The 62,286-nt window shown below is 49.0% G+C and overlaps 13 non-coding genes across 13 annotated transcripts; all 13 read left to right on the forward strand.

Annotated features, from left to right (window-relative positions):
- The first annotated feature begins 8,089 nt into the window (after positions 1 to 8,089).
- On the forward strand, positions 8,090 to 8,164 carry Trnas-cga (transfer RNA serine (anticodon CGA)). Its single transcript has one exon. It is a non-coding gene; the product is annotated as a tRNA-Ser (tRNA).
- A 3,793-nt stretch (positions 8,165 to 11,957) lies between these two features.
- Trnas-cga (transfer RNA serine (anticodon CGA)) lies at positions 11,958 to 12,032 on the forward strand. Its single transcript has one exon. It is a non-coding gene; the product is annotated as a tRNA-Ser (tRNA).
- Positions 12,033 to 14,333: 2,301 nt separating this feature from the next.
- On the forward strand, positions 14,334 to 14,408 carry Trnas-cga (transfer RNA serine (anticodon CGA)). The gene has a single exon. It is a non-coding gene; the product is annotated as a tRNA-Ser (tRNA).
- A 2,900-nt stretch (positions 14,409 to 17,308) lies between these two features.
- Trnas-cga (transfer RNA serine (anticodon CGA)) lies at positions 17,309 to 17,383 on the forward strand. Its single transcript has one exon. It is a non-coding gene; the product is annotated as a tRNA-Ser (tRNA).
- Positions 17,384 to 20,283: 2,900 nt separating this feature from the next.
- Trnas-cga (transfer RNA serine (anticodon CGA)) lies at positions 20,284 to 20,358 on the forward strand. Its single transcript has one exon. It is a non-coding gene; the product is annotated as a tRNA-Ser (tRNA).
- A 2,900-nt stretch (positions 20,359 to 23,258) lies between these two features.
- Positions 23,259 to 23,333, forward strand: Trnas-cga (transfer RNA serine (anticodon CGA)). Its single transcript has one exon. It is a non-coding gene; the product is annotated as a tRNA-Ser (tRNA).
- A 2,012-nt stretch (positions 23,334 to 25,345) lies between these two features.
- On the forward strand, positions 25,346 to 25,420 carry Trnas-cga (transfer RNA serine (anticodon CGA)). Its single transcript has one exon. It is a non-coding gene; the product is annotated as a tRNA-Ser (tRNA).
- A 1,412-nt stretch (positions 25,421 to 26,832) lies between these two features.
- Trnas-cga (transfer RNA serine (anticodon CGA)) lies at positions 26,833 to 26,907 on the forward strand. The gene has a single exon. It is a non-coding gene; the product is annotated as a tRNA-Ser (tRNA).
- Positions 26,908 to 29,807: 2,900 nt separating this feature from the next.
- Trnas-cga (transfer RNA serine (anticodon CGA)) lies at positions 29,808 to 29,882 on the forward strand. The gene has a single exon. It is a non-coding gene; the product is annotated as a tRNA-Ser (tRNA).
- Positions 29,883 to 32,782: 2,900 nt separating this feature from the next.
- Positions 32,783 to 32,857, forward strand: Trnas-cga (transfer RNA serine (anticodon CGA)). The gene has a single exon. It is a non-coding gene; the product is annotated as a tRNA-Ser (tRNA).
- A 2,012-nt stretch (positions 32,858 to 34,869) lies between these two features.
- Trnas-cga (transfer RNA serine (anticodon CGA)) lies at positions 34,870 to 34,944 on the forward strand. The gene has a single exon. It is a non-coding gene; the product is annotated as a tRNA-Ser (tRNA).
- Positions 34,945 to 37,844: 2,900 nt separating this feature from the next.
- Positions 37,845 to 37,919, forward strand: Trnas-cga (transfer RNA serine (anticodon CGA)). Its single transcript has one exon. It is a non-coding gene; the product is annotated as a tRNA-Ser (tRNA).
- Positions 37,920 to 40,819: 2,900 nt separating this feature from the next.
- On the forward strand, positions 40,820 to 40,894 carry Trnas-cga (transfer RNA serine (anticodon CGA)). The gene has a single exon. It is a non-coding gene; the product is annotated as a tRNA-Ser (tRNA).
- Positions 40,895 to 62,286: the final 21,392 nt, after the last annotated feature.

Genomic DNA, 62,286 nt, shown 5'->3' on the forward strand with positions numbered 1-62,286 from the left:
GTAAAGCTGTGAGTACCGGTCGTGAGTCGTGCTTCGGTAGCTCAGTTTGTAGAGCACTTGCCCGCAAAAGGCAAAGGTCCCGAGTTCGAGTCCTGGTTGGGCACACAGTTTTAATCTGTCATGAAGTTTCATATCAGCACACTCTCCGCTGCAGAGTGAAAATCTCACTCTGGAAACATTCCCCAGGCTGTGGCTAAGCCATGTCTCCACAGTATCCTTTCTTTCAGGAGTGCTAGTTCTGCATGTTTCGCAGAAGAGCTTCTGTAAAGTTTGGAAGGTAGAGGACAGATACTGGCAGAAGTAAAGCTGTGAGTACCGGTCGTGAGTCGAGCTTCGGTAGCTCAGATGGTAGAGCACTTGCCCGCGAAAGGCAAAGGTCCCGAGTTCGAGTCTTGGTCGGGCACACAGTTTTAATCTGCCATGAAGTTTGATATCAGCGTACACTCCGCTGCAGAGTGATAATGTCATTCTGGAAACATCCCCCAGGATGTGGCTAAGCCATGTCTCCACAGTATCCTTTCTTTCAGGAGTGCTAGTTCTGCATGTTTCGCAGAAGAGCTTCTGTAAAGTTTGGAAGGTAGGAGACGGATACTGGCAGAAGTAAAGCTGTGAGTACCGGTCGTGAGTCGTGCTTCGGTAGCTCAGTTGGTAGAGCAATTGCCCGCGAAAGGCAAAGGTCCCGAGTTCGAGTCTTGGTCGGGCACAAAGTTTTAATCTGCCATCAAGTTTCATATCAGCGCACTCTCCGCTGCAGAGTGAAAACCTCTTTCTGGAAACATCCCCTAGGCTGTGGCTAAGCCATGTCTCCACAGTATCCTTTCTTTCAGGAGTGCTAGTTCTGCATGTTTTGCAGAAGAGCTTCTGTAAAGTTTGGAAGGTAGGAGACGGATACTGGCAGAAGTAAAGCTGTGAGTACCGGTCGTGAGTCGTGCTTCGGTAGCTCAGTTTGTAGAACACTTGCCCGCAAAAGGCAAAGGTCCCGAGTTCGAGTCTTGGTCGGGCACACAGTTTTAATCTGCCATGAAGTTTGGTAGCAGCGCACACTCCGCTGCAGAGTGAAAATCTCATTCTGGAAACATCCTTAGGCTGTGGCTAAGCCATGTCTCCACAGTATCCTTTCTTTCAGGAGTGCTAGTTCTGCATGTTTCGCAGAAGAGCTTCTGAAAAGTTTGGAAGGCATAAGACGGATACTATCAGAAGTAATGCTGTGAGTACCGGTCGTGAGTCGTGCTTCGGTAGCTCAGTTGGTAGAGCACTTGCCAGCGAAAGGGAAAGGTCACGAGTTCGAGTCGCGGTCGGGCATACAGTTTTAGTCTGCCAGGAAGTTTCATATCAGCGCACTCTCCGCTGCAGAGTGAAAATCTCACACCGGAAACATCCCCCAGGCTGTGGCTAAGCCATGTCTCCACAGTACCCTTTCTTTCAGGAGTGCTAGTTCTGCATGTTTCGCAGAAGAGCTTCTGTAAAGTTTGGAAGGTAGGAGACGGATACTGGAAGAAGTAAACGTTTGAGTACCGATCGTGAGGCGTGCTTCGGTAGCTCAGTTGGTAGAGCACTTGCCCGCAAAAGGCAAAGGTACGGGGTTCGAGTCTTTGTCGGGCACAAAGTTTTAATCTGCCATGAAGTTTCATATCAGCGCAGAGTGAAAATCTCATTCTGGAAACATCCCCCAGGCTGTGGCTAAGCCATGTCTCCACAGTATCCTTTCTTTCAGGAGTGCTAGGTCTGCATGTTTCACAGGAGAGCTTCTGTAAAGTTTGGAAGGTAGGAGACGGATACTGGCAGAAGTAAAGCTGTGAGTACCGGTCGTGAGTCGTGCTTCGGTAGCTCAGTTTGTAGAGCACTTGCCCGCAAAAGGCAAAGGTCCCGAGTTCGAGTCTTGGTCGGGCACACAGTTTTAATCTGCCATGAAGTTTGATAGCAGCGCACACTCCACTGCAGAGTGAAAATCTCATTCTGGAAACATCCCCCATGCTGTGGCTAAGCAATGTCTCCACAGTATCCTTTCTTTCAGGAGTGCTAGTTCTGCATGTTTCGCAGAAGAGCTTCTGTAAAGTTTGGAAGGTAGAAGTCGGATACTGGCAGAAGTAAAGCTGTGAGTACCGGCCGTGAGTCGTGCTTCGGTAGCTCAGTTGGTAGAGCACTTGCCCGCGAAAGGTAAAGGTCCCGATTTCGAGTCTTGGTCGGGCACACAGTTTTAATCTGCCATGAAGTTTGATAGCAGCGCACACTCCGCTGCAGAGTGAAAATCTCATTCTGGAAACATCCCCCAGGCTGTGGCTAAGCCATGTCTCCACAGTATCCTTTCTTTCAGGAGTGCTAGTTCTGCATGTTTCGCAGAAGAGCTTCTATAAAGTTTGGAAGGTAGGAGACGGATACTATCAGAAGTAATGCTGTGAGTACCGGTCGTGAGTCGTTCTTCGGTAGCTCAGTTTGTAGAGCACTTGCCCGCGAAAGGCAAAGGTCCCGAGTTCGAGTCTTGGTCGGGCACATAGTTTTAATCTGCCATGATGTTTCATATCAGCGCACTCTCCGCTGCAGAGTGAAAATCTCATTCAGGAAACATCCCCCAGGCTGTGGCTAAGCCATGTCTCCACAGTATCCTTTCTTTCAGGAGTGCTAGTTCTGCATGTTTCGCAGAAGAGCTTCTGTAAAGTTTGGAAGGTAGGCGACGGATACTGGCGGAAGTAAAGCTGTGAGTACCGGTCGTGAATCGTGCTTCGGTAGCTCTGTTGGTAGAGCACTTGCCCGCGAAAGGCAAAGGTCGCGAGTTCGAGTCTTGGTCGGGCACACAGTTTTAATCTGCCATGAATTTTGATATCAGCGCACACTCCGCTGCAGAGTGAAGATCTCATTCTGGAAACATCCCCCAGGCTGTGGCTAAGCCATGTCTCCACAGTATCCTTTCTTTCAGGAGTGCTAGTTCTGCATGTTTTGCAGAAGAGCTTCTGTAAAGTTTGGAAGGTAGGAGACGGATACTGGCAGAAGTAAAGCTGTGATTACCGGTCGTGAGTCGTGTTTCGGTAGCTCAGTTTGTAGAGCACTTGCCCGCGAAAGGCAAAGGTCCCGAGTTCGAGACTTGGTCGGGCACACAGTTTTAATCTGCCATGAAGTTTCATATCAGCGCACACTCCGCTGCAGAGTGAAAATCTCATTCTGGAAACATCCCCCAGGCTGTGGCTAAGCCATGTCTCCACAGTATCCTTTCTTTCAGGAGTGCTAGTTCTGCATGTTTCGCAGAAGAGCTTCAGTAAAGTTTGGAAGGTATTAGACGGATACTGGCAGAAGTAAAGCTGTGAGTACCGGTCGTGAGTCGTGCTTCGGTAGCTCAGTTGGTAGAGCACTTGCCCGCGAAAGGCAAAGGTCCCGAGTTCGAGTCTTGGTCGGGCACACAGTTTTAATCTGCCATGAAGTATCATATCAGCGCACACTGCGCTGCAGAGTGAAAATCTCATTCTGGAAACATCCCCCAGGCTGTGGCTAAGCCATGTCTCCACAGTATCCTTTCTTTCAGGAGTGCTAGGTCTGCATGTTTCACAGAAGAGCTTCTGTAAAGTTTGGAAGGTAGGAGACGGATACTGGCAGAAGTAAAGCTGTGAGTACCGGTCGTGAGTCGTGCTTCGGTAGCTCAGTTGGTAGAGCACTTGCCCGTGAAAGGCAAAGGTCCCGAGTTCGAGTCTTGGTCGGGTACACAGATTTAATCTGCCATGAAGTTTCATATCAGCGCACTCTCCACTGCAGAGTGAAAATCTCATTCTGGAAACATCCTCAGGCTGTGGCTAAGCCATGTCTCCACAGTATCCTTTCTTTCAGGAGTGCTAGTTCAGCATGTTTTGCAGAAGAGCTTCTGTAAAGTTTGGAAGGTAGGAGACGGATACTGGCAGAAGTAAAGCTGTGAGTACCGGTCGTGAGTCGTGCTTCGGTAGCTCAGTTGGTAGAGCACTTGACCTCGAAAGGCAAAGGTCCCGAGTTCGAGTCTTGGTCGGGCACACAGTTTTAATCTGCCATGAAATTTGATATCAGCGCACACTCCGCTGCAGAGTGAAAATCTCATTCTGGAAACATCCCCCAGGCTGTGGCTAAGCCATGTCTCCACAGTATCCTTTCTTTCAGGAGTGCTAGTTCTGCATGTTTCGCAGAAGAGCTACTGTAAAGTTTGGAAGGTAGGAGACGGATACTGGCAGAAGTAATGCTGTGAGTACCGGTCGTTAGTCGTGCTTCGGTAGCTCTGTTGGTAGAGCACTTGCCCGCGAAAGGCAAAGGTCGCAAGTTCGAGTATTGGTCGGTCACACAGTTTTAATCTGCCATGAAGTTTCATATATGCGCACACTCCGCTGCAGAGTGAAAATCTCATTCTGGAAACATCCTCAGGCTGTGGCTAAGCCATGTCTTCACAGTATCCTTTCTTTCAGGAGTGCTAGTTCTGCATGTTTCGCAGAAGAGCTTCTGTAAAATTTGGAACTTAGTAGACGGATGCTGGCAGAAGTAAACCTGTGAGTACCGGTCGTGAGTCGTGCTTCAGTATCTCAGTTGGTAGAGCACTTGCCCTCGAAAGGCAAAGGTCCTGAGTTCGAGTCTCGTTCGCGTACACAGTTTTAATCTGCCAGGAAGTTTCATATCTGCGCACACTCCGCTGCAGAGTGAAAATCTCATTCTGGAAACATCCCCCAGGCTGTGGCTAAGCCATGTCTCCACATTATCCTTTCTTTCAGGAGTTCTAGTTCTGCATGTTTCGCAGAAGAGCTTCTGTAAAGCTTGGAAGGTAGGAGACGGATACTGGTAGAAGTAAAGCTGTGAGTACCGGTCGTGAGTCGTGCTTCGGTAGCTCATTTGGTAGAGGACTTGCCCGCGAAAGGCAAAGGTCCGGAATTCGAGTCTTGGTTGGGCACACAGTTTTAATCTGCCATGAAGTTTCATATATGCGCACACTCTGCTGCAGAGTGAAAATGTCATTCTGCAAACATCCCCCAGGCTGTGGCTAAGGCATGTCTCCACAGTACCCTTTCTTTCAGGAGTGCTATTTCTGCATGTTTCGCAGAAGAGCTTCTGTAAAGTTTGGAAGGTAGGAGACGGATACTGGCAGAAGTAAACCTGTGAGTACCGATCGTGAGTCGTGCTTCGGTAGCTCAGTTGGTAGAGCACTTGCCCGCGAATGGCAAAGGTCCTGAGTTCGAGTCTTGGTCAGGCACAAAGTTTTAATCTGCCATGAAGTTTCATATCAGCGCAGAGTGAAAATCTTATTCTGGAAACATCACCCCGGCTGTGGCTAAGCCATTTTTTCACAGTATCTTTTCTTTCAGGAGTGCTAGTTCTGCATCTTTCGCAGAAGAACTTCTGTAAAGTTTGGAAGGTAGGAGACGGATACTGGCAGAAGTAAAGCTGTGAGTAGCTTTCGTGAGTCGTGTTTCGGTAGCTCAGTTGGTAGAGCACTTGCCCGCGATTGGCAAAGGTACGGGGTTCGAGTCTTGGTCGGGCACAAAGTTTTAATCTGCCATGAAGTTTCATATCAGCGCAGAGTGAAAATCTTATTCTGGAAACATCCCCCCGGCTGTGGCTAAGCCATGTCTCCACAGTATCCTTTCTTTCAGGAGTGCTAGTTCTGCATGTTTCGCAGAAGAGCTTCTGTAAAGCATAGAAGGTAGAAGACGGATACTGGCAGAAGTAAAGCTGTGAGTACCGGTCGTGAGTCGTGCTTCGGTAGCACAGTTGGTAGAGCACTTGCCCGCAAAAGGCAAAGGTCCTGAGTTTGAGTCTTGGTCGGGCACACAGTTTTAATCTGCCATGAAGTTTCATATCAGCGCACACTCCGCTGGAGAGTGAAAATCTCATTCTGGAAACATCCCCCTGGCTGTGGCTAAGCCATGGCTCCACAGTATCCTTTCTTTCAGGAGTGCTAGTTCTGCATGTTTCGCAGAAGAGCTTCTGTAAAGTTTGGAAGGTAGGAGATGGATACTGGCAGAAGTAAAGCTGTGAGTACCGGTCGTGAGTCATGCTTCGGTAGCTCAGTTGGTAGAGCACTTGCCCGCGAAAGGCAAAGGTCACGAGTTCGAGTCTTGGTCGGGCAAACAACTTTAATCTGCCATGAAGTTTCATATATGCGCACACTCCGATGCAGAGTGAAAATCTCATTCTGCAATCATCCCCCAGGCTGTGGCTAAGCCATGTCTCCACCGTACCCTTTCTTTCAGGAGTGCTAGTTCTGCATGTTTCGCAGAAGAGCTTCTGTAAAGTTTGGAAGGTAGGAGACGGATACTGGCAGAAGTAAAGCTGTGAGTACCGGTCGTGATTCGTGCTTCGGTAGCTCAGTTGGTGGAGCACTATTCCGAGAAAGGCTAAGGTCCCGAAATCGAGTCTTGGTCTTGCAGACAGTTTTAATCTGCCATGAAGTTTGATATCAGAGCACACTCCGCTGCAGAGTGAAAATCTCATTCTGGAAACATCCTCCATGCTGTGGCTACGCCATGTCTCCACAGTATCCTTTCTTTCAGGAGTGCTAGTTCTGCATGTTTCGCAGATGAGCTTCTGTAAAGTTTGGAAGGTAGGAGATGGATACTGGCAGAAGTAAAGCTGTGAGTACCGGTCGTGAGTCGTGCTTCGGTAGCTCAGTTTGTAGAGCACTTGCCCTCGAAAGGCAAAGGTCCAGAGTTCGAGTCTCGTTCGGGCACACAGTATTAATCTGCCAGGAAGTTTCATATCAGCGCATACTCCGCTGCAGAGTGAAAATCTCATTCTGGAAACATCCCCCAGGCTGTGGCTACGCCATGTCTCCACAGTATCCTTTCTTTCAGGAGTGCTAGTTCTGCATGTTTCGCAGAAGAGCTTCTGTAAAGCATAGAAGGTAGGAGACGGATACTGGCAGAAGTAAAGCTGTGAGTACCGGTTGTGAGTCGTGCTTCGGTAGCTCAGTTGGTAGAGCACTTGCCCGCAAAAGGCAAAGGTCCCGAGTTCGAGTCTTGGTCGGGCACACAGTTTTAATCTGCCATGAAGTTTCATATCAGCGCACACTCCGCTGGAGAGTGAAAATCTCATTCTGGAAACATCCCCCAGGCTGTGGCTAAGCCATGTCTCCACAGTATCCTTTCTTTCAGGAGTGCTAGTTCTGCATGTTTCGCAGAAGAGCTTCTGTAAAGTTTGGAAGGTAGGAGATGGATACTGGCAGAAGTAAACCTGTGAGTACCGGTCGTGAGTCGTGCTTCGGTAGCTCAGTTTGTAGAGCACTTGCCCACGAAAGGCAAAGGTCCCGAGTTCGAGTCTTGGTCGGGCACACAGCTTTAATCTGCCATGAAGTTTCATATCAGCGCACACTCCGCTGCAGAGTGAATATCTCATTCTGCAAGCATCCACCAGGCTGTGGCTAAGCCATGTCTCCACAGTAACCTTTCTTTCAGGAGTGCTAGTTCTGCATGTTTCTCAGAAGAGCTTCTCTAAAGCTTGGAAGGTAGGAGACGGATACTGGTAGAAGTAAAGCTGTGACTACCGGTCGTGAGTCGTGCTTCGGTAGCTCAGTTGGTAGAGCACTTGCCCGTGAAAGGCAAAGGTCCTGAGTTCGAGTCTTGGTCGGGCACACAGTTTTAATCTGCCATGAAGTTTCATATCAGCGCACACTCCGCTGCAGAGTGAAAATCTCATTCTGGAAATATCCCCCAGGCTGTGGCTAAGCCATGTCTTCACAGTATCTTTTCTTTCAGGATTGCTAGTTCTGCATCTTTCGCAGAAGAACTTCTGTAGAGTTTGGAAGGTAGGAGACGCATACTGGCAGAAGTAAAGCTTGTGTACCGGTCGTGAGTCGTGCTTCGGTAGCTCAGTTGGTAGAGCACTTGCCCGCGAAAGGCAAAGGTCCCGAGTTCGAGTCTTGGTCGGGCACACAGCTTTAATCTGCCATGAAGTTTCATATATGCGCACACTCCGCTGCAGAGTGAATATCTCATTCTGCAAACATCCCCTAAGCTGTGGCTAAGCCATGTCTCCACGGTATCCTTTCTTTCAGGAGTGCTAGTTCTGCATGTTTGGCAGATGTGCTTCTGTAAAGTTTGGAAGGTAGGAGATGGATACTGGCAGAAGTAAAGCTGTGTGTACCGGTCGTGAGTCGTGCTTCGGTAGCTCAGTTGGTAGAGCACTTGCCCTCGAAAGGCAAAGGTCCCGAGTTCGAGTCTCGGTTGGGCACACAGTTTTAATCTGCCATGAAGTTTCATATCAGCGCACTCTCCGCTGCAGAGTGAAAATCTGATTCTGGAAACATCCTCAGGCTGTGGCTAAGCCATGTCTCCACAGTATCCTTTCTTTCAGGAGTGCTAGTTCTGCATGTTTCGCAGAGGAGCTTCTGTTTGGAAGGTAGGAGACGGATACTGGTAGAAGTAAAGCTGTGAGTACCGGTCGTGAGTCGTGCTTCGGTAGCTCAGTTGGTAGAGCACTTGCCCGCGAAATGCAAGGGTCCCGAGTTCGAGTCTTGGTCGGGCACACAGTTTTAATCTGCCATGAAGTTTGATATCAGCGCACACTCCGCTGCAGAGTGAAAATCTCTTTCTGGAAACATCCCCCAGGCTGTGGCTAAGCCATGTCTCCACAGTATCCTTTCTTTCAGGAGTGCTAGTTCTGCATGTTTTGCAGAAGAGCTTCTGTAAAGTTTGGAAGGTAGGAGACGGATACTGGCAGAAGTAAAGCTGTGAGTACCGGTCGTGAGTCGTGTTTCGGTAGCTCAGTTTGTAGAGCACTTGCCCGCAAAAGGCAAAGGTCCCGAGTTCGAGTCTCGGTCGGGCACACAGTTTTAATCTGCCATGAAGTTTCATATCAGCGCACTCTCTGCTGCAGAGTGAAAATCTCATTCTGGAAACATCCTTAGGCTGTGACTAAGCCATGTCTCCACAGTATCCTTTCTTTCAGGAGTGCTAGTTCTGCATGTTTCGCAGAAGAGCTTCTGAAAAGTTTGGAAGGCATAAGACGGATACTATCAGAAGTAATGCTGTGAGTACCGGTCGTGAGTCGTGCTTCGGTAGCTCAGTTTGTAGAGCACTTGCCCGCGAAAGGGAAAGGTCCCGAGTTCGAGTCGCAGTCGGGCACACAGTTTTAGTCTGCCAGGAAGTTTCATATCAGCGCACTCTCCGCTGCAGAGTGAAAATCTCACTCCGGAAACATCCCCCAGGCTGTGGCTAAGCCATATCTCCACAGTACCCTTTCTTTCAGGAGTGCTAGTTCTGCATGTTTCGCAGAAGAGCTTCTGTAAAGTTTGGAAGGTAGGAGACGGATACTGGAAGAAGTAAACCTGTGAGTACTGATCGTTAGTCGTGCTTCGGTAGCTCAGTTGGTAGGGCACTTGCCGGCGAAAGGCAAAGGTACAGGGTTCGAGTCTTTGTCGGGCACAAAGTTTTAATCTGCCATGAAGTTTCATATCAGCGCAGAGTGAAAATCTCATTCTGGAAACATCCCCCCGGCTGTGGCTAAGCCATGTCTTCACAGTATCTTTTCTTTCAGGAGTGCTAGTTCTGCATGTTTCGCAGAAGAGCTTCTGTAAAGTTTGGAAGGTAGGAGACGGATACTGGCAGAAGTAAAGCTGTGAGTACCGGTCGTGAGTCGTGCTTCGGTAGCTTAGTTGGTAGAGCACTATTCCGAGAAAGGCTAAGGACACGAAATCGAGGCTTGGTCGGGCAGACAGTTTTAATCTGCCATGAAGTTTGATATCAGAGCACACTCCGCTGCAGAGTGAAAATCTCATTCTGGAAACATCCTCCATGCTGTGGTTAAGCCATGTCTCCACAGTATCCTTTCTTTCAGGAGTGCTAGTTCTGCATGTTTCGCAGATGAGCTTCTGTAAAGTTTGGACGGTAGGAGATGGATACTGGCAGAAGTAAAGCTGTGAGTACCGGTCGTGAGTCGTGCTTCGGTAGCTCAGTTGGTAGAGCACTTGCCCGCGAAATGCAAAGGTCCCGAGTTCGAGTCTTGGTCGGGCACACAGTTTTAATCTGCCAGGAAGTTTCATATCAGCGCACACTCCGCTGCAGAGTGAAAATGTCATTCAGGAAACATCCCCCAGGCTGTGGCTAAGCCATGTCTTCACAGTATCTTTTCTTTCAGGAGTGCTAGTTCTGCATGTTTCGCAGAAGAGCTTCTGTAAAGTTTGGAAGGTAGGAGACGGATACTGGCAGAAGTAAACCTGTGAGTACCGGTCGTGAGTCGTGCTTCGGTAGCTCAGTTGGTAGAGCACTTGCCCGCGAAAGGCAAAGGTCCCGAGTTTGAGTCTTGGTCGGGCACACAGTTTTAATCTGCCATGAAGTTTGATATCAGCGCACACTCCGCTGCAGAATGAAAATCTCTTTCTGGAAACATCCCCCAGGCTGTGGCTAAGCCATGTCTCCACAGTATCCTTTCTGTCAGGAGTGCTAGATCTGCATGTTTTGCAGAAGAGCTTCTGTAAAGTTTGGAAGGTAGGAGACGGATACTGGCAGAAGTAAAGCTGTGAGTACCGGTCGTGAGTCGTGCTTCGGTAGCTCAGTTTGTAGAGCACTTGCCCGCAAAAGGCAAAGGTCCCGAGTTCGAGTCTTGGTCGGGCACACAGTTTTAATCTGCCATGAAGTTTCATATCAGCGCACACTCCGCTGCAGAGTGAAAATGTCATTCAGGAAACATCCCCCAGGCTGTGGCTAAGCCATGTCTCCACAGTATCCTTTCTTTCAGGAGTGCTAGTTCTGCATGTTTCGCAGAAGAGCTTCTGAAAAGTTTGGAAGGCATAAGACGGATACTATCAGAAGTAATGCTGTGAGTACCGGTCGTGAGTCGTGCTTCGGTAGCTCAGTTTGTAGAGCACTTGCCCGCGAAATGAAAGGTCCCGAGTTCGAGTCACGGTCGGGCACACAGTTTTAGTCTGCCAGGAAGTTTCATATCAGCGCACTCTCCGCTGCAGAGTGAAAATCTTACTCTGGAAACATCCCCCAGGCTGTGCTTAAGCCATGTCTCCACAGTACCCTTTCTTTCAGGAGTGCTAGTTCTGCATGTTTCGCAGAAGAGCTTCTGTAAAGTTTGGAAGGTAGGAGACGGATACTGGAAGAAGTAAACCTGTGAGTACCGATCGTGAGTCGTGCTTCGGTAGCTCAGTTGGTAGGGCACTTGCCCGCGAAAGGCAAAGGTACGGGGTTCGAGTCTTTGTCTTGCACAAAGTTTTAATCTGCCATGAAGTTTCATATCAGCGCAGAGTGAAAATCTCGTTCTGGAAACATCCCCCCGGCTGTGGCTAAGCCATGTCTTCACAGTATCTTTTGTTTCAGGAGTGCTAGTTCTGCATCTTTCGCAGAAGAGCTTCTGTAAAGTTTGGAAGGTAGGACACGGATACTGGCAGAAGTAAAGCTGTGCGTGCCGGTCGTGAGTCGTGCTTCGGTAGCTCAGTTGGTAGAGCACTATTCCGAGAAAGGCTAAGGTCCCGAAATCGAGAATTGGTCGGGCAGACAGTTTTAATCTGCCATGATGTTTGATATCAGAGCACACTCCGCTGCAGAGTGAATATCTCATTCTGGAAACATCCTCCATGCTGTGGCTAAGCCATGTCTCCTCAGTATCCTTTCTTTCAGGAGTGCTAGTTCTACATGTTTCGCAGATGAGCTTCTGTAAAGTTTGGAATTTAGGAGATGGATACTGGCAGAAGTAAAGCTGTGAGTACCGGTCGTGAGTCGTGCTTCAGTATCTCAGTTGGTAGAGCTCTTGCCCTCGAAAGGCAAAGGTCCTGAGGTCGAGTCTCTTTCGGGCACACAGTATTAATCTGCCAGGAAGTTTCATATCAGCGCACACTCCGCTGCAGAGTGAAAATCTCATTCTGGAAACATCCCCCAGGCTGTGGCTAAGCCATGTCTCCACAGTATCCTTTCTTTCAGGAGTGCTAGTTCTGCATGTTTCGCAGAAGAGCTTCTGTAAAGCATGGAAGGTAGGAGACGGATACTGGCAGAAGTAAAGCTGTGAGTACCGGTCGTGAGTCGTGCTTCGGTAGCTCAGTTGGTAGAGCACTTGCCCTCGAAAGGCAAAGGTCCCGAGTTCGAGTCTCGGTCGGGCACACAGTTTTAATCTGCCATGAAGTTTCATATCGGCGCACTCTCCGCTGCAGAGTGAAAATCTCATTCTGGAAACATCCCCCAGGCTGTGGCTAAGCCATGTCTCCACAGTATCCTTTCTTTCAGGAGTGCTAGTTCTGCATGTTTTGCAGAAGAGCTTCTGTAAAGTTTGGAAGGTAGGAGACGGATACTGGCAGAAGTAAAGCTGTGAGTACCGGTCGTGAGTCGTGCTTCGGTAGCTCAGTTTGTAGAGCACTTGCCCACAAAAGGCAAAGGTCCCGAGTTCGAGTCTTGGTCGGGCACACAGTTTTAATCTGCCATGAAGTTTGATAGCAGCGCACACTCCGCTGCAGAGTGAAAATGTCATTCTGGAAACATCACCCAGGCTGTGGCTAAGCCATGTCTCCACAGTATCCTTTCTTTCAGGAGTGCTAGTTCTGCATGTTTCGCAGAAGAGCTTCTGAAAAGTTTGGAAGGCATAAGACGGATACTATCAGAAGTAATGCTGTGAGTACCGGTCGTGAGTCGTGCTTCGGTAGCTCAGTTTGTAGAGCACTTGCCCGCGAAAGGGAAAGGTCCCGAGTTCGAGTCGCGGTCGGGCACACAGTTTTAGTCTGCCAGGAAGTTTCATATCAGCGCACTCTCCGCTGCAGAGTGAAAATCTCACTCCGGAAACATCCCCCAGGCTGTGGCTAAGCCATGTCTCCACAGTACCCTTTCTTTCAGGAGTGCTAGTTCTGCATGTTTCGCAGAAGAGCTTCTGTAAAGTTTGGAAGGTAGGAGACGGTTACTGGAAGAAGTAAACCTGTGAGTACCGATCGTGAGTCGTGCTTCGGTAGCTCAGTTGGTAGAGCACTTGCCCGCGAAAGGCAAAGGTACGGGGTTCGAGTCTTTGTCGGGCACAAAGTTTTAATCTGCCATGAAGTTTCATATCAGCGCAGAGTGAAAATCTCATTCTGGAAACATCCCCCCGGCTGTGGCTAAGCCATGTCTTCAAAGTATCTTTTCTTTCAGGAGTGCTAGTTCTGCATCTTTCGCAGAAGAGCTTCTGTAAAGTTTGGAAGGTAGGAGACGGATACTGGCAGAAGTAAAGCTGTGAGTACCGGTCGTGAGTCGTGCTTCGGTAGCTCAGTTTGTAGAGCACTTGCCCGCAAAAGGCAAAGGTCCCGAGTTCGAGTCTTGGTCGGGCACACAGTTTTAATCTGCAATGAAGTTTCATATCAGCGCACACTCCGCTGCAGAGTGAAAATGTCATTCAGGAAACATCCCCCAGGCTGTGGCTAAGCCATGTCTCCACAGTATCCTTTCTTTCAGGAGTGCTAGTTCTGCATGTTTCGCAGAAGAGCTTCTGAAAAGTTTGGAAGCCATAAGACGGATACTATCAGAAGTAATGCTGTGAGTACCGGTCGTGAGTCGTGCTTCGGTAGCTCAGTTTGTAGAGCACTTGCCCGCGAAATGGAAAGGTCCCGAGTTCGAGTCGCGGTCGGGCACACAGTTTTAGTCTGCCAGGAAGTTTCATATCAGCGCACTCTCCGCTGCAGAGTGAAAATCTCACTCTGGAAACATCCCCCAGGCTGTGCTTAAGCCATGTCTCCACAGTACCCTTTCTTTCAGTAGTGCTAGTTCTGCATGTTTCGCAGAAGAGCTTCTGTAAAGTTTGGAAGGTAGGAGACGGATACTGGAAGAAGTAAACCTGTGAGTACCGATCGTGAGTCGTGCTTCGGTAGCTCAGTTGGTAGGGCACTTGCCCGCGAAAGGCAAAGGTACAGGGTTCGAGTCTTTGTCTTGCACAAAGTTTTAATCTGCCATGAAGTTTCATATCAGCGCAGAGTGAAAATCTCGTTCTGGAAACATCCCCCCGGCTGTGGCTAAGCCATGTCTTCACAGTATCTTTTGTTTCAGGAGTGCTAGTTCTGCATCTTTCGCAGAAGAGCTTCTGTAAAGTTTGGAATTTAGGAGATGGATACTGGCAGAAGTAAAGCTGTGAGTACCGGTCGTGAGTCGTGCTTCAGTATCTCAGTTGGTAGAGCACTTGCCCTCGAAAGGCAAAGGTCCTGAGTTCGAGTCTCTTTCGGGCACACAGTATTAATCTGCCAGGAAGTTTCATATCAGCGCACACTCCGCTGCAGAGTGAAAATCTCATTCTGGAAACATCCCCCAGGCTGTGGCTAAGCCATGTCTCCACAGTATCCTTTCTTTCAGGAGTGCTAGTTCTGCATGTTTCGCAGAAGAGCTTCTGTAAAGCATGGAAGGTAGGAGACGGATACTGGCAGAAGTAAAGCTGTGAGTACCGGTCGTGAGTCGTGCTTCGGTAGCTCAGTTGGTAGAGCACTTGCCCTCGAAAGGCAAAGGTCCCGAGTTCGAGTCTCGGTCGGGCACACAGTTTTAATCTGCCATGAAGTTTCATATCAGCGCACTCTCCGCTGCAGAGTGAAAATCTCATTCTGGAAACATCCTCAGGCTGTGGCTAAGCCATGTCTCCACAGTATCCTTTCTTTCAGGAGTGCTAGTTCTGCATGTTTCGCAGAAGAGCTTCTGTAAAGTTTGGAAGGTAGGAGACGGGTACTGGTAGAAGTAAAGCTGTGAGTACCGGTCGTGAGTCGTGCTTCGGTAGCTCAGTTGGTAGAGCACTTGCCCGCGAAATGCAAAGATCCCGAGTTTGAGTCTTGGTCGGGCACACAGTTTTAATCTGCCATGAAATTTGATATCAGCGCACACTCCGCTGCAGAGTGAAAATCTCTTTCTGGAAACATCCCCCAGGCTGTGGCTAAGCCATGTCTCCACAGTATCCTTTCTTTCAGGAGTGCTAGTTCTGCATGTTTTGCAGAAGAGCTTCTGTAAAGCATAGAAGGTAGGAGACGGATACTGGCAGAAGTAAAGCTGTGAGTACCGGTCGTGAGTCGTGCTTCGGTAGCTCAGTTTGTAGAGCACTTGCCCGCAAAAGGCAAAGGTCCCGAGTTCGAGTCTTGGTCGGGCACACAGTTTTAATCTGCCATGAAGTTTGATAGCAGCGCACACTCCGCTGCAGAGTGAAAATGTCATTCTGGAAACATCCCCCAGGCTGTGGCTAAGCCATGTCTCCACAGTATCCTTTCTTTCAGGAGTGCTAGTTCTGCATGTTTCGCAGAAGAGCTTCTGAAAAGTTTGGAAGGCATAAGACGGATACTATCAGAAGTAATGCTGTGAGTACCGGTCGTGAGTCGTGCTTCGGTAGCTCAGTTTGTAGAGCACTTGCCCGCGAAAGGGAAAGGTCCCGAGTTCGAGTCGCGGTCGGGCACACAGTTTTAGTCTGCCAGGAAGTTTCATATCAGCGCACTCTCCGCTGCAGAGTGAAAATCTCACTCCGGAAACATCCCCCAGGCTGTGGCTAAGCCATGTCTCCACAGTACCCTTTCTTTCAGGAGTGCTAGTTCTGCATGTTTTGCAGAAGAGCTTCTGTAAAGTTTGGAAGGTAGGAGACGGTTACTGGAAGAAGTAAACCTGTGAGTACCGATCGTGAGTCGTGCTTCGGTAGCTCAGTTGGTAGGGCACTTGCCCGCGAAAGGCAAAGGTACGGGGTTCGAGTCTTTGTCGTGCACAAAGTTTTAATCTGCCATGAAGTTTCATATCAGCGCAGAGTGAAAATCTCATTCTGGAAACATCCCCCCGGCTGTGGCTAAGCCATGTCTTCACAGTATCTTTTCTTTCAGGAGTGCTAGTTCTGCATCTTTCGCAGAAGAGCTTCTGTAAAGTTTGGAAGGTAGGAGACGGATACTGGCAGAAGTAAAGCTGTGAGTACCGGTCGTGAGTCGTGCTTCGGTAGCTCAGTTTGTAGAGCACTTGCCCGCAAAAGTCAAAGGTCCCGAGTTCGAGTCTTGGTCGGGCACACAGTTTTAATCTGCCATGAAGTTTCATATCAGCGCACACTCCGCTGCAGAGTGAAAATGTCATTCAGGAAACATCCCCCAGGCTGTGGCTAAGCCATGTCTCCACAGTATCCTTTCTTTCAGGAGTGCTAGTTCTGCATGTTTCGCAGAAGAGCTTCTGAAAAGTTTGGAAGGCATAAGACGGATACTATCAGAAGTAATGCTGTGAGTACCGGTCGTGAGTCGTGCTTCGGTAGCTCAGTTTGTAGAGCACTTGCCCGCGAAATGGAAAGGTCCCGAGTTCGAGTCGCGGTCGGGCACACAGTTTTAGTCTGCCAGGAAGTTTCATATCAGCGCACTCTCCGCTGCAGAGTGAAAATCTCACTCCGGAAACATCCCCCAGGCTGTGCTTAAGCCATGTCTCCACAGTACCCTTTCTTTCAGGAGTGCTAGTTCTGCATGTTTCGCAGAAGAGCTTCTGTAAAGTTTGGAAGGTAGGAGACGGATACTGGAAGAAGTAAACCTGTGAGTACCGATCGTGAGTCGTGCTTCGGTAGCTCAGTTGGTAGGGCACTTGCCCGCGAAAGGCAAAGGTACGGGGTTCGAGTCTTTGTCTTGCACAAAGTTTAAATCTGCCATGAAGTTGCATATCAGCGCAGAGTGAAAATCTCGTTCTGGAAACATCCCCCCGGCTGTGGCTAAGCCATGTCTTCACAGTATCTTTTGTTTCAGGAGTGCTAGTTGTGCATCTTTCGCAGAAGAGCTTCTGTAAAGTTTGGAAGGTAGGAGACGGACACTGGCAGAAGTAAAGCTGTGAGTACCGGTCGTGAGTCGTGCTTCGGTAGCTCAGTTGGTAGAGCACTATTCCGAGAAAGGCTAAGGTCCCGAAATCGAGAATTGGTCGGGCAGACAGTTTTAATCTGCCATGATGTTTGATATCAGAGCACACTCCGCTGCAGAGTGAAAATCTCATTCTGGAAACATCCTCCATGCTGTGGCTAAGCCATGTCTCCTCAGTATCCTTTCTTTCAGGAGTGCTAGTTCTACATGTTTCGCAGATGAGCTTCTGTAAAGTTTGGAATTTAGGAGATGGATACTGGCAGAAGTAAAGCTGTGTGTACCGGTCGTGAGTCGTGCTTCAGTATCTCAGTTGGTAGAGCACTTGCCCTCGAAAGGCAAAGGTCCTGAGTTCGAGTCTCTTTCGGGCACACAGTATTAATCTGCCAGGAAGTTTCATATCAGCGCACACTCCGCTGCAGAGTGAAAATCTCATTCTGGAAACATCCCCCAGGCTGTGGCTAAGCCATGTCTCCACAGTATCCTTTCTTTCAGGAGTGCTAGTTCTGCATGTTTCGCAGAAGAGCTTCTGTAAAGCATGGAAGGTAGGAGACGGATACTGGCAGAAGTAAAGCTGTGAGTACCGGTCGTGAGTCGTGCTTCGGTAGCTCAGTTGGTAGAGCACTTGCCCTCGAAAGGCAAAGGTCCCGAGTTCGAGTCTCGGTCGGGCACACAGTTTTAATCTGCCATGAAGTTTCATATCAGCGCACTCTCCGCTGCAGAGTGAAAATCTCATTCTGGAAACATCCTCAGGCTGTGGCTAAGCCATGTCTCCACAGTATCCTTTCTTTCAGGAGTGCTAGTTCTGCATGTTTCGCAGAAGAGCTTCTGTAAAGTTTGGAAGGTAGGAGACGGGTACTGGTAGAAGTAAAGCTGTGAGTACCGGTCGTGAGTCGTGCTTCGGTAGCTCAGTTGGTAGAGCACTTGCCCGCGAAATGCAAAGATCCCGAGTTCGAGTCTTGGTCGGGCACACAGTTTTAATCTGCCATGAAATTTGATATCAGCGCACACTCCGCTGCAGAGTGAAAATCTCTTTCTGGAAACATCCCCCAGGCTGTGGCTAAGCCATGTCTCCACAGTATCCTTTCTTTCAGGAGTGCTAGTTCTGCATGTTTTGCAGAAGAGCTTCTGTAAAGCATAGAAGGTAGGAGACGGATACTGGCAGAAGTAAAGCTGTGAGTACCGGTCGTGAGTCGTGCTTCGGTAGCTCAGTTTGTAGAGCACTTGCCCGCAAAAGGCAAAGGTCCCGAGTTCGAGTCTTGGTCGGGCACACAGTTTTAATCTGCCATGAAGTTTGATAGCAGCGCACACTCCGCTGCAGAGTGAAAATGTCATTCTGGAAACATCCCCCAGGCTGTGGCTAAGCCATGTCTCCACAGTATCCTTTCTTTCAGGAGTGCTAGTTCTGCATGTTTCGCTGAAGAGCTTCTGAAGAGTTTGGAAGGCATAAGACGGATACTATCAGAAGTAATGCTGTGAGTACCGGTCGTGAGTCGTGCTTCGGTAGCTCAGTTTGTAGAGCACTTGCCCGCGAAAGGGAAAGGTCCCGAGTTCGAGTCGCGGTCGGGCACACAGTTTTAGTCTGCCAGGAAGTTTCATATCAGCGCACTCTCCGCTGCAGAGTGAAAATCTCACTCCGGAAACATCCCCCAGGCTGTGGCTAAGCCATGTCTCCACAGTACCCTTTCTTTCAGGAGTGCTAGTTCTGCATGTTTCGCAGAAGAGCTTCTGTAAAGTTTGGAAGGTAGGAGACGGTTACTGGAAGAAGTAAACCTGTGAGTACCGATCGTGAGTCGTGCTTCGGTAGCTCAGTTGGTAGGGCACTTGCCCGCGAAAGGCAAAGGTACGGGGTTCGAGTCTTTGTCGTGCACAAAGTTTTAATCTGCCATGAAGTTTCATATCAGCGCAGAGTGAAAATCTCATTCTGGAAACATCCCCACGGCTGTGGCTAAGCCATGTCTTCACAGTATCTTTTCTTTCAGGAGTGCTAGTTCTGCATCTTTCGCAGAAGAGCTTCTGTAAAGTTTGGAAGGTAGGAGACGGATACTGGCAGAAGTAAAGCTGTGAGTACCGGTCGTGAGTCGTGCTTCGGTAGCTCAGTTTGTAGAGCACTTGCCCGCAAAAGTCAAAGGTCCCGAGTTCGAGTCTTGGTCGGGCACACAGTTTTAATCTGCCATGAAGTTTCATATCAGCGCACACTCCGCTGCAGAGTGAAAATGTCATTCAGGAAACATCCCCCAGGCTGTGGCTAAGCCATGTCTCCACAGTATCCTTTCTTTCAGGAGTGCTAGTTCTGCATGTTTCGCAGAAGAGCTTCTGAAAAGTTTGGAAGGCATAAGACGGATACTATCAGAAGTAATGCTGTGAGTACCGGTCGTGAGTCGTGCTTCGGTAGCTCAGTTTGTAGAGCACTTGCCCGCGAAATGGAAAGGTCCCGAGTTCGAGTCGCGGTCGGGCACACAGTTTTAGTCTGCCAGGAAGTTTCATATCAGCGCACTCTCCGCTGCAGAGTGAAAATCTCACTCCGGAAACATCCCCCAGGCTGTGCTTAAGCCATGTCTCCACAGTACCCTTTCTTTCAGGAGTGCTAGTTCTGCATGTTTCGCAGAAGAGCTTCTGTAAAGTTTGGAAGGTAGGAGACGGATACTGGAAGAAGTAAACCTGTGAGTACCGATCGTGAGTCGTGCTTCGGTAGCTCAGTTGGTAGGGCACTTGCCCGCGAAAGGCAAAGGTACGGGGTTCGAGTCTTTGTCTTGCACAAAGTTTAAATCTGCCATGAAGTTGCATATCAGCGCAGAGTGAAAATCTCGTTCTGGAAACATCCCCCCGGCTGTGGCTAAGCCATGTCTTCACAGTATCTTTTGTTTCAGGAGTGCTAGTTCTGCATCTTTCGCAGAAGAGCTTCTGTAAAGTTTGGAAGGTAGGAGACGGACACTGGCAGAAGTAAAGCTGTGAGTACCGGTCGTGAGTCGTGCTTCGGTAGCTCAGTTGGTAGAGCACTATTCCGAGAAAGGCTAAGGTCCCGAAATCGAGAATTGGTCGGGCAGACAGTTTTAATCTGCCATGATGTTTGATATCAGAGCACACTCCGCTGCAGAGTGAAAATCTCATTCTGGAAACATCCTCCATGCTGTGGCTAAGCCATGTCTCCTCAGTATCCTTTCTTTCAGGAGTGCTAGTTCTACATGTTTCGCAGATGAGCTTCTGTAAAGTTTGGAATTTAGGAGATGGATACTGGCAGAAGTAAAGCTGTGTGTACCGGTCGTGAGTCGTGCTTCAGTATCTCAGTTGGTAGAGCACTTGCCCTCGAAAGGCAAAGGTCCTGAGTTCGAGTCTCTTTCGGGCACACAGTATTAATCTGCCAGGAAGTTTCATATCAGCGCACACTCCGCTGCAGAGTGAAAATCTCATTCTGGAAACATCCCCCAGGCTGTGGCTAAGCCATGTCTCCACAGTATCCTTTCTTTCAGGAGTGCTAGTTCTGCATGTTTCGCAGAAGAGCTTCTGTAAAGCATGGAAGGTAGGAGACGGATACTGGCAGAAGTAAAGCTGTGAGTACCGGTCGTGAGTCGTGCTTCGGTAGCTCAGTTGGTAGAGCACTTGCCCTCGAAAGGCAAAGGTCCCGAGTTCGAGTCTCGGTCGGGCACACAGTTTTAATCTGCCATGAAGTTTCATATCAGCGCACTCTCCGCTGCAGAGTGAAAATCTCATTCTGGAAACATCCTCAGGCTGTGGCTAAGCCATGTCTCCACAGTATCCTTTCTTTCAGGAGTGCTAGTTCTGCATGTTTCGCAGAAGAGCTTCTGTAAAGTTTGGAAGGTAGGAGACGGGTACTGGTAGAAGTAAAGCTGTGAGTACCGGTCGTGAGTCGTGCTTCGGTAGCTCAGTTGGTAGAGCACTTGCCCGCGAAATGCAAAGATCCCGAGTTCGAGTCTTGGTCGGGCACACAGTTTTAATCTGCCATGAAATTTGATATCAGCGCACACTCCGCTGCAGAGTGAAAATCTCTTTCTGGAAACATCCCCCAGGCTGTGGCTAAGCCATGTCTCCACAGTATCCTTTCTTTCAGGAGTGCTAGTTCTGCATGTTTTGCAGAAGAGCTTCTGTAAAGCATAGAAGGTAGGAGACGGATACTGGCAGAAGTAAAGCTGTGAGTACCGGTCGTGAGTCGTGCTTCGGTAGCTCAGTTTGTAGAGCACTTGCCCGCAAAAGGCAAAGGTCCCGAATTCGAGTCTTGGTCGGGCACACAGTTTTAATCTGCCATGAAGTTTGATAGCAGCGCACACTCCGCTGCAGAGTGAAAATGTCATTCTGGAAACATCCCCCAGGCTGTGGCTAAGCCATGTCTCCACAGTATCCTTTCTTTCAGGAGTGCTAGTTCTGCATGTTTCGCTGAAGAGCTTCTGAAGAGTTTGGAAGGCATAAGACGGATACTATCAGAAGTAATGCTGTGAGTAGCGGTCGTGAGTCGTGCTTCGGTAGCTCAGTTTGTAGAGCACTTGCCCGCGAAAGGGAAAGGTCCCGAGTTCGAGTCGCGGTCGGGCACACAGTTTTAGTCTGCCAGGAAGTTTCATATCAGCGCACTCTCCGCTGCAGAGTGAAAATCTCACTCCGGAAACATCCCCCAGGCCGTGGCTAAGCCATGTCTCCACAGTACCCTTTCTTTCAGGAGTGCTAGTTCTGCATGTTTCGCAGAAGAGCTTCTGTAAAGTTTGGAAGGTAGGAGACGGTTACTGGAAGAAGTAAACCTGTGAGTACCGATCGTGAGTCGTGCTTCGGTAGCTCAGTTGGTAGGGCACTTGCCCGCGAAAGGCAAAGGTACGGGGTTCGAGTCTTTGTCGTGCACAAAGTTTTAATCTGCCATGAAGTTTCATATCAGCGCAGAGTGAAAATCTCATTCTGGAAACATCCCCCCGGCTGTGGCTAAGCCATGTCTTCACAGTATCTTTTCTTTCAGGAGTGCTAGTTCTGCATCTTTCGCAGAAGAGCTTCTGTAAAGTTTGGAAGGTAGGAGACGGATACTGGCAGAAGTAAAGCTGTGAGTACCGGTCGTGAGTCGTGCTTCGGTAGCTCAGTTTGTAGAGCACTTGCCCGCAAAAGTCAAAGGTCCCGAGTTCGAGTCTTGGTCGGGCACACAGTTTTAATCTGCCATGAAGTTTCATATCAGCGCACACTCCGCTGCAGAGTGAAAATGTCATTCAGGAAACATCCCCCAGGCTGTGGCTAAGCCATGTCTCCACAGTATCCTTTCTTTCAGGAGTGCTAGTTCTGCATGTTTCGCAGAAGAGCTTCTGAAAAGTTTGGAAGGCATAAGACGGATACTATCAGAAGTAATGCTGTGAGTACCGGTCGTGAGTCGTGCTTCGGTAGCTCAGTTTGTAGAGCACTTGCCCGCGAAATGGAAAGGTCCCGAGTTCGAGTCGCGGTCGGGCACACAGTTTTAGTCTGCCAGGAAGTTTCATATCAGCGCACTCTCCGCTGCAGAGTGAAAATCTCACTCCGGAAACATCCCCCAGGCTGTGCTTAAGCCATGTCTCCACAGTACCCTTTCTTTCAGGAGTGCTAGTTCTGCATGTTTCGCAGAAGAGCTTCTGTAAAGTTTGGAAGGTAGGAGACGGATACTGGAAGAAGTAAACCTGTGAGTACCGATCGTGAGTCGTGCTTCGGTAGCTCAGTTGGTAGGGCACTTGCCCGCGAAAGGCAAAGGTACGGGGTTCGAGTCTTTGTCTTGCACAAAGTTTAAATCTGCCATGAAGTTGCATATCAGCGCAGAGTGAAAATCTCGTTCTGGAAACATCCCCCCGGCTGTGGCTAAGCCATGTCTTCACAGTACCTTTTGTTTCACGAGTGCTAGTTCTGCATCTTTCGCAGAAAAGCTTCTGTAAAGTTTGGAAGGTAGGAGACGGACACTGGCAGAAGTAAAGCTGTGAGTACCGGTCGTGAGTCGTGCTTCGGTAGCTCAGTTGGTAGAGCACTATTCCGAGAAAGGCTAAGGTCCCGAAATCGAGAATTGGTCGGGCAGACAGTTTTAATCTGCCATGATGTTTGATATCAGAGCACACTCCGCTGCAGAGTGAAAATCTCATTCTGGAAACATCCTCCATGCTGTGGCTAAGCCATGTCTCCTCAGTATCCTTTCTTTCAGGAGTGCTAGTTCTACATGTTTCGCAGATGAGCTTCTGTAAAGTTTGGAATTTAGGAGATGGATACTGGCAGAAGTAAAGCTGTGTGTACCGGTCGTGAGTCGTGCTTCAGTATCTCAGTTGGTAGAGCACTTGCCCTCGAAAGGCAAAGGTCCTGAGTTCGAGTCTCTTTCGGGCACACAGTATTAATCTGCCAGGAAGTTTCATATCAGCGCACACTCCGCTGCAGAGTGAAAATCTCATTCTGGAAACATCCCCCAGGCTGTGGCTAAGCCATGTCTCCACAGTATCCTTTCTTTCAGGAGTGCTAGTTCTGCATGTTTCGCAGAAGAGCTTCTGTAAAGCATGGAAGGTAGGAGACGGATACTGGCAGAAGTAAAGCTGTGAGTACCGGTCGTGAGTCGTGCTTCGGTAGCTCAGTTGGTAGAGCACTTGCCCTCGAAAGGCAAAGGTCCCGAGTTCGAGTCTCGGTCGGGCACACAGTTTTAATCTGCCATGAAGTTTCATATCAGCGCACTCTCCGCTGCAGAGTGAAAATCTCATTCTGGTAACATCCTCAGGCTGTGGCTAAACCATGTCTCCACAGTATCCTTTCTTTCAGGAGTGCTAGTTCTGCATGTTTCGCAGAAGAGCTTCTGTAAAGTTTGGAAGGTAGGAGACGGATACTGGTAGAAGTAATGCTGTGAGTACCGGTCGTGAGACGTGCTTCGGTAGCTCAGTTGGTAGAGCACTTGCCCGCGAAATGCTAAGGTCCCGAGTTTGAGTCTTGGTCGGGCACACAGTTTTAATCTGCCATGAAATTTGATATCAGCGCACACTCCGCTGCAGAGTGAAAATCTCTTTCTGGAAACATCCCCCAGGCTGTGGCTAAGCCATGTCTCCACAGTATCCTTTCTTTCAGGAGTGCTAGTTCTGCATGTTTTGCAGAAGAGCTTCTGTAAAGTTTGGAAGGTAGGAGACGGATACTGGCAGAAGTAAAGCTGTGAGTACCGGTCGTGAGTCGTGCTTCGGTAGCTCAGTTTGTAGAGCAATTGCCCGCAAAAGGCAAAGGTCCCGAGTTCGAGTCTTGGTCGGGCACACAGTTTTAACCTGCCATGAAGTTTGATAGCAGCGCACACTCCGCTGCAGAGTGAAAATGTCATTCTGGAAACATCCCCCAAGCTGTGGCTAAGCCATGTCTCCACAGTATCCTTTCTTTCAGGAGTGCTAGTTCTGCATGTTTCGCAGAAGAGCTTCTGAAAAGTTTGGAAGCCATAAGACGGATACTATCAGAAGTAATGCTGTGAGTACCGGTCGTGAGTCGTGCTTCGGTAGCTCAGTTTGTAGAGCACTTGCCCGCGAAATGGAAAGGTCCCGAGTTCGAGTCGCGGTCGGGCACACAGTTTTAGTCTGCCAGGAAGTTTCATATCAGCGCACTCTCCGCTGCAGAGTGAAAATCTCACTCTGGAAACATCCCCCAGGCTGTGCTTAAGCCATGTCTCCACAGTACCCTTTCTTTCAGTAGTGCTAGTTCTGCATGTTTCGCAGAAGAGCTTCTGTAAAGTTTGGAAGGTAGGAGACGGATACTGGAAGAAGTAAACCTGTGAGTACCGATCGTGAGTCGTGCTTCGGTAGCTCAGTTGGTAGGGCACTTGCCCGCGAAAGGCAAAGGTACAGGGTTCGAGTCTTTGTCTTGCACAAAGTTTTAATCTGCCATGAAGTTTCATATCAGCGCAGAGTGAAAATCTCGTTCTGGAAACATCCCCCCGGCTGTGGCTAAGCCATGTCTTCACAGTATCTTTTGTTTCAGGAGTGCTAGTTCTGCATCTTTCGCAGAAGAGCTTCTGTAAAGTTTGGAAGGTAGGAGACGGATACTGGCAGAAGTAAAGCTGTGAGTACCGGTCGTGAGTCGTGCTTCGGTAGCTCAGTTGGTAGAGCACTATTCCGAGAAAGGCTAAGGTCCCGAAATCGAGAATTGGTCGGGCAGACAGTTTTAATCTGCCATGATGTTTGATATCAGAGCACACTCCGCTGCAGAGTGAAAATCTCATTCTGGAAACATCCTCCATGCTGTGGCTAAGCCATGTCTCCTCAGTATCCTTTCTTTCAGGAGTGCTAGTTCTACATGTTTCGCAGATGAGCTTCTGTAAAGTTTGGAATTTAGGAGATGGATACTGGCAGAAGTAAAGCTGTGTGTACCGGTCGTGAGTCGTGCTTCAGTATCTCAGTTGGTAGAGCACTTGCCCTCGAAAGGCAAAGGTCCTGAGTTCGAGTCTCTTTTGGGCACACAGTATTAATCTGCCAGGAAGTTTCATATCAGCGCACACTCCGCTGCAGAGTGAAAATCTCATTCTGGAAACATCCCCCAGGCTGTGGCTAAGCCATGTCTCCACAGTATCCTTTCTTTCAGGAGTGCTAGTTCTGCATGTTTCGCAGAAGAGCTTCTGTAAAGCATGGAAGGTAGGAGACGGATACTGGCAGAAGTAAAGCTGTGAGTACCGGTCGTGAGTCGTGCTTCGGTAGCTCAGTTGGTAGAGCACTTGCCCTCGAAAGGCAAAGGTCCCGAGTTCGAGTCTCGGTCGGGCACACAGTTTTAATCAGCCATGAAGTTTCATATCAGCGCACTCTCCGCTGCAGAGTGAAAATCTCATTCTGGTAACATCCTCAGGCTGTGGCTAAGCCATGTCTCCACAGTATCCTTTCTTTCAGGAGTGCTAGTTCTGCATGTTTCGCAGAAGAGCTTCTGTAAAGTTTGGAAGGTAGGAGACGGATACTGGTAGAAGTAATGCTGTGAGTACCGGTCGTGAGTCGTGCTTCGGTAGCTCAGTTTGTAGAGCACTTGCCCGCGAAATGCAAAGGTCCCGAGTTTGAGTCTTGGTCGGGCACACAGTTTTAATCTGCCATGAAATTTGATATCAGCGCACACTCCGCTGCAGAGTGAAAATCTCTTTCTGGAAACATCCCCCAGGCTGTGGCTAAGCCATGTCTCCACAGTATCCTTTCTTTCAGGAGTGCTAGTTCTGCATGTTTCGCAGAAGAGCTTCTGAAAAGTTTGGAAGCCATAAGACGGATACTATCAGAAGTAATGCTGTGAGTACCGGTCGTGAGTCGTGCTTCGGTAGCTCAGTTTGTAGAGCACTTGCCCGCGAAATGGAAAGGTCCCGAGTTCGAGTCGCGGTCGGGCACACAGTTTTAGTCTGCCAGGAAGTTTCATATCAGCGCACTCTCCGCTGCAGAGTGAAAATCTCACTCTGGAAACATCCCCCAGGCTGTGCTTAAGCCATGTCTCCACAGTACCCTTTCTTTCAGTAGTGCTAGTTCTGCATGTTTCGCAGAAGAGCTTCTGTAAAGTTTGGAAGGTAGGAGACGGATACTGGAAGAAGTAAACCTGTGAGTACCGATCGTGAGTCGTGCTTCGGTAGCTCAGTTGGTAGGGCACTTGCCCGCGAAAGGCAAAGGTACAGGGTTCGAGTCTTTGTCTTGCACAAAGTTTTAATCTGCCATGAAGTTTCATATCAGCGCAGAGTGAAAATCTCGTTCTGGAAACATCCCCCCGGCTGTGGCTAAGCCATGTCTTCACAGTATCTTTTGTTTCAGGAGTGCTAGTTCTGCATCTTTCGCAGAAGAGCTTCTGTAAAGTTTGGAATTTAGGAGATGGATACTGGCAGAAGTAAAGCTGTGAGTACCGGTCGTGAGTCGTGCTTCAGTATCTCAGTTGGTAGAGCACTTGCCCTCGAAAGGCAAAGGTCCTGAGTTCGAGTCTCTTTCGGGCACACAGTATTAATCTGCCAGGAAGTTTCATATCAGCGCACACTCCGCTGCAGAGTGAAAATCTCATTCTGGAAACATCCCCCAGGCTGTGGCTAAGCCATGTCTCCACAGTATCCTTTCTTTCAGGAGTGCTAGTTCTGCATGTTTCGCAGAAGAGCTTCTGTAAAGCATGGAAGGTAGGAGACGGATACTGGCAGAAGTAAAGCTGTGAGTACCGGTCGTGAGTCGTGCTTCGGTAGCTCAGTTGGTAGAGCACTTGCCCTCGAAAGGCAAAGGTCCCGAGTTCGAGTCTCGGTCGGGCACACAGTTTTAATCTGCCATGAAGTTTCATATCAGCGCACTCTCCGCTGCAGAGTGAAAATCTCATTCTGGAAACATCCTCAGGCTGTGGCTAAGCCATGTCTCCACAGTATCCTTTCTTTCAGGAGTGCTAGTTCTGCATGTTTCGCAGAAGAGCTTCTGTAAAGTTTGGAAGGTAGGAGACGGGTACTGGTAGAAGTAAAGCTGTGAGTACCGGTCGTGAGTCGTGCTTCGGTAGCTCAGTTGGTAGAGCACTTGCCCGCGAAATGCAAAGATCCCGAGTTTGAGTCTTGGTCGGGCACACAGTTTTAATCTGCCATGAAATTTGATATCAGCGCACACTCCGCTGCAGAGTGAAAATCTCTTTCTGGAAACATCCCCCAGGCTGTGGCTAAGCCATGTCTCCACAGTATCCTTTCTTTCAGGAGTGCTAGTTCTGCATGTTTTGCAGAAGAGCTTCTGTAAAGCATAGAAGGTAGGAGACGGATACTGGCAGAAGTAAAGCTGTGAGTACCGGTCGTGAGTCGTGCTTCGGTAGCTCAGTTTGTAGAGCACTTGCCCGCAAAAGGCAAAGGTCCCGAGTTCGAGTCTTGGTCGGGCACACAGTTTTAATCTGCCATGAAGTTTGATAGCAGCGCACACTCCGCTGCAGAGTGAAAATGTCATTCTGGAAACATCCCCCAGGCTGTGGCTAAGCCATGTCTCCACAGTATCCTTTCTTTCAGGAGTGCTAGTTCTGCATGTTTCGCAGAAGAGCTTCTGAAAAGTTTGGAAGGCATAAGACGGATACTATCAGAAGTAATGCTGTGAGTACCGGTCGTGAGTCGTGCTTCGGTAGCTCAGTTTGTAGAGCACTTGCCCGCGAAAGGGAAAGGTCCCGAGTTCGAGTCGCGGTCGGGCACACAGTTTTAGTCTGCCAGGAAGTTTCATATCAGCGCACTCTCCGCTGCAGAGTGAAAATCTCACTCCGGAAACATCCCCCAGGCTGTGGCTAAGCCATGTCTCCACAGTACCCTTTCTTTCAGGAGTGCTAGTTCTGCATGTTTTGCAGAAGAGCTTCTGTAAAGTTTGGAAGGTAGGAGACGGTTACTGGAAGAAGTAAACCTGTGAGTACCGATCGTGAGTCGTGCTTCGGTAGCTCAGTTGGTAGGGCACTTGCCCGCGAAAGGCAAAGGTACGGGGTTCGAGTCTTTGTCTTGCACAAAGTTTTAATCTGCCATGAAGTTTCATATCAGCGCAGAGTGAAAATCTCATTCTGGAAACATCCCCCCGGCTGTGGCTAAGCCATGTCTTCACAGTATCTTTTCTTTCAGGAGTGCTAGTTCTGCATCTTTCGCAGAAGAGCTTCTGTAAAGTTTGGAAGGTAGGAGACGGATACTGGCAGAAGTAAAGCTGTGAGTACCGGTCGTGAGTCGTGCTTCGGTAGCTCAGTTTGTAGAGCACTTGCCCGCAAAAGTCAAAGGTCCCGAGTTCGAGTCTTGGTCGGGCACACAGTTTTAATCTGCCATGAAGTTTCATATCAGCGCACACTCCGCTGCAGAGTGAAAATGTCATTCAGGAAACATCCCCCAGGCTGTGGCTAAGCCATGTCTCCACAGTATCCTTTCTTTCAGGAGTGCTAGTTCTGCATGTTTCGCAGAAGAGCTTCTGAAAAGTTTGGAAGGCATAAGACGGATACTATCAGAAGTAATGCTGTGAGTACCGGTCGTGAGTCGTGCTTCGGTAGCTCAGTTTGTAGAGCACTTGCCCGCGAAATGGAAAGGTCCCGAGTTCGAGTCGCGGTCGGGCACACAGTTTTAGTCTGCCAGGAAGTTTCATATCAGCGCACTCTCCGCTGCAGAGTGAAAATCTCACTCCGGAAACATCCCCCAGGCTGTGCTTAAGCCATGTCTCCACAGTACCCTTTCTTTCAGGAGTGCTAGTTCTGCATGTTTCGCAGAAGAGCTTCTGTAAAGTTTGGAAGGTAGGAGACGGATACTGGAAGAAGTAAACCTGTGAGTACCGATCGTGAGTCGTGCTTCGGTAGCTCAGTTGGTAGGGCACTTGCCCGCGAAAGGCAAAGGTACGGGGTTCGAGTCTTTGTCTTGCACAAAGTTTAAATCTGCCATGAAGTTGCATATCAGCGCAGAGTGAAAATCTCGTTCTGGAAACATCCCCCCGGCTGTGGCTAAGCCATGTCTTCACAGTATCTTTTGTTTCAGGAGTGCTAGTTCTGCATCTTTCGCAGAAGAGCTTCTGTAAAGTTTGGAAGGTAGGAGACGGACACTGGCAGAAGTAAAGCTGTGAGTACCGGTCGTGAGTCGTGCTTCGGTAGCTCAGTTGGTAGAGCACTATTCCGAGAAAGGCTAAGGTCCCGAAATCGAGAATTGGTCGGGCAGACAGTTTTAATCTGCCATGATGTTTGATATCAGAGCACACTCCGCTGCAGAGTGAAAATCTCATTCTGGAAACATCCTCCATGCTGTGGCTAAGCCATGTCTCCTCAGTATCCTTTCTTTCAGGAGTGCTAGTTCTACATGTTTCGCAGATGAGCTTCTGTAAAGTTTGGAATTTAGGAGATGGATACTGGCAGAAGTAAAGCTGTGTGTACCGGTCGTGAGTCGTGCTTCAGTATCTCAGTTGGTAGAGCACTTGCCCTCGAAAGGCAAAGGTCCTGAGTTCGAGTCTCTTTCGGGCACACAGTATTAATCTGCCAGGAAGTTTCATATCAGCGCACACTCCGCTGCAGAGTGAAAATCTCATTCTGGAAACATCCCCCAGGCTGTGGCTAAGCCATGTCTCCACAGTATCCTTTCTTTCAGGAGTGCTAGTTCTGCATGTTTCGCAGAAGAGCTTCTGTAAAGCATGGAAGGTAGGAGACGGATACTGGCAGAAGTAAAGCTGTGAGTACCGGTCGTGAGTCGTGCTTCGGTAGCTCAGTTGGTAGAGCACTTGCCCTCGAAAGGCAAAGGTCCCGAGTTCGAGTCTCGGTCGGGCACACAGTTTTAATCTGCCATGAAGTTTCATATCAGCGCACTCTCCGCTGCAGAGTGAAAATCTCATTCTGGAAACATCCTCAGGCTGTGGCTAAGCCATGTCTCCACAGTATCCTTTCTTTCAGGAGTGCTAGTTCTGCATGTTTCGCAGAAGAGCTTCTGTAAAGTTTGGAAGGTAGGAGACGGGTACTGGTAGAAGTAAAGCTGTGAGTACCGGTCGTGAGTCGTGCTTCGGTAGCTCAGTTGGTAGAGCACTTGCCCGCGAAATGCAAAGATCCCGAGTTCGAGTCTTGGTCGGGCACACAGTTTTAATCTGCCATGAAATTTGATATCAGCGCACACTCCGCTGCAGAGTGAAAATCTCTTTCTGGAAACATCCCCCAGGCTGTGGCTAAGCCATGTCTCCACAGTATCCTTTCTTTCAGGAGTGCTAGTTCTGCATGTTTTGCAGAAGAGCTTCTGTAAAGCATAGAAGGTAGGAGACGGATACTGGCAGAAGTAAAGCTGTGAGTACCGGTCGTGAGTCGTGCTTCGGTAGCTCAGTTTGTAGAGCACTTGCCCGCAAAAGGCAAAGGTCCCGAGTTCGAGTCTTGGTCGGGCACACAGTTTTAATCTGCCATGAAGTTTGATAGCAGCGCACACTCCGCTGCAGAGTGAAAATGTCATTCTGGAAACATCCCCCAGGCTGTGGCTAAGCCATGTCTCCACAGTATCCTTTCTTTCAGGAGTGCTAGTTCTGCATGTTTCGCTGAAGAGCTTCTGAAGAGTTTGGAAGGCATAAGACGGATACTATCAGAAGTAATGCTGTGAGTACCGGTCGTGAGTCGTGCTTCGGTAGCTCAGTTTGTAGAGCACTTGCCCGCGAAAGGGAAAGGTCCCGAGTTCGAGTCGTGGTCGGGCACACAGTTTTAGTCTGCCAGGAAGTTTCATATCAGCGCACTCTCCGCTGCAGAGTGAAAATCTCACTCCGGAAACATCCCCCAGGCTGTGGCTAAGCCATGTCTCCACAGTACCCTTTCTTTCAGGAGTGCTAGTTCTGCATGTTTCGCAGAAGAGTTTCTGTAAAGTTTGGAAGGTAGGAGACGGTTACTGGAAGAAGTAAACCTGTGAGTACCGATCGTGAGTCGTGCTTCGGTAGCTCAGTTGGTAGGGCACTTGCCCGCGAAAGGCAAAGGTACGGGGTTCGAGTCTTTGTCGTGCACAAAGTTTTAATCTGCCATGAAGTTTCATATCAGCGCAGAGTGAAAATCTCATTCTGGAAACATCCCCCCGGCTGTGGCTAAGCCATGTCTTCACAGTATCTTTTCTTTCAGGAGTGCTAGTTCTGCATCTTTCGCAGAAGAGCTTCTGTAAAGTTTGGAAGGTAGGAGACGGATACTGGCAGAAGTAAAGCTGTGAGTACCGGTCGTGAGTCGTGCTTCGGTAGCTCAGTTTGTAGAGCACTTGCCCGCAAAAGTCAAAGGTCCCGAGTTCGAGTCTTGGTCGGGCACACAGTTTTAATCTGCCATGAAGTTTCATATCAGCGCACACTCCGCTGCAGAGTGAAAATGTCATTCTGGAAACATCCCCCAGGCTGTGGCTAAGCCATGTCTCCACAGTATCCTTTCTTTCAGGAGTGCTAGTTCTGCATGTTTCGCAGAAGAGCTTCTGAAAAGTTTGGAAGGCATAAGACGGATACTATCAGAAGTAATGCTGTGAGTACCGGTCGTGAGTCGTGCTTCGGTAGCTCAGTTTGTAGAGCACTTGCCCGCGAAATGGAAAGGTCCCGAGTTCGAGTCGCGGTCGGGCACACAGTTTTAGTCTGCCAGGAAGTTTCATATCAGCGCACTCTCCGCTGCAGAGTGAAAATCTCACTCCGGAAACATCCCCCAGGCTGTGCTTAAGCCATGTCTCCACAGTACCCTTTCTTTCAGGAGTGCTAGTTCTGCATGTTTCGCAGAAGAGCTTCTGTAAAGTTTGGAAGGTAGGAGACGGATACTGGAAGAAGTAAACCTGTGAGTACCGATCGTGAGTCGTGCTTCGGTAGCTCAGTTGGTAGGGCACTTGCCCGCGAAAGGCAAAGGTACGGGGTTCGAGTCTTTGTCTTGCACAAAGTTTAAATCTGCCATGAAGTTGCATATCAGCGCAGAGTGAAAATCTCGTTCTGGAAACATCCCCCCGGCTGTGGCTAAGCCATGTCTTCACAGTACCTTTTGTTTCACGAGTGCTAGTTCTGCATCTTTCGCAGAAAAGCTTCTGTAAAGTTTGGAAGGTAGGAGACGGACACTGGCAGAAGTAAAGCTGTGAGTACCGGTCGTGAGTCGTGCTTCGGTAGCTCAGTTGGTAGAGCACTATTCCGAGAAAGGCTAAGGTCCCGAAATCGAGAATTGGTCGGGCAGACAGTTTTAATCTGCCATGATGTTTGATATCAGAGCACACTCCGCTGCAGAGTGAAAATCTCATTCTGGAAACATCCTCCATGCTGTGGCTAAGCCATGTCTCCTCAGTATCCTTTCTTTCAGGAGTGCTAGTTCTACATGTTTCGCAGATGAGCTTCTGTAAAGTTTGGAATTTAGGAGATGGATACTGGCAGAAGTAAAGCTGTGTGTACCGGTCGTGAGTCGTGCTTCAGTATCTCAGTTGGTAGAGCACTTGCCCTCGAAAGGCAAAGGTCCTGAGTTCGAGTCTCTTTCGGGCACACAGTATTAATCTGCCAGGAAGTTTCATATCAGCGCACACTCCGCTGCAGAGTGAAAATCTCATTCTGGAAACATCCCCCAGGCTGTGGCTAAGCCATGTCTCCACAGTATCCTTTCTTTCAGGAGTGCTAGTTCTGCATGTTTCGCAGAAGAGCTTCTGTAAAGCATGGAAGGTAGGAGACGGATACTGGCAGAAGTAAAGCTGTGAGTACCGGTCGTGAGTCGTGCTTCGGTAGCTCAGTTGGTAGAGCACTTGCCCTCGAAAGGCAAAGGTCCCGAGTTCGAGTCTCGGTCGGGCACACAGTTTTAATCTGCCATGAAGTTTCATATCAGCGCACTCTCCGCTGCAGAGTGAAAATCTCATTCTGGTAACATCCTCAGGCTGTGGCTAAACCATGTCTCCACAGTATCCTTTCTTTCAGGAGTGCTAGTTCTGCATGTTTCGCAGAAGAGCTTCTGTAAAGTTTGGAAGGTAGGAGACGGATACTGGTAGAAGTAATGCTGTGAGTACCGGTCGTGAGACGTGCTTCGGTAGCTCAGTTGGTAGAGCACTTGCCCGCGAAATGCTAAGGTCCCGAGTTTGAGTCTTGGTCGGGCACACAGTTTTAATCTGCCATGAAATTTGATATCAGCGCACACTCCGCTGCAGAGTGAAAATCTCTTTCTGGAAACATCCCCCAGGCTGTGGCTAAGCCATGTCTCCACAGTATCCTTTCTTTCAGGAGTGCTAGTTCTGCATGTTTTGCAGAAGAGCTTCTGTAAAGTTTGGAAGGTAGGAGACGGATACTGGCAGAAGTAAAGCTGTGAGTACCGGTCGTGAGTCGTGCTTCGGTAGCTCAGTTTGTAGAGCAATTGCCCGCAAAAGGCAAAGGTCCCGAGTTCGAGTCTTGGTCGGGCACACAGTTTTAACCTGCCATGAAGTTTGATAGCAGCGCACACTCCGCTGCAGAGTGAAAATGTCATTCTGGAAACATCCCCCAAGCTGTGGCTAAGCCATGTCTCCACAGTATCCTTTCTTTCAGGAGTGCTAGTTCTGCATGTTTCGCAGAAGAGCTTCTGAAAAGTTTGGAAGCCATAAGACGGATACTATCAGAAGTAATGCTGTGAGTACCGGTCGTGAGTCGTGCTTCGGTAGCTCAGTTTGTAGAGCACTTGCCCGCGAAATGGAAAGGTCCCGAGTTCGAGTCGCGGTCGGGCACACAGTTTTAGTCTGCCAGGAAGTTTCATATCAGCGCACTCTCCGCTGCAGAGTGAAAATCTCACTCCGGAAACATCCCCCAGGCTGTGCTTAAGCCATGTCTCCACAGTACCCTTTCTTTCAGGAGTGCTAGTTCTGCATGTTTCGCAGAAGAGCTTCTGTAAAGTTTGGAAGGTAGGAGACGGATACTGGAAGAAGTAAACCTGTGAGTACCGATCGTGAGTCGTGCTTCGGTAGCTCAGTTGGTAGGGCACTTGCCCGCGAAAGGCAAAGGTACGGGGTTCGAGTCTTTGTCTTGCACAAAGTTTAAATCTGCCATGAAGTTGCATATCAGCGCAGAGTGAAAATCTCGTTCTGGAAACATCCCCCCGGCTGTGGCTAAGCCATGTCTTCACAGTACCTTTTGTTTCACGAGTGCTAGTTCTGCATCTTTCGCAGAAAAGCTTCTGTAAAGTTTGGAAGGTAGGAGACGGACACTGGCAGAAGTAAAGCTGTGAGTACCGGTCGTGAGTCGTGCTTCGGTAGCTCAGTTGGTAGAGCACTATTCCGAGAAAGGCTAAGGTCCCGAAATCGAGAATTGGTCGGGCAGACAGTTTTAATCTGCCATGATGTTTGATATCAGAGCACACTCCGCTGCAGAGTGAAAATCTCATTCTGGAAACATCCTCCATGCTGTGGCTAAGCCATGTCTCCTCAGTATCCTTTCTTTCAGGAGTGCTAGTTCTACATGTTTCGCAGATGAGCTTCTGTAAAGTTTGGAATTTAGGAGATGGATACTGGCAGAAGTAAAGCTGTGTGTACTGGTCGTGAGTCGTGCTTCAGTATCTCAGTTGGTAGAGCACTTGCCCTCGAAAGGCAAAGGTCCTGAGTTCGAGTCTCTTTCGGGCACACAGTATTAATCTGCCAGGAAGTTTCATATCAGCGCACACTCCGCTGCAGAGTGAAAATCTCATTCTGGAAACATCCCCCAGGCTGTGGCTAAGCCATGTCTCCACAGTATCCTTTCTTTCAGGAGTGCTAGTTCTGCATGTTTCGCAGAAGAGCTTCTGTAAAGCATGGAAGGTAGGAGACGGATACTGGCAGAAGTAAAGCTGTGAGTACCGGTCGTGAGTCGTGCTTCGGTAGCTCAGTTGGTAGAGCACTTGCCCTCGAAAGGCAAAGGTCCCGAGTTCGAGTCTCGGTCGGGCACACAGTTTTAATCTGCCATGAAGTTTCATATCAGCGCACTCTCCGCTGCAGAGTGAAAATCTCATTCTGGTAACATCCTCAGGCTGTGGCTAAACCATGTCTCCACAGTATCCTTTCTTTCAGGAGTGCTAGTTCTGCATGTTTCGCAGAAGAGCTTCTGTAAAGTTTGGAAGGTAGGAGACGGATACTGGTAGAAGTAATGCTGTGAGTACCGGTCGTGAGACGTGCTTCGGTAGCTCAGTTGGTAGAGCACTTGCCCGCGAAATGCTAAGGTCCCGAGTTTGAGTCTTGGTCGGGCACACAGTTTTAATCTGCCATGAAATTTGATATCAGCGCACACTCCGCTGCAGAGTGAAAATCTCTTTCTGGAAACATCCCCCAGGCTGTGGCTAAGCCATGTCTCCACAGTATCCTTTCTTTCAGGAGTGCTAGTTCTGCATGTTTTGCAGAAGAGCTTCTGTAAAGTTTGGAAGGTAGGAGACGGATACTGGCAGAAGTAAAGCTGTGAGTACCGGTCGTGAGTCGTGCTTCGGTAGCTCAGTTTGTAGAGCAATTGCCCGCAAAAGGCAAAGGTCCCGAGTTCGAGTCTTGGTCGGGCACACAGTTTTAACCTGCCATGAAGTTTGATAGCAGCGCACACTCCGCTGCAGAGTGAAAATGTCATTCTGGAAACATCCCCCAAGCTGTGGCTAAGCCATGTCTCCACAGTATCCTTTCTTTCAGGAGTGCTAGTTCTGCATGTTTCGCAGAAGAGCTTCTGAAAAGTTTGGAAGCCATAAGACGGATACTATCAGAAGTAATGCTGTGAGTACCGGTCGTGAGTCGTGCTTCGGTAGCTCAGTTTGTAGAGCACTTGCCCGCGAAATGGAAAGGTCCCGAGTTCGAGTCGCGGTCGGGCACACAGTTTTAGTCTGCCAGGAAGTTTCATATCAGCGCACTCTCCGCTGCAGAGTGAAAATCTCACTCTGGAAACATCCCCCAGGCTGTGCTTAAGCCATGTCTCCACAGTACCCTTTCTTTCAGTAGTGCTAGTTCTGCATGTTTCGCAGAAGAGCTTCTGTAAAGTTTGGAAGGTAGGAGACGGATACTGGAAGAAGTAAACCTGTGAGTACCGATCGTGAGTCGTGCTTCGGTAGCTCAGTTGGTAGGGCACTTGCCCGCGAAAGGCAAAGGTACAGGGTTCGAGTCTTTGTCTTGCACAAAGTTTTAATCTGCCATGAAGTTTCATATCAGCGCAGAGTGAAAATCTCGTTCTGGAAACATCCCCCCGGCTGTGGCTAAGCCATGTCTTCACAGTATCTTTTGTTTCAGGAGTGCTAGTTCTGCATCTTTCGCAGAAGAGCTTCTGTAAAGTTTGGAAGGTAGGAGACGGATACTGGCAGAAGTAAAGCTGTGAGTACCGGTCGTGAGTCGTGCTTCGGTAGCTCAGTTTGTAGAGCACTTGCCCGCAAAAGTCAAAGGTCCCGAGTTCGAGTCTTGGTCGGGCTCACAGTTTTAATCTGCCATGAAGTTTCATATCAGCGCACACTCCGCTGCAGAGTGAAAATGTCATTCAGGAAACATCCCCCAGGCTGTGGCTAAGCCATGTCTCCACAGTATCCTTTCTTTCAGGAGTGCTAGTTCTGCATGTTTCGCAGAAGAGCTTCTGAAAAGTTTGGAAGGCATAAGACGGATACTATCAGAAGTAATGCTGTGAGTACCGGTCGTGAGTCGTGCTTCGGTAGCTCAGTTTGTAGAGCACTTGCCCGCGAAATGGAAAGGTCCCGAGTTCGAGTCGCGGTCGGGCACACAGTTTTAGTCTGCCAGGAAGTTTCATATCAGCGCACTCTCCGCTGCAGAGTGAAAATCTCACTCCGGAAACATCCCCCAGGCTGTGCTTAAGCCATGTCTCCACAGTACCCTTTCTTTCAGGAGTGCTAGTTCTGCATGTTTCGCAGAAGAGCTTCTGTAAAGTTTGGAAGGTAGGAGACGGATACTGGAAGAAGTAAACCTGTGAGTACCGATCGTGAGTCGTGCTTCGGTAGCTCAGTTGGTATGGCACTTGCCCGCGAAAGGCAAAGGTACGGGGTTCGAGTCTTTGTCTTGCACAAAGTTTAAATCTGCCATGAAGTTGCATATCAGCGCAGAGTGAAAATCTCGTTCTGGAAACATCCCCCCGGCTGTGGCTAAGCCATGTCTTCACAGTATCTTTTGTTTCAGGAGTGCTAGTTCTGCATCTTTCGCAGAAGAGCTTCTGTAAAGTTTGGAAGGTAGGAGACGGACACTGGCAGAAGTAAAGCTGTGAGTACCGGTCGTGAGTCGTGCTTCGGTAGCTCAGTTGGTAGAGCACTATTCCGAGAAAGGCTAAGGTCCCGAAATCGAGAATTGGTCGGGCAGACAGTTTTAATCTGCCATGATGTTTGATATCAGAGCACACTCCGCTGCAGAGTGAAAATCTCATTCTGGAAACATCCTCCATGCTGTGGCTAAGCCATGTCTCCTCAGTATCCTTTCTTTCAGGAGTGCTAGTTCTACATGTTTCGCAGATGAGCTTCTGTAAAGTTTGGAATTTAGGAGATGGATACTGGCAGAAGTAAAGCTGTGTGTACCGGTCGTGAGTCGTGCTTCAGTATCTCAGTTGGTAGAGCACTTGCCCTCGAAAGGCAAAGGTCCTGAGTTCGAGTCTCTTTTGGGCACACAGTATTAATCTGCCAGGAAGTTTCATATCAGCGCACTCTCTGCTGCAGAGTGAAAATCTCATTCTGGAAACATCCCCCAGGCTGTGGCTAAGCCATGTCTCCACAGTATCCTTTCTTTCAGGAGTGCTAGTTCTGCATGTTTCGCAGAAGAGCTTCTGTAAAGCATGGAAGGTAGGAGACGGATACTGGCAGAAGTAAAGCTGTGAGTACCGGTCGTGAGTCGTGCTTCGGTAGCTCAGTTGGTAGAGCACTTGCCCTCGAAAGGCAAAGGTCCCGAGTTCGAGTCTCGGTCGGGCACACAGTTTTAATCAGCCATGAAGTTTCATATCAGCGCACTCTCCGCTGCAGAGTGAAAATCTCATTCTGGTAACATCCTCAGGCTGTGGCTAAGCCATGTCTCCACAGTATCCTTTCTTTCAGGAGTGCTAGTTCTGCATGTTTCGCAGAAGAGCTTCTGTAAAGTTTGGAAGGTAGGAGACGGATACTGGTAGAAGTAATGCTGTGAGTACCGGTCGTGAGTCGTGCTTCGGTAGCTCAGTTGGTAGAGCACTTGCCCGCGAAATGCAAAGGTCCCGAGTTTGAGTCTTGGTCGGGCACACAGTTTTAATCTGCCATGAAATTTGATATCAGCGCACACTCCGCTGCAGAGTGAAAATCTCTTTCTGGAAACATCCCCCAGGCTGTGGCTAAGCCATGTCTCCACAGTATCCTTTCTTTCAGGAGTGCTAGTTCTGCATGTTTTGCAGAAGAGCTTCTGTAAAGCATAGAAGGTAGGAGACGGGTACTGGCAGAAGTAAAGCTGTGAGTACCGGTCGTGAGTCGTGCTTCGGTAGCTCAGTTTGTAGAGCCCTTGCCCGCAAAAGGCAAAGGTCCCGAGTTCGAGTCTTGGTCGGGCACACAGTTTTAATCTGCCATGAAGTTTGATAGCAGCGCACACTCCGCTGCAGAGTGAAAATGTCATTCTGGAAACATCCCCCAGGCTGTGGCTAAGCCATGTCTCCACAGTATCCTTTCTTTCAGGAGTGCTAGTTCTGCATGTTTCGCAGAAGAGCTTCTGAAAAGTTTGGAAGGCATAAGACGGATACTATCAGAAGTAATGCTGTGAGTACCGGTCGTGAGTCGTGCTTCGGTAGCTCAGTTTGTAGAGCACTTGCCCGCGAAAGGGAAAGGTCCCGAGTTCGAGTCGCGGTCGGGCACACAGTTTTAGTCTGCCAGGAAGTTTCATATCAGCGCACTCTCCGCTGCAGAGTGAAAATCTCACTCCGGAAACATCCCCCAGGCTGTGGCTAAGCCATGTCTCCACAGTACCCTTTCTTTCAGGAGTGCTAGTTCTGCATGTTTCGCAGAAGAGCTTCTGTAAAGTTTGGAAGGTAGGAGACGGTTACTGGAAGAAGTAAACCTGTGAGTACCGATCGTGAGTCGTGCTTCGGTAGCTCAGTTGGTAGAGCACTTGCTCGCGAAAGGCAAAGGTACGGGGTTCGAGTCTTTGTCGTGCACAAAGTTTTAATCTGCCATGAAGTTTCATATCAGCGCAGAGTGAAAATCTCATTCTGGAAACATCCCCCCGGCTGTGGCTAAGCCATGTCTTCACAGTATTTTTTCTTTCAGGAGTGCTAGTTCTGCATCTTTCGCAGAAGAGCTTCTGTAAAGTTTGGAAGGTAGGAGACGGATATTGGCAGAAGTAAAGCTGTGAGTACCAGTCGTGAGTCGTGCTTCGGTAGCTCAGTTTGTAGAGCACTTGCCCGCAAAAGTCAAAGGTCCCGAGTTCGAGTCTTGGTCGGGCACACAGTTTTAATCTGCCATGAAGTTTCATATCAGCGCACACTCCGCTGCAGAGTGAAAATGTCATTCAGGAAACATCCCCCAGGCTGTGGCTAAGCCATGTCTCCACAGTATCCTTTCTTTCAGGAGTGCTAGTTCTGCATGTTTCGCAGAAGAGCTTCTGAAAAGTTTGGAAGGCATAAGACGGATACTATCAGAAGTAATGCTGTGAGTACCGGTCGTGAGTCGTGCTTCGGTAGCTCAGTTTGTAGAGCACTTGCCCGCGAAATGGAAAGGTCCCGAGTTCGAGTCGCGGTCGGGCACACAGTTTTAGTCTGCCAGGAAGTTTCATATCAGCGCACTCTCCGCTGCAGAGTGAAAATCTCACTCCGGAAACATCCCCCAGGCTGTGCTTAAGCCATGTCTCCACAGTACCCTTTCTTTCAGGAGTGCTAGTTCTGCATGTTTCGCAGAAGAGCTTCTGTAAAGTTTGGAAGGTAGGAGACGGATACTGGAAGAAGTAAACCTGTGAGTACCGATCGTGAGTCGTGCTTCGGTAGCTCAGTTGGTAGGGCACTTGCCCGCGAAAGGCAAAGGTACGGGGTTCGAGTCTTTGTCTTGCACAAAGTTTAAATCTGCCATGAAGTTTCATATCAGCGCAGAGTGAAAATCTCGTTCTGGAAACATCCCCCCGGCTGTGGCTAAGCCATGTCTTCACAGTATCTTTTGTTTCAGGAGTGCTAGTTCTGCATCTTTCGCAGAAGAGCTTCTGTAAAGTTTGGAAGGTAGGAGACGGACACTGGCAGAAGTAAAGCTGTGAGTACCGGTCGTGAGTCGTGCTTCGGTAGCTCAGTTGGTAGAGCACTATTCCGAGAAAGGCTAAGGTCCCGAAATCGAGAATTGGTCGGGCAGACAGTTTTAATCTGCCATGATGTTTGATATCAGAGCACACTCCGCTGCAGAGTGAAAATCTCATTCTGGAAACATCCTCCATGCTGTGGCTAAGCCATGTCTCCTCAGTATCCTTTCTTTCAGGAGTGCTAGTTCTACATGTTTCGCAGATGAGCTTCTGTAAAGTTTGGTATTTAGGAGATGGATACTGGCAGAAGTAAAGCTGTGTGTACCGGTCGTGAGTCGTGCTTCAGTATCTCAGTTGGTAGAGCACTTGCCCTCGAAAGGCAAAGGTCCTGAGTTCGAGTCTCTTTCGGGCACACAGTATTAATCTGCCAGGAAGTTTCATATCAGCGCACACTCCGTTGCAGAGTGAAAATCTCATTCTGGAAACATCCCCCAGGCTGTGGCTAAGCCATGTCTCCACAGTATCCTTTCTTTCAGGAGTGCTAGTTCTGCATGTTTCGCAGAAGAGCTTCTGTAAAGCATGGAAGGTAGGAGACGGATACTGGCAGAAGTAAAGCTGTGAGTACCGGTCGTGAGTCGTGCTTCGGTAGCTCAGTTGGTAGAGCACTTGCCCTCGAAAGGCAAAGGTCCCGAGTTCGAGTCTCGGTCGGGCACACAGTTTTAATCTGCCATGAAGTTTCATATCAGCGCACTCTCCGCTGCAGAGTGAAAATCTCATTCTGGTAACATCCTCAGGCTGTGGCTAAGCCATGTCTCCACAGTATCCTTTCTTTCAGGAGTGCTAGTTCTGCATGTTTCGCAGAAGAGCTTCTGTAAAGTTTGGAAGGTAGGAGACGGATACTGGTAGAAGTAATGCTGTGAGTACCGGTCGTGAGACGTGCTTCGGTAGCTCAGTTGGTAGAGCACTTGCCCGCGAAATGCAAAGGTCCCGAGTTGGAGTCTTGGTCGGGCACACAGTTTTAATCTGCCATGAAATTTGATATCAGCGCACACTCCGCTGCAGAGTGAAAATCTCTTTCTGGAAACATCCCCCAGGCTGTGGCTAAGCCATATCTCCACAGTATCCTTTCTTTCAGGAGTGCTACTTCTGCATGTTTTGCGGAAGAGCTTCTGTAAAGTTTGGAAGGCATAAGACGGATACTATCAGAAGTAATGCTGTGAGTACCGGTCGTGAGTCGTGCTTCGGTAGCTCAGTTTGTAGAGCACTTGCCCGCGAAAGGGAAAGGTCCCGAGTTCGAGTCGCGGTCGGGCACACAGTTTTAGTCTGCCAGGAAGTTTCATATCAGCGCACTCTCCGCTGCAGAGTGAAAATCTCACTCCGGAAACATCCCCCAGGCTGTGGCTAAGCCATGTCTCCACAGTACCCTTTCTTTCAGGAGTGCTAGTTCTGCATGTTTTGCAGAAGAGCTTCTGTAAAGTTTGGAAGGTAGGAGACGGTTACTGGAGGAAGTAAACCTGTGAGTACCGATCGTGAGTCGTGCTTCGGTAGCTCAGTTGGTAGAGCACTTTCCCGCGAAAGGCAAAGGTACGGGTTCGAGTCTTTGTCGGGCACAAAGTTTTAATCTGCCATGAAGTTTCATATCAGCGCAGAGTGAAAATCTCATTCTGGAAACATCCCCCCGGCTGTGGCTAAGCCATGTCTTCACAGTATCTTTTCTTTCAGGAGTGCTAGTTCTGCATCTTTCGCAGAAGAGCTTCTGTAAAGTTTGGAAGGTTGGAGACGGATACTGGCAGAAGTAAAGCTGTGAGTACCGGTCGTGAGTCGTGCTTCGGTAGCTCAGTTTGTAGAGCACTTGCCAGCGAAAGGCAAAGGTCCTGAGTTCGAGTCTTAGTCGGGCACACAGTTTTAATCTGCCATGAAGTTTCGTATCAGCGCACACTCCGCTGCAGAGTGAAAATCTCATTCTGGAAACATCCCCCAGGCTGTGGCTAAGCCATGTCTTCACAGTATCCTTTCTTTCAGGAGTGCTAGTTCTGCATGTTTCGCAGAAGAGCTTCTGTAATGTTTGGAAGGTAGGAGACGGATACTGGTAGAAGTAAAGCTGTGAGTACCGGTTGTGAGTCGTGCTTCGGTAGCTCAGTTGGTAGAGCACTTGCCCGCGAAATGCAAAGGTCCCAAGTTTCAGTCTTGGTCGGGCACACAGTTTTAATCTGCCATGAAGTTTGATATCAGCGCACACTCCGCTGGAGAGTGAAAATCTCATTCTGGAAACATCCCCCAGGCTGTGGCTAAGCCATGGCTCCACAGTAACCTTTCTTTCAGGAGTGCTAGTTCTGCATGTTTCACAGAAGAGCTTCTGTAATGTTTGGAAGGTAGGAGATGGATACTAGCAGAAGTAAAGCTGTGAGTACCGGTCGTGAGTCGTGCTTCGGTAGCTCAGTTGGTAGAGCACTTGCCCGCGAATGGCATAGGTACGGGGTTCGAGTCTTGGTCTGGCACAAAGTTTTAATCTGCCACTAAGTTTCATATCAGCGCAGAGTGAAAATCTTATTCTGGCAACATCCCCCCGGCTGTGGCTAAGCCATGTCTTCACAGTATCTTTATTTTCAGGAGTGCTAGTTCAGCATGTTTCGCAGAAGAACTTCTGTAAAGTTTGGAATGTAGGAGACGGATACTGGCAGAAGGAAAGCTGTGAGTACCGGTCGTGAGTCGTGCTTTGGTAGCTCAGTTGGTAGAGCACTATCCCGCGAAAGGCTAAGGTCCCGAAATCGAGTCTTGGTCGGGCAGACAGTTTTAATCTGCCATGAAGTTTCATATCAGAGCACACTCCGCTGCAGAGTGAAAATCTCATTCTGGAAACATCCTCCATGCTGTGGCTAACCCATGTCTCCACAGTATCCTTTCTTTCAGGAGTGCTAGTTCTGCATGTTTCGCAGATGAGCTTCTGTAAAGTTTGGAAGGTAGGAGATGGATACTGGCAGAAGTAAAGCTGTGAGTACCGGTCGTGAGTCGTGCTTCAGTATCTCAGTTGGTAGAGCACTTGCCCTCGAAAGGTAAAGGTCCTGAGTTCGAGTCTCGTTCGGGCACACAGTATTAATCTGCCAGGAAGTTTCATATCAGCGCACACTCCGTTGCAGAGTGAAAATCTCATTCTGGAAACATCCCCCAGGCTGTGGCTAAGCCATGTCTCCACAGTATCCTTTCTTTCAGGAGTGCTAGTTCTGCATGTTTCGCAGAAGAGCTACTGTAAAGTTTGGAAGGTAGGAGACGCATACTGGCAGAAGTAAAGCTGTGTGTACCGGTCGTGAGTCATGCTTCGGTAGCTCAGTTGTTAGAGCACTTGCCCTCGAAAGGCAAAGGTCCCGAGTTCGAGTCTCGTTCGGGCACACAGTTTTAATCTGCCAGGAAGTTTCATATCAGCACACACTCCGCTGCAGAGTGAAAATCTCATTCTGGAAATATCCCCCAGGCCGTGGCTAAGCCATGTCTCCACAGTGTCCTTTCTTTCAGGAGTGCTAGTTCTGCATGTTTCGCAGAAGAGCTTCTGTAAAGCATAGAAAGTAAGAGTCGGATACTGGCAGAAGTAAAGCTGTGAATACCGGTCGTGAGTCGTGCTTCGGTAGCTCAGTTTGTAGAGCACTTGCCTGCGAAAGGCAAAGGTCCCGAGTTCGAGTCTTGGTCGGGCACAAAGTTTTAATCTGCCATGAAGTTTCATATCAGCTCACACTCCGCTGGAGAGTGAAAATCTCATTCTGGAAACATCCCCCAGGCTGTGGCTAAGCCATGTCTCCACAGTATCCTTTCTTTCAGGAGTGCTAGTTCTGCATGTTTCGCAGAAGAGCTTCTGTAAAGTTTGGAAGGTAGGAGATGGATACTGGCGGAAGTATAGCTGTGAGTACCGGTCGTGAGTCGTGCTTCGGTAGCTCAGTTGGTAGAGCACTTGCCCGCGAAAGGCAAAGGACGCGAGTTCGTGTCTTGGTCGGGCACACAGTTTTAATCTGCCATGAAGTTTCATATATGCGCACACTCCGCTGTAGAGTAAAAATCTCATTCTGCAAACATCCCCCAGGCTGTGGCTAAGCCATGTCTCCACAGTACCCTTTCTTTCAGAAGTGCTAGTTCTGCATGTTTTGCAGAAGAACTTCTGTAAAGTTTGGAAGGTAGGAGATGGATACTGGCGGAAGTATAGCTGTGAGTACCGGTCGTGAGTCGTGCTTCGGTAGCTCAGTTGGTAGAGCACTTGCCCGCGAAAGGCAAAGGTCCCGAGTTCGAGTCTTGGTCGGGCACACAGTTTTAATCTGCCATGAAGTTTCATATCAGCGCACTCTCTGCTGCAGAGTGAAAATCTCATTCTGGAAACATCCTTAGGCTGTGGCTAAGCCATGTCTCCACAGTATCCTTTCTTTCAGGAGTGCTAGTTCTACATGTTTCGCAGAAGAGCTTCTGTAAAGTTTGGAAGGTAGGAGACGGATACTGGCAGAAGTAAACCTGTGAGTACCGGTCGTGAGTCGTGCTTCAGTATCTCAGTTGGTAGAGCACTTGCCCTCGAAAGGCAAAGGTCCTGAATTCGAGTCTCGTTCGGGCACACAGTTTTAATCTGCCATGAAGTTTCATATCATCGTACACTCCGCTGCAAAGTGAAAATCTCATTCTGGAAACATCCCCCAGGCTGTGGCTGAGCCATGTCTCCACAGTATCCTTTCTTTCAGGAGTGCTAGTTCTGCATGTTTCGCAGAAGAGCTTCTGTAGAGTTTGGAAGGTAGGAGACGAAATACTGGCAGAAGTAAAGCTGTGAGTACCGGTCGTGAGTCGTGCTTCGGTAGCTCAGTTGGTAGATCACTTGACCGTGAAAGGCAAAGGTCCCGAGTTCGAGTCTCGGTCGGGCACACAATTTTAATCTGCCATGAAGTTTCTTATCAGCGCACACTCCACTGCAGAGTGAAAATCTCATTCTGGAAACATCCCCCAGGCTGTGGCTAAGCCATGTCTCCACAGTATCGTTTCTTTCAGGAGTGCTAGTTCTGCATGTTTCGCAGAAGAGCTTCTGTAGAGTTTGGAAGGTAGGAGACGGATACTGGCAGAAGTAAAGCTGTGAGTACCGGTCGTGAGTCGTGCTTCGGTAGCTCAGTTGGTAGAGCAGTTGCCCGCGAAAGGCAAAGGTCGCGAGTTCGAGTCTTGGTCGGGCACACAGTTTTAATCTGCCACGAAGTTTCATATCAGCGCACTCTCCGCTGCAGAGAGAAAATCTCATTCTGGAAACATCCTCAGGCTGTGGCTACGCCATGTCTCCACAGTATCCTTTCTTTCAGGAGTGCTAGTTCTGCATGTTTCGCAGAAGAGCTTCTGTAAAGTTTGGAATGTAGGAGACGGATTCTGGCAGAAGTAAACCTGTGAGTACCGGTCGTGAGTCGTGCTTCGGTAGCTCAGTTGGTAGAGCACTTGCCCGCGAAAGGCAAAGGTCCCGAGTTCGAGTCTTGGTCGGGCACACAGTTTTAATCTGCCATGAAGTTTGATATATGCGCACACTCCACTGCAGAGTGAAAATCTCATTCTGCAAACATCAACCAGGCTGTGGCTAAGCCATGTCTCCACAGCAGCCTTTCTTTCAGGAGTGCTAGTTCTGCATGTTTTGCAGAAGAGCTTCTGTAAAGTTTTTAAGGTAGGAGACGGATACTGGCAGAAGTAAACCTGTGAGTACCGGTCGTGAGTCGTGCTTCGGTAGCTCAGTTGGTACAGCACTTGCCCGCGAAAGGCAAAGGTCCCGAGTTCGAGTCTTGGTCGGGCACACAGTTTTAATCTGCCACGAAGTTTCATATCAGCGCACTCTTCGCTGCAGAGTTAAAATCTCATTCTGGAAACATCCTCAGGCTGTGGCTAAGCCATGTCTCCACAGTATCCTTTCTTTCGGGAGTGCTAGTTCTGCATGTTTCGCAGAAGAGCTTCTGTAAAGTTTGGAAGGTAGGAGACGGATACTGGCAGAAGTAAAGCTGTGAGTACCGGTCGTGAGTCGTGCTTCAGTATCTCAGTTGGTAGAGCCCTTGCCCTCGAAATGCAAAAGGCCCTGAGTTCGAGACTCGTTCGGGCACACAGTTTTAATCTGCCAGGAAGTTTCATATCAGCGCAGAGTGAAAATCTCATTCTGGAAACAGCCCCGGCTGTGGCTAAGCCATGTCTCCACAGTACCCTTTCTTTCAGGAGTGCTAGTTCTGCATATTTCGCAGATGAGCTTCTGTAAAGTTTGGAAGGTAGGAGACGGATACTGGCAGAAGTAAAGCTGTGAGTACCAGTCGTGAGTCGTGCTTCGGTAGCTCAGTTGGTAGAGCACCTGCCCGCGAATGGCAAAGGTACGGGGTTCGAGTCTTGGTGGGGCACAAAGTTTTAATCTGCCATGAAGTTTCATATCAGCGCACACTCCACTGCAGAGTGAAAATCTCATTCTGGAAACATCCCCCAGGCTGTGGCTAAGCCATGTCTTCACAGTATCTTTACTTTCAGGAGTGCTAGTTCTGCATGTTTCGCAGAAGAACTTCTGTAAAGTTTGGAATGTAGGAGACGGATACTGGCAGAAGGAAAGCTGTGAGTACCGGTCGTGAGTCGTGCTTTGGTAGCTCAGTTGGTAGAGCACTATCCCGCGAAAGGCTAAGGTCCCGAAATCGAGTCTTGGTCGGGCAGACAGTTTTAATCTGCCATGAAGTTTCATATCAGAGCACACTCCGCTGCAGAGTGAAAATCTCATTCTGGAAACATCCTCCATGCTGTGGCTAACCCATGTCTCCACAGTATCCTTTCTTTCAGGAGTGCTAGTTCTGCATGTTTCGCAGATGAGCTTCTGTAAAGTTTGGAAGGTAGGAGATGGATACTGGCAGAAGTAAAGCTGTGAGTACCGGTCGTGAGTCGTGCTTCAGTATCTCAGTTGGTAGAGCACTTGCCCTCGAAAGGTAAAGGTCCTGAGTTCGAGTCTCGTTCGGGCACACAGTATTAATCTGCCAGGAAGTTTCATATCAGCGCACACTCCGTTGCAGAGTGAAAATCTCATTCTGGAAACATCCCCCAGGCTGTGGCTAAGCCATGTCTCCACAGTATCCTTTCTTTCAGGAGTGCTAGTTCTGCATGTTTCGCAGAAGAGCTACTGTAAAGTTTGGAAGGTAGGAGACGCATACTGGCAGAAGTAAAGCTGTGTGTACCGGTCGTGAGTCATGCTTCGGTAGCTCAGTTGTTAGAGCACTTGCCCTCGAAAGGCAAAGGTCCCGAGTTCGAGTCTCGTTCGGGCACACAGTTTTAATCTGCCAGGAAGTTTCATATCAGCACACACTCCGCTGCAGAGTGAAAATCTCATTCTGGAAATATCCCCCAGGCCGTGGCTAAGCCATGTCTCCACAGTGTCCTTTCTTTCAGGAGTGCTAGTTCTGCATGTTTCGCAGAAGAGCTTCTGTAAAGCATAGAAAGTAAGAGTCGGATACTGGCAGAAGTAAAGCTGTGAATACCGGTCGTGAGTCGTGCTTCGGTAGCTCAGTTTGTAGAGCACTTGCCTGCGAAAGGCAAAGGTCCCGAGTTCGAGTCTTGGTCGGGCACAAAGTTTTAATCTGCCATGAAGTTTCATATCAGCTCACACTCCGCTGGAGAGTGAAAATCTCATTCTGGAAACATCCCCCAGGCTGTGGCTAAGCCATGTCTCCACAGTATCCTTTCTTTCAGGAGTGCTAGTTCTGCATGTTTCGCAGAAGAGCTTCTGTAAAGTTTGGAAGGTAGGAGATGGATACTGGCGGAAGTATAGCTGTGAGTACCGGTCGTGAGTCGTGCTTCGGTAGCTCAGTTGGTAGAGCACTTGCCCGCGAAAGGCAAAGGACGCGAGTTCGTGTCTTGGTCGGGCACACAGTTTTAATCTGCCATGAAGTTTCATATATGCGCACACTCTGCTGTAGAGTAAAAATCTCATTCTGCAAACATCCCCCAGGCTGTGGCTAAGCCATGTCTCCACAGTACCCTTTCTTTCAGAAGTGCTAGTTCTGCATGTTTTGCAGAAGAACTTCTGTAAAGTTTGGAAGGTAGGAGATGGATACTGGCGGAAGTATAGCTGTGAGTACCGGTCGTGAGTCGTGCTTCGGTAGCTCAGTTGGTAGAGCACTTGCCCGCGAAAGGCAAAGGTCCCGAGTTCGAGTCTTGGTCGGGCACACAGTTTTAATCTGCCATGAAGTTTCATATCAGCGCACTCTCTGCTGCAGAGTGAAAATCTCATTCTGGAAACATCCTTAGGCTGTGGCTAAGCCATGTCTCCACAGTATCCTTTCTTTCAGGAGTGCTAGTTCTACATGTTTCGCAGAAGAGCTTCTGTAAAGTTTGGAAGGTAGGAGACGGATACTGGCAGAAGTAAACCTGTGAGTACCGGTCGTGAGTCGTGCTTCAGTATCTCAGTTGGTAGAGCACTTGCCCTCGAAAGGCAAAGGTCCTGAATTCGAGTCTCGTTCGGGCACACAGTTTTAATCTGCCATGAAGTTTCATATCATCGTACACTCCGCTGCAAAGTGAAAATCTCATTCTGGAAACATCCCCCAGGCTGTGGCTGAGCCATGTCTCCACAGTATCCTTTCTTTCAGGAGTGCTAGTTCTGCATGTTTCGCAGAAGAGCTTCTGTAGAGTTTGGAAGGTAGGAGACGAAATACTGGCAGAAGTAAAGCTGTGAGTACCGGTCGTGAGTCGTGCTTCGGTAGCTCAGTTGGTAGATCACTTGACCGTGAAAGGCAAAGGTCCCGAGTTCGAGTCTCGGTCGGGCACACAATTTTAATCTGCCATGAAGTTTCTTATCAGCGCACACTCCACTGCAGAGTGAAAATCTCATTCTGGAAACATCCCCCAGGCTGTGGCTAAGCCATGTCTCCACAGTATCGTTTCTTTCAGGAGTGCTAGTTCTGCATGTTTCGCAGAAGAGCTTCTGTAGAGTTTGGAAGGTAGGAGACGGATACTGGCAGAAGTAAAGCTGTGAGTACCGGTCGTGAGTCGTGCTTCGGTAGCTCAGTTGGTAGAGCAGTTGCCCGCGAAAGGCAAAGGTCGCGAGTTCGAGTCTTGGTCGGGCACACAGTTTTAATCTGCCACGAAGTTTCATATCAGCGCACTCTCCGCTGCAGAGAGAAAATCTCATTCTGGAAACATCCTCAGGCTGTGGCTACGCCATGTCTCCACAGTATCCTTTCTTTCAGGAGTGCTAGTTCTGCATGTTTCGCAGAAGAGCTTCTGTAAAGTTTGGAATGTAGGAGACGGATTCTGGCAGAAGTAAACCTGTGAGTACCGGTCGTGAGTCGTGCTTCGGTAGCTCAGTTGGTAGAGCACTTGCCCGCGAAAGGCAAAGGTCCCGAGTTCGAGTCTTGGTCGGGCACACAGTTTTAATCTGCCATGAAGTTTGATATATGCGCACACTCCACTGCAGAGTGAAAATCTCATTCTGCAAACATCAACCAGGCTGTGGCTAAGCCATGTCTCCACAGCAGCCTTTCTTTCAGGAGTGCTAGTTCTGCATGTTTTGCAGAAGAGCTTCTGTAAAGTTTTTAAGGTAGGAGACGGATACTGGCAGAAGTAAACCTGTGAGTACCGGTCGTGAGTCGTGCTTCGGTAGCTCAGTTGGTACAGCACTTGCCCGCGAAAGGCAAAGGTCCCGAGTTCGAGTCTTGGTCGGGCACACAGTTTTAATCTGCCACGAAGTTTCATATCAGCGCACTCTTCGCTGCAGAGTTAAAATCTCATTCTGGAAACATCCTCAGGCTGTGGCTAAGCCATGTCTCCACAGTATCCTTTCTTTCGGGAGTGCTAGTTCTGCATGTTTCGCAGAAGAGCTTCTGTAAAGTTTGGAAGGTAGGAGACGGATACTGGCAGAAGTAAAGCTGTGAGTACCGGTCGTGAGTCGTGCTTCAGTATCTCAGTTGGTAGAGCCCTTGCCCTCGAAATGCAAAAGGCCCTGAGTTCGAGACTCGTTCGGGCACACAGTTTTAATCTGCCAGGAAGTTTCATATCAGCGCAGAGTGAAAATCTCATTCTGGAAACAGCCCCGGCTGTGGCTAAGCCATGTCTCTACAGTACCCTTTCTTTCAGGAGTGCTAGTTCTGCATATTTCGCAGATGAGCTTCTGTAAAGTTTGGAAGGTAGGAGACGGATACTGGCAGAAGTAAAGCTGTGAGTACCAGTCGTGAGTCGTGCTTCGGTAGCTCAGTTGGTAGAGCACCTGCCCGCGAATGGCAAAGGTACGGGGTTCGAGTCTTGGTGGGGCACAAAGATTTAATCTGCCATGAAGTTTCATATCAGCGCAGAGTGAAAATCTCATTCTGGAAACATCCCCCCGGCTGTGGCTAAGCCATGTCCCCACAGTATCCTTTCTTTCAGGAGTGTTAGTTCTACATGTTTCGCAGAAGAGCTTCTGTAAAGTTTTAAGGTAGGAGACGGATACTGGCAGAAGTAAAGCTGTGAGTACCGGTCGTGAGTCGTGCTTCGGTAGCTCAGTTGGTAGAGCACTTGCCCGCGAAATGCAAAGGTCCCGAGTTCGAGTCTTGGTCGGGCACACAGTTTTAATCTGCCATTAAGTTTCATATCATCGTACACTCCGCTGCAAAGTGAAAATCTCATTCTGGAAACATCCCCCAGGCTGTGGCTAAGCCATGTCTCCACAGTATCCTTTCTTTCAGGAATGCTAGTTCTGCATGTTTCGCAGAAGAGCTTCTGTAAAGCTTGGAGGGTAGGAGACGGATACTGGTAGAAGTAAAGCTGTGAGTACCGGTCGTGAGTCGTGCTTCGGTAGCTCAGTTGGTAGAGCACTTGCCCGCGAAATGCAAAGGTCCCGAGTTCGAGTCTTGGTCGGGCACACTGTTTTAATCTGCCAGGAAGTTTCATATCAGCGCACACTCCGCTGCAGAGTGAAAATCTCATTCTGGAAACATCCCCCAGGCTGTGGCTAAGCCATGTCTCCACAGTATCCTTTCTTTCAGGAGTGCTAGTTCTGCATGTTTCGCAGAAGAGCTTCTGTAAAGTTTGGAAGGTAGGAGACGGATACTGGCAGAATAAAGCTGTGAGTACCGGTCGTGAGTCGTGCTTCCGTAGCTCAGTTGGTAGACCACTTGCCTGCGAAAGGCAAAGGTCCCGAATTCAAGTCTCGGTCGGGCACACAGTTTTAATCTGCCATGAAGTTTCATATATGCGCACACTCCGCTGCAGAGTGAAAATCTCATTCTGCAAACATCCCCCAGGCTGTGGCTAAGCCATGTCTCCACAGTATCCTTTCTTTCAGGAGTGCTAGTTCTGCATGTTTCGCAGAAAGGCTTCTGTAAAGCTTGGAAGGTAGGAGACGGATACTGGCAGAAGTAAAGCTGTGAGTACCGGACGTGAGTCGTGCTTCGGTAGCTCAGTTGGTAGAGCACTATCCCGCGAAAGGCTAAGGTCCCGAGTTCGAGTCTTGGTCGGGCACACAGTTTTAATCTGCCATGATGTTTCATATCAGAGCACACTCCGCTGCAGAGTAAAAATCTCGTTCTGGAAACATCCCCCAGGCTGTGGATAAGCCATGTCTCCACAATATCCTTTCTTTCAGGAGTGCTAGTTCTGCATGTTTTGCAGAAGAGCTTCTGTAAAGTTAGGAAGGTAGGAGACGGATACTGGCAGAAGTAAACCTGTGAGTACCGATCGTGAGTCGTGCTTCGGTAGCTCAGTTGGTAGAGACTTGCCCGCGAATGGCAAATGTACGGGGTTCGAGTCTTGGTCGGGCACACAGTTTTAATCTGCCCTGAAGTTTCATATCAGCGCAGAGTGAAAATCTCATTCTGGAAACATCCCCCTGGCTGTGGCTAAGCCATGTCTTCACAGTATCTTTTCTTTCAGGAGTGCTAGTTCTGCATGTTTCGCAGAAGAGCTTCTGTAAAGTTTAGACAGTAGGAGACAGATACTGGCAGAAGTAAACCTGTGAGTACCGATCGTGAGTCGTGCTTCGGTAGTTTAGTTGGTAGAGACTTGCCCGCGAATGGCAAAGGTACGGGGTTCGAGTCTTGGTCGGGCACAAAGTTTTAATCTGCCCTGAAGTTTCATATCAGCGCAGAGTGAAAATCTCATTCTGGAAACATCCCCCCGGCTGTGGCTAAGCCATGTCTTCACAGTATCTTATCCTTCAGGAGTGCTAGTTCTGCATGTTTTGCAGAAGAGCTTCTGTAAAGTTTGGAAGGTAGGAGACGGATACTGGCAGAAGTAAAGCTGTGAGTACCGGTCGTGAATCGTGCTTCGGTAGCTCAGTTGGTAGAGCTCTATCCTGCGAAAGGCTAAGGTCCCGAAATCGAGTCTTGGTCGGGCACAAAGTTTTAATCTGCCATGAAGTTTCATATCAGAGCACACTCCGCTGCAGAGTGAAAATCTCATTCTGGAAACATCCCCAGGCTGTGCCTAAGCCATGTCTCCACAGTATCCTTTCTTTCAGGAGTGCTAGTTCTACATGTTTCGCAGAAGAGCTTCTGTAAAGTTTGGAAGGTAGGAGACGGATACTGGCAGAAGTAAACCTGTGAGTACCGGTCGTGAGTCGTGCTTCAGTATCTCAGTTGGTAGAGCACTTGCCCTCGAAAGGCAAAGGTCCTGAATTCGAGTCTCGTTCGGGCACACAGTTTTAATCTGCCATGAAGTTTCATATCATCGTACACTCCGCTGCAAAGTGAAAATCTCATTCTGGAAACATCCCCCAGGCTGTGGCTAAGCCATGCCTCCACAGCAGCCTTTCCTTCAGGAGTGCTAGTTCTGCATGTTTTGTAGAAGAGCTTCTGTAAAGTTTGGAAGGTAGGAGACGGATACTGGCAGAAGTAAAGCTGTGAGTACCGGTCGTGAGTCGTGCTTCGGTAGCTCAGTTGGTAGAGCACTTGCCCGCGAAAGACTAAGGTCCCGAGTTCGAGTCTTGGTCGGGCACAGTGTTTTAATCTGCCATGAAGTTTCATATCGGCGCAGAGTGAAAATCTCATTCTGGAAACATCCCCCCGGCTGTGGCTAAGCCATGTCTCCACAGTATCCTTTCTTTCATGTGTGTTAGTTCTACATGTTTCGCAGAAGAGCTTCTGTAAAGTTTTAAGGTAGGAGACGGATACTGGCAGAAGTAAAGCTGTGAGTACCGGTCGTGAGTCGTGCTTCTGTAGCTCAGTTGGTAGAGCACTATCCCGCGAAAGGATAAGGTCCCGAGTTCGAGTCTTGGTCGGGCACACAGTTTTAATCTGCCATGATGTTTCATATCAGAGCACACTCCGCTGCAGAGTGAAAATCTCATTCTGGAAACATCCCCCAGGCTGTGGCTAAGCCATGTCTCCACAGTATACTTTCTTTCAGGAATGCTAGTTCTGCATGTTTCGCAGAAGAGCTTCTGTAAAGCTTGGAGGGTAGGAGACGGATACTGGTAGAAGTAAAGCTGTGAGTACCGGTCGTGAGCCGTGCTTCGGTAGCTCAGTTGGTAGAGCACTTGCCCACGAAATGCAAAGGTCCCGAGTTCGAGTCTTGGTCGGGCACACAGTTTTAATCTGCCATGAAGTTTCATATATGCACACACTCCGCTGCAGAGTGAAAATCTCATTCTGCAAACATCCCCCAGGCTGTGGCTAAGCCATGTCTCCACAGTATCTTTTCTTTCAGGAGTGCTAGTTCTGCATGTTTCGCAGAAGAGCTTCTGTAAAGTTTAGAAAGTAGGAGACAGATACTGGCAGAAGTAAACCTGTGAGTACCGATCGTGAGTCGTGCTTCGGTAGCTCTGTTGGTAGAGACTTGCCCGCGAATGGCAAAGGTACGGGGTTCGAGTCTTGGTCGGGCACAAAGTTTTAATCTGCCCTGAAGTTTCATATCAGCGCAGAGTGAAAATCTCATTCTGGAAACATCCCCCCGGCTGTGGCTAAGCCATGTCTTCACAGTATCTTTTCTTTCAGGAGTGCTAGTTCTGCATGTTTCGCAGAAGAGCTTCTGTAAAGTTTGGAAGGTAGGAGACGGATACTGGCAGAAGTAAAGCTGTGAGTACCGGTCGTGAGTCGTGCTTCGGTAGCTCAGTTGGTAGAGCTCTATCCTGCGAAAGGCTAAGGTCCCGAAATCGAGTCTTGGTCGGGCACAAAGTTTTAATCTGCCATGAAGTTTCATATCAGAGCACACTCCGCTGCAGAATGAAAATCTCATTCTGGAAACATCCCCCATGCTGTGGCTAAACCATGTCTCCACAGTATCCTTTCTTTGAGGAGTGCTAGTTCTGCATGTTTCGCAGATGAGCGTTTGTAAAGTTTGGAAGGTAGGAGATGGATACTGACAGAAGTAAAGCTGTGAGTACCGGTCGTGAGTCGTGCTTCGGTAGCTCAGTTGGTAGAGCACTTGGCCGCGAAAGTTAAAGGTCCCGAGTTCGAGTCTTGGTCGGGCAAACAGTTTTAATCTGCCATGAAGTTTCATATATGCGCACACTCCGGTGCAGAGTGAAAATCTCATTCTGCAAACATCCCCCAGGCTGTGGCTAAGCCATGTCTCCACAGTATCCTTTGTTTCAGGAGTGCTAGTTCTGCATGTTTCGCAGAAGAGCTTCTGTAAAGTTTGGAAGGTAGGAGACGGATACTGGTAGAAGTAAAGCTGTGAGTACCAGTCGTGAGTCGTGCTTCGGTATCTCAGTTGGTAGAGCACTTGCCCGCGAAAGACAAAGGTCCCGAGTTCGAGTCTTGGTCGGGCACAAAGTTTTAATCTGCCATGAAGTTTCATATATGCGCACACTTCGCTGCAGAGTGAAAATCTCATTCTGGAAACATCCCCCAGGCTGTGGCTAAGCCATGTCTCCACAGTATCCTTTCTTTCAGGAGTGCTAGTTCTGCATGTTTCGCAGAAGAGCTTCTGTAAAGTTTAGAAAGTAGGAGACAGATACTGGCAGAAGTAAACCTGTGAGTACCGATCGTGAGTCGTGCTTCCGTAGCTCAGTTGGTAGAGACTTGCCCGCGAATGGCAAAGGTACGGGGTTCAAGTCTTGGTCGGGCACAAAGTTTTAATCTGCCATGAAGTTTCATATCAGCGCAGAGTGAAAATCTCATTCTGGAAACATCCCCCCGGCTGTGGCTAAGCCATGTCATCACAGTATCTTTTCTTTCAGGAGTGCTAGTTCTGCATGTTTCGCAGATGAGCTTCTGTAAAGTTTGGAAGGTAGGAGATGGATACTGACAGAAGTAAAGCTGTGAGTACCGGTCGTGAGTCGTGCTTCGGTAGCTCAGTTGGTAAGGCACTTGCCCTCGAAAGGCAAAGTTCCCGAGTTCGAGTCTCGGTCGGGCACACAATTTTAATCTGCCATGAAGTTTCATATCAGCGCACACTCCGCTGCAGAGTGAAAATGTCATTCTGGAAACATCCCCCAGGCTGTGGCTAAGCCATGTCTCCACAGTATCCTTTCTTTGAGGAGTGCTAGTTCTGCATGTTTCGCAGAAGAGCTTCTGTAAAGGTTGGAAGGTAGGAGACGGATACTGGCAGAAGTAAAGCTGTGAGTACCGGTCGTGAGTCGTGCTTCGGTAGCTCAGTTGGTGGAGCACTTGACCGGGAAAGGCAAAGGTCCCGAGTTCGAGTCTCGGTCAGGCACACAGTTTTAATCTGCCATGAAGTTTCATATCAGCGCACACTCCACTGCAGAGTGAAAATCTCATTATGGGAACATCCCCCAGGCTGTGGCTAAGCCATGTCTCCACAGTATCCTTTCTTTCAGGAGTGCTAGTTCTGCATGTTTCGCAGAAGAGCTTCTGTAAAGTTTGGAAGGTAGGAGACCGATACTGGTAGAAGTAAAGCTGTGAGTACCGGTCGTGAGTCGTGCTTCGGTAGCTCAGTTGGTAGAACACTTGCCCGCGAAAGGCAAAGGTCCCGAGTTCGAGTCTTGGTCGGGCACACAGTTTTAATCTGCCATGAAGTTTCATATCAGCGCACTCTCCGCTGCAGAGTGAAAATCTCATTCTGGAAACATCCCCCAGGCTGTGGCTAAGCCATGTCTCCACAGTACCCTTTCTTTCAGGAGTGCCAGTTCTGCATGTTTCGCAGAAGAGCTTCAGTAAAGTTTAGAAAGTAGGAGACAGATACTGGCAGAAGTAAACCTGTGAGTACCGATCGTGAGTCGTTCTTCGGTAGCTCAGTTGGTAGAGACTTGCCCGCGAGAGGCAAAGGTACGTTGTTCGAGTCTTGGTCGGTCACAAAGTTTTAATCTGCCATGAAGTTTCATATCAGCGCAGAGTGAAAATCTCATTCTGGAAGCATCCCCCCGGCTGTGGCTAAGCCATGTCTTCACAGTATCTTTTCTTTCAGAAGTGCTAGTTCTGCATGTTTCGCAGAAGAGCTTCTGTAAAGTTTGGAAGGTAGAAGACGGATACTGGCAGAAGTAAAACTGTGAGTACCGGTTGTGAGTCGTGCTTCGGTAGCTCAGTTGGTAGAGCTCTATCCCGCGAAAGGCTAAGGTCCCGAAATCGAGTCTTGGTCGGGCACAAAGGTTTAATCTGCCATGAAGTTTCATATCAGAGCACACTCCGCTGCAGAGTGAAAATCTCATTCTGGAAACATCCCCCATGCTGTGGCTAAGCCATGTCTCCACAGTATCCTTACTTTCAGGAGTGCTAGTTCTGCATGTTTCGCAGAAGAGCTTCTGTAGAGTTTGGAAGGTAGGAGACGGTTACTGGCAGAACTAAAGCTGTGAGTACCGGTCGTGAGTCGTGCTTCGGTAGCTCAGTTGGTAGAGCACTTGACCGGAAAAGGCAAAGGTCCCGAGTTCGAGTCTCGGTCGGGCACACAGTTTTAATCTGCCATGAAGTTTCGTATCAGCGCACACTCCACTGCAGAGTGAAAATCTCATTCTGGAAACATCCCCCAGGCTGTGGCTAAGCCATGTCTCCACAGTATCCTTTCTTTAAGGAGTGCTATTTCTGCATGTTTCGCAGAAGAGCTTCTGTAAAGTTTGGAAGGTAGGAGACGGATACTGGCAGAAGTAAAGCTGTGAGTACCGGTCGTGAGTCGTGCTTTGGTAGTTCAGTTGGTAGAGCACTTGCCTGCGAAAGGGAAAAGTCCCGAGTTCGAGTCGCGGTCGGGCACACAGTTTTAATCTGCCAGAATGTTTCCTATCAGCGCACTCTCCACTGCAGAGTGAAAATCTCATTCTGGAAACATCCTCAGGCTGTGCCTAAGCCATGTCTCCACAGTATCCTTTCTTTCAGGAGTGCTAGTTCTGCATGTTTCGCAGAAGAGCTTCTATAAAGTTTGGAAGGTAGGAGACGGATACTGGCAGAAGTAAACCTGTGAGTACCGGTCGTGAGTCGTGCTTCAGTATCTCAGTTGGTAGAGCACTTGCCCTCGAAAGGCAAAGGTCCTGAATTCGAGTCTCGTTCGGGCACACAGTTTTAATCTGCCAGGAAGTTTCATATCAGCGCACACTCCGCTGCAGAGTGAAAATCTCATTCTGGCAACATCCCCCAGGCTGTGGCTAAGCCATATCTCCACAGTATCCTTTCTTTCAGGAGTGCTAGTTCTGCATGTTTCGCAGAAAGGCTTCTGTAAAGCTTGGAAGGTAGGAGACGGATACTGGTAGAAGTAAAGCTGTGAGTACCAGTCGTGAGTCGTGCTTCGGTAGCTCAGTTGGTAGAGCACTTGCTGCGAAAGACAAAGGTCCCGAGTTCGAGTCTTGGTCGGGCACAAGGTTTTAATCTGCCATGAAGTTTCATATGTGCGCACACTCCGCTGCAGAGTGAAAATCTCATTCTGGAAACATCCCCCAGGCTGTGGCTAAGCCATGTCTCCACAGTATCCTTTCTTTCAGGAATGGTAGTTCTGCATGTTTCGCAGAAGAGCTTCTGTAAAGCTTGGAGGGTAGGAGACGGATACTGGTGGAAGTAAAGCTGTGAGTACCGGTCGTGAGTCGTGCTTCGGTAGCTCAGTTGGTAGAGCACTTGCCCGCGAAATGCAAAGGTCCCGAGTTCGAGTCTTGGTCGGGCACACAGTTTTAATCTGCCAGGAAGTTTCATATCAGCGCACACTCCGCTGCAGAGTGAAAATCTCATTCTGGAAACATCCCCAAGGCTGTGGCTAAGCCATGTCTCCACAGTATCCTTTCTTTCACGAGTGCTAGTTCTGCATCTTTCGCAGAAGAGCTTCTGTAAAGTTTGGAAGGTAGGAGACGGATACTGGCAGAAGTAAAGCTGTGAGTACCGGTCGTGAGTCGTGCTTCCGTAGCTCAGTTGGTAGAGCACTTGCCTGCGAAAGGCAAAGGTCCCGAATTCGAGTCTTGGTCGGGCACACAGTTTTAATCTGCCATGAAGTTTCATATATGCGCACACTCCGCTGCAGAGTGAAAATCTCATTCTGCAAACATCCCCCAGGCTGTGGCTAAGCCATGTCTCCACAGTATCCTTTCTTTCAGGAGTGCTAGTTCTGCATGTTTCGCAGAAAGGCTTCTGTAAAGCTTGGAAGGTAGGAGACGGATACTGGCAGAAGTAAAGCTGTGAGTACCGGACGTGAGTCGTGCTTCGGTAGCTCAGTTGGTAGAGCACTTGCCCGCGAAAGGCAAAGGTCCTGAGTTCGAGTCTTGGTCGGGCACACAGTTTTAATCTGCCATGAAGTTTCATATATGCACACACTCCGCTGCAGAGTGAAAATCTCATTCTGCAAACATCCCCCATGCTGTGGCTAAGCCATGTCTCCACAGTACCCTTTCTTTCAGGAGTGCTAGTTCTGCATGTTTCGCAGAAGAGCTTCTGTAAAGTTTAGACAGTAGGAGACAGATACTGGCAGAAGTAAACCTGTGAGTACCGATCGTGAGTCGTGCTTCGGTAGCTCAGTTGGTAGAGACTTGCCCGCGAATGGCAAATGTACGGGGTTCGAGTCTTGGTCGGGCACACAGTTTTAATCTGCCCTGAAGTTTCATATCAGCGCAGAGTGAAAATCTCATTCTGGAAACATCCCCCCGGCTGTGCGTAAGCCATGTCTTCACAGTATCTTTTCTTTCAGGAGTGCTAGTTCTGCATGTTTCGCAGAAGAGCTTCTGTAAAGTTTAGACAGTAGGAGACAGATACTGGCAGAAGTAAAGCTGTGAGTACCGATCGTGAGTCGTGCTTCGGTAGCTCAGTTGGTAGAGACTTGCCCGCGAATGGCAAAGGTACGGGGTTCGAGTCTTGGTCGGGCACAAAGTTTTAATCTGCCCTGAAGTTTCATATCAGCGCAGAGTGAAAATCTCATTCTGGAAACATCCCCCGGCTGTGGCTAAGCCATGTCTTCACAGTATCTTATCTTTCAGGAGTGCTAGTTCTGCCTGTTTTGCAGAAGAGCTTCTGTAAAGTTTGGAAGGTAGGAGACGGATACTGGCAGAGGTAAAGCTGTGAGTACCGGTCGTGAATCGTGCTTCGGTAGCTCAGTTGGTAGAGCTCTATCCTGCGAAAGGCTAAGGTCCCGAAATCGAGTCTTGGTCGGGCACAAAGTTTTAATCTGCCATGAATTTTCATATCAGAACACATTCCGCTGCAGAGTGAAAATCTCATTCTGGAAACATCCCCCATGCTGTGGCTAAGCCATGTCTCCACCGTATCCATTCTTTCAGGAGTGCTAGTTCTGCATGTTTCGCAGAAGAGCTTCTGTAAAGTTTGGAAGGTAGGAGACGGATACAGGCAGAAGTAAAGCTGTGAGTACCGGTCGTGAGTCGTGCTTCAGTATCTCAGTTGGTAGAGCACTTGACCGGGAAAGGCAAAGGTCCCGAGTTCGAGTCTCGGTCGGGCACACAGTTTTAAACTGCCATGAAGTTTCATATCAGCGCACTCTCCGCTGCAGAGTGAAAATCTCATTCTGGGAACATCCTCAGGCTGTGGCTAAGCCATGCCTCCACAGCAGCCTTTCTTTCAGGAGTGCTAGTTCTGCATGTTTCGCAGAAGAGCTTCTGTAAAGTTTGGAAGGTAGGAGACGGATACTGGCAGAAGTAAAGCTGCGAGTACCGGTCGTGAGTCGTGCTTAGGTAGCTCAGTTGGTAGAGCACTTGCCCGCGAAAGGGAAAGGTCCCGAGTTCGGTTGCGGTCGGGCACACAGTTTTAATCTGCCAGAATGTTTCCTATCAGCGCACTCTCCGCTGCAGAGTGAAAATCTCATTCTGGAAACATCCCCCAGGCTGTGGCTAAGCCATGTCTCCACAGCAGCCTTTCCTTCAGGAGTGCTAGTTCTGCATGTTTTGTAGAAGAGCTTCTGTAAAGTTTGGAAGGTAGGAGACGGATACTGGCAGAAGTAAAGCTGTGAGTACCGGTCGTGAGTCGTGCTTCGGTAGCTCAGTTGGTAGAGCACCTGCCCGCTAATGGCAAAGGTACGGAGTTCGAGTCTTGGTCGGGCACAGTGTTTTAATCTGCCATGAAGTTTCATATCAGCGCAGAGTGAAAATCTCATTCTGGAAACATCCCCCCGGCTGTGGCTAAGCCATGTCTCCACAGTATCCTTTCTTTCAGGTGTGTTAGTTCTACATGTTTCGCAGAAGAGCTTCTGTAAAGTTTTAAGGTAGGAGACGGATACTGGCAGAAGTAAAGCTGTGAGTACCGGTCGTGAGTCGTGCTTCGGTAGCTCAGTTGGTAGAGCACTATCCCGCGAAAGGATAAGGTCCCGAGTTCGAGTCTTGGTCGGGCACACAGTTTTAATCTGCCATGATGTTTCATATCAGAGCACACTCCGCTGCAGAGTGAAAATCTCATTCTGGAAACATCCCCCAGGCTGTGGCTAAGCCATGTCTCCACAGTATACTTTCTTTCAGGAATGCTAGTTCTGCATGTTTCGCAGAAGAGCTTCTGTAAAGCTTGGAAGGTAGGAGACGGATACTGGTAGAAGTAAAGCTGTGAGTACCGGTCGTGAGCCGTGCTTCGGTAGCTCAGTTGGTAGAGCACTTGCCCGCGAAATGCAAAGGTCCCGAGTTCGAGTCTTGGTCGGGCACACAGTTTTAATCTGCCATGAAGTTTCATATATGCACACACTCCGCTGCAGAGTGAAAATCTCATTCTGCAAACATCCCCCAGGCTGTGGCTAAGCCATGTCTCCACAGTATCTTTTCTTTCAGGAGTGCTAGTTCTGCATGTTTCGCAGAAGAGCTTCTGTAAAGTTTAGAAAGTAGGAGACAGATACTGGCAGAAGTAAACCTGTGAGTACCGATCGTGAGTCGTGCTTCGGTAGCTCAGTTGGTAGAGACTTGCCCGCGAATGGCAAAGGTACGGGGTTCGAGTCTTGGTCGGGCACAAAGTTTTAATCTGCCCTGAAGTTTCATATCAGCGCAGAGTGAAAATCTCATTCTGGAAACATCCCCCCGGCTGTGGCTAAGCCATGTCTTCACAGTATCTTTTCTTTCAGGAGTGCTAGTTCTGCATGTTTCGCAGAAGAGCTTCTGTAAAGTTTGGAAGGTAGGAGACGGATACTGGCAGAAGTAAAGCTGTGAGTACCGGTCGTGAGTCGTGCTTCGGTAGCTCAGTTGGTAGAGCTCTATCCTGCGAAAGGCTAAGGTCCCGAAATCGAGTCTTGGTCGGGCACAAAGTTTTAATCTGCCATGAAGTTTCATATCAGAGCACACTCCGCTGCATAATGAAAATCTCATTCTGGAAACATCCCCCATGCTGTGGCTAAACTATGTCTCCACAGTATCCTTTCTTTCAGGAGTGCTAGTTCTGCATGTTTCGCAGATGAGTTTTTGTAAAGTTTGGAAGGTAGGAGATGGATACTGACAGAAGTAAAGCTGTGAGTACCGGTCGTGAGTCGTGCTTCGGTAGCTCAGTTGGTAGAGCACTTGGCCGCGAAAGGCAAAGGTCCCGAGTTCGAGTCTTGGTCGGGCAAACAGTTTTAATCTGCCATGAAGTTTGATATCAGTGCACACTCCGCTGCAGAGTGAAAATCTCATTCTGGAAACATCCCCCAGGCTGTGGCTAAGCCATGTCTCCACAGTATCCTTTCTTTCAGGAGTGCTAGTTCTGCATGTTTCGCAGAAGAGCTTCTGTAAAGTTTGGAAGGTAGGAGACGGATACTGGCAGAAGTAAAGCTGTGAGTACCGGTCGTGAGTCGTGCTTCGGTAGCTCAGTTGGTAGAGCACTTGCCTGCGAACGGCAAAGGTCCCGAATTCGAGTCTTGGTCGGGC

Source organism: Schistocerca gregaria, chromosome 4, assembly GCF_023897955.1.
Source record: "Schistocerca gregaria isolate iqSchGreg1 chromosome 4, iqSchGreg1.2, whole genome shotgun sequence".
NCBI lineage: Eukaryota > Metazoa > Arthropoda > Insecta > Orthoptera > Acrididae > Schistocerca > Schistocerca gregaria.